Genomic DNA, 72,089 nt, shown 5'->3' with positions numbered 1-72,089 from the left:
TATGCAATTAAAAACTTTAATATACCTGCGGAATGCCAGTCCGCAGCGACTACTCATGTCATAAAATGAGCGCGACTATAGCAGGGTTAATAAGACATTTTAAAAACTGAAAGTTGCACGTTGCGAAAAAAGGCCATTCCTGACCGCAATGAAAGACAAAAAAGTGAAGCGAGAAAATATTGCGGTCGACTTTACCGAAAAGTTTCGAAACATTCGTGGATCTTAGATGACAAATCCTATTTTAACCTGTCCAACTCATCTATTCATGGCAATATAAACTTTCATTCATCGAATATGTCCTCTACGCCTATTATAGTTAAATTTGCAACTAAACAGATGTCGCATTTAGCTCGGCCGGAATGAGTACCGGTACGTCCTTCTATCAAAGACTCAAATGGTGCGGTTAATGCAGATATTTATCTGAAGGAATGTGCTCAAAAACGACTTACTCCATACATTCGGCGAAACTATAACTAAAATTGTGTCTTTGTGGAGATAAAGCAAGCTTACATTATGCCAAAGTTGTCGTTCATTATCTATACACACAGAACGTCAATTTTGTTCAGAAACAAGACAACCCTGCTAATTTGCCAGAAACACGATTTATTGAAGAGTTTTGGTCTGTTGAAGGACGTGTCTATGCAAACGGTTGAAAAGCACAAAACACAATGGGCAGTATTCAGAGAAAATTCGTTAATCAAAGTTTAGTCACAGACTAGTTAGTTAAATACTAGCTCTTTACTAAGGAAAATGTACTTTTTGGTATTCAGGGTCTACTTTGAGTACAACCAATAAGTTGAGTTGGGTATGATTAACTAATATAATCCCAATGCATCGGCTGAGAAAAATAAATGTGGCAACTACGGAATGTAGATGTGCGCATGCGTAGTCTGTAAAAAATAAAAATACATGAAATCCAAAATCTTGGGCCGCACAAACTAAACCATGGCTAAAAGTGTATACTCTGCTCTAGATTAATTAATCACATGTGATTAGCTTCGTCAAGTACTATGTCTTAATCAGAAATACTGAATACACTTTTGATAACCACCCGTTAGTCAAACTCGTAGTAAGGCATTAATCAGGTGTCAAAACGACTCTGCGTAAGGCCCAAGGAAACTTGGAAATCGCATTAAATTATCTTGGAGAAAACTGGAAAAAAATATTGTACAGAAACTTCCCAACAGTACAAAGAAAAGGATCGACTATATCCACAGACATGGAGTGGTCGTACAACAATGAGTGCAATTTTGTATTGTACTTTGTTCATTATTTACTCTGTGATTTTTCTTTTCTTATACATTATCAAGGAACTAAATAAACTGGGTTCGGGTTCCATCAGTAGTCCAGATTTTAGTAAACACCCGTTATGGTAATTTCCATACAGACACGTATCCAAAAATTTTATTGGGAGTGATTAACGTTTTTCATTTATAGACTCTAAATTCAGCCTGCATATAAATTACAAATAACTCTGAAAATTACTTATGAAGTTATATCAGATTTACATAGTAGTTGGGATTCCGGGTTATCTCTCGTCCTCATATCCTCGCCCCTGCATACCTACCTATTTGCATAGTGCTTTCCATTACTTCAAAATTATAACATTTTACTTAAATAACTAATGATTTAAATTAGCAAACTCTAAAGAACTTTAGCTAACTTTGTCGATTATATGGCTTCTTGTAGATGCTGACTGTTAGTTACAATGACAAAAGATGCACCTTGTGAGTCAACTGCAATTTCTATCTTGAATGAAGTCAGCAGCAGCAAGAGGAGTTCTCCTCTACTCCTACATGCAACATTCTCGAAAACGGAACATTCCCATTTATTGCAATTTGTGTACTTTATCTCTACAAAACTATATTAAGCATTTTAGAAAGCAATAAATGTTTTCTAATCTAATTTATTCAATTATTTTAAGCTATGGGGGAAAATTGGAAGTTTTAACATAGATTTTCAAAAGTCGCTACATTTTTCATACTTGTCGTCTGTCGCCGCTTTGTCGCCAGGGCAACGAAAGTCGCTACCCGTAGTGAAATTCCGCTATGGTTGGCAACACTGACTAGCTGTTACGTTTTTCAATTGCATTTAATAGGTTATCAATAGGAGAAAACTAAGATACATCATCATCATCATCATCAAAAGCAATTTCATTCCCATCCGGAGATGGGCGGGCCACGGAAGGTTACGCCTTTCCTTCGGCCAGAGTAAATACAAAACTTATGGAAAAAGAGAAGAGAGATGGTAAAAGGATGTAAGTAAAGTTTTGGCGTGTGTTATTCAGCCTTTGTGCCCAGCTGGAGTGAGATAGTTAATGATGTTTGTGACGTTAGACGAGGAAATATTTGAGGAAATGCATTTATGATGGATACAGGAAAGATTTGCTGATAAATATAGAACCATTTATGTTTATAGTGGATTGTCTGGGCTTTTCGCAGGACGTTCCAATTTTTCTTTCCCAGAAAGTTATTTTTAGTCTAACATATAGTGTAAAATATTATATTTCACATTAATTGTCTATCTGCTTCATCTTTTAGGCTACAACCAAAACACAAGAATGTAGTCAAGGGAGTCATTGAAGCTCAGGCCCTCTCTGAAGAAGAAATGGATATAATATATTTAAAAAAAAATCGTTATTATTTAAATTATATTAAACGGTTATACGAGCCTGCGATGAGATAAGTGTTTAGAAACTAAAGTGATTCTTGTAGATTTTGAGGTACTGATTTCAACGGAATAATCCAGAAAATTCCATGAAGGATTTTTCACAAACGCACATTTTGCTATACGCTTTGACTCTTTCTTTGAACGCTATATAGGGATAATGCATTCTCGCTACATGACAGGAAGACTAACATTAATATAGTACCAAATTGACAAAGTAAACATATAGGAAACAAATACATTATACTTCCTACTAATTAAATTTACTTTCGTTAAGAGAAATTTAGGCACCACTCTTTAGTAAATGAAACTTTTTGCAATTCTAATGGCAAAGAACGAATTTCTTATTATAGATTGTCAACGAGTTAGAAACACATTGTTTAGCCAGATCTACCTTCAGCAAGACATCTCGTTTTACATTGTTCATAAATACTTACCCGACACTTCATAAACATTAGAGAATACTAACTTCAGTTCTGAGGAAGATGATAGTCAAGATACAGACGAATTTGAAGATTTTTCACGAGGCAATAGCCTGAGAGTATTTTCGCAGGCAGAACTTGATGATTTAGTGAGGGATTTGGGGATTTGGGTCCTACAAAGGCATGTTCAGAGCTACTGGTTTCTCGACTGAAAGAAATGTATTTCGCACTAGGTACTTTTTTCTTGGTTCAGAAAAAAAGAAACAAAGATTTCATTCCTTACTTTTGTGAAGAAGAAAATCTAGTTGAGCTGAGCGAAGCGAAGCTCTTATACTCGGGTTAGCCGTTTGGTTGTCCGCGAACTCCTCCTAGACCGTTTGGCCGATCTCAACCAAACTTAGCACGCTGATAGAGTATGTCGTGCTGAGTGACAACGTAGGTCGAAATCAAAAATCCGATGTACCATCGAGGAATAATGACCGAAAAACGCTTCCTCCTAGACCGTTTGGCCGATCTCAACCAAACTTAGCACGTTGATAGAGTATGTCGTGCTGAGAGACAACATAGGTCGAAATCAAAAATCTGATGTACCATCGAGGAATAATCACCGAAAAACGCTTCCTCCTAGACCGTTTGGCCGATCTCAAGAAAACTTAGAACGCTGATAGATTATGTCGTGCTGAGTGACAACATAGGTCGAAATCAAAAATCCGATGTACCATCGAGGAATAATCACCGAAAAACGCTTGCATAGATTTAACATGGGGAAAAAGTTTTCACGCGATTTTTTTGTCAACAATTAAAAATGGCATTTATTATTGCATAATGGCCAGGAATGATTACGTAGTTTAAGCTCGCTCAGCTCATTTCATTGCAATCGGGTACATCCATTGCATTCCTAGTATATTGTTGCAGTGTCATTGGATTGATGGAGGAGTTGAATATACCATATGAGATTAAGGACTGGAGACTACTCATCGTTTCCTCGGATAGAAGCATTAAAGGAATGTTGCTACATAATGTCAGTAGATACGCCTTAGTTCCAGTTGCTCACTCTGTATCTCTAAAAAGAGTTACGAAAATCTACCTGTAATTCTCACAAAACTGAAGTACAATGATCATGGCTGGACAATATTCGGTTATTTAAAAGTTATTTCCATGATTCTAGGACTACATGCATGTTACACCAAATATCCATGTTTCCTCTGCGAATGGGATAGCAGAGATATTGCTCATTACTTGACTCCGAAAGTTTGGCCACCTTGAACATTTCTACAACATGGAGGTAAAAATATAATACAAGAAAGCTTAGTTGCTCATAGTAGAAACCTGCTCTCGACACTTCATACTAAACTTGGCGTCATAAAACAGTTCGTGAAAGCTCTGCCTAAAGAGGGAGAATTTTTTTCAATACTTGACTGAAAAGTTTCCAAAATTTTCAGAAGCTGAAATAAAGAGGGTGTATTTATTGGTCCAGATATCAGAAAATTAATGAAAGATGGAATTTGATGATACGATGACTTTACTTGAGCAAGAAGCTTGGAATACGTTTAAAGAAGTCGTTCACAAATTTCTTGCTAACTTTAAGGATCCTAACTTCAAGCCTATTGTAGAAAATATGCTATTAAAATTCAACGATTTGGGATGCTCAATGAGTTTGAAACTGCATTTAATTAGTTCAGATTCTGACAACTCCAGGAGAATATAGGTATAGTAAGTGACGACCAGGAAGAGCAATTCCATCGAAGTATCAAGAATATAGAGCGAAGGTACAGGGGATGATGGAACGTCAACGTGCTAACACAGCAGAGATTCTGTTCCGAAATCAGCCAACAAAAGAAAATGAAGAAGACACAGTTTTCACGCAAAATGTCAATATGAGAACACGTAAACATATTTGTTCGAATTTTATTTAAAAAACTGAAAGGTATTCTTTTTATAAAGTATGTTCATAAGTTAAAATATAAGCTGTTTTTCCTTGTAGGTATGACTCTCTTGTACAGTAACCTTATGTGATAGAGAAATATGAATGTTATTTTTTGAACTAGCGTACCAACATACATAAAAATCAGCAATTATATTTTAATCACTTTTTAATTATATTTATTTTGCAGGCTTGTGATATCCATAAGAACTGGTACTAATTTTTTGTCAAATTGCATGACCTAACTATTTTGTACACAACACTTCAAAAAATACTGCGTTTCAACTGTATTAATTTTGTTCCTCTTATAGGTTGGTAAAATACTATCTATATAAAATTAATTAACAGTTTTCACATTAACTTATAAACGTGGCAAAAGTACCTCCCGTAGGACATTTCTAGCGCAGCCCTGTCTAGAAGTGTTAACTCATTATGGCCTTATTTCTTAACGATTATCGCTTATGAACTTTAAATTATTTTACACGAGGCTTTCCAATGGATTCCTTATACATTTACAGCGCTTATTTTTAACTAGCTTCAGATTTTCTAAATCTGCGGATGGATGCAAAATTTACATATGAAAAGTATAATCTAATTTTTAGTGATCTAGACATAACGTCTTTAGCTATGAAATGTATGAATCTAGGTCTCAGCCATTGTTTACGTTGTTTAGAATCGTGTAAAATATTCCAGCCGACTTTGAGCGCTCATTTTCTTCAGTTTTGAAGTTTTTTGGTACTTGGAAGCAGTGTTGCCAACAACCTCAGAAGAAAACAGGATAGATGGCTTTCAGAAATACGCTTTTCTTACCCATAAAGTGGCTAGATTTATAACTGCTAACTATAACCTACATTGTAGATTTTAAACCTCTTTTCTGCGTGTAGAATTATAAGTAAGTTATAGTGAAATTTGAAATATTGAATTGTATTCGCTGAAGACTTACAAACAACATACATGACTTTAAATTACAATAAAAATCCATTAACAACACATCTGATTTGTGAAAGTCAAACGCCATATTATTACCTGTTGAATTGAAATAAATAATCATCGATGACGTCGTAGCTAGCCGAGGCCCGGAACTGGATGCACCATCCTTGAATTGTGGATTAATTGTGTTTGTGTAGACTATCATTGTATCAATTTTCAGTAGGCCTAGTGCTTCTTTCAGCAGGTGATAGTCCTTACAAATATTTCATTTTTATCCGTACAATGTCGTCATGAATCATCAGTATACAACCATAGAATGCTAATAAAATGCTACTTATATATTGTTACTCCTAGAACTTCACTGCAACCATCGGAAATCGTTACACACAAAATGTCTTTAGTACTCAATCTAAAAGGAAACATGGTATAAAGATCGAAGCAGGAGTATAAGTGAGGGGGAACGCGGGGGTCGCCGTCCTCCCACCTCGAAAAAATTATGTACGGTGTCACCCCAGATCCTAAAAAATTACAATCAGCAAAGATAGGCAGGGGGAATGGAGTGACGTCATGCCGCTACAGTCCCCCTACCTTTTCAGATCCACTTTTACCCCTGTATCGAAGTAGATAGTAGACATTCACTGACTCTTTTAAACAGCGGGGAAAGTAAATAACTAGAAACATTCTTCTTTCTTCTTTATTCAGTAATGCCGTTAGTGACAGCAAAGATTCAGTACAGAGTTAAACAACAACTTTAAAAATGAGCTGAGATGTTCGAACCACTCTAATATAAATCCCGGAGCTAATTCCAACTAAAAAACTGGTTCAACATCGTTGAACACACTACACAGATTCGTTGTTTAGTATATGCTCGGTGGTGGGAAAGGAGGTTAAAATCACTAAGAAACAGCAATAACACTCAACTACCAGCACTCAAGTACTTTGTATAAAACTAAATAGCGTGTCGTATGTCTTCAACAACTTACTAGGTCTATGACTGTGTCTTAGACAGCCCGGCGAGTGTAGTGCCTAACTCGTACACCGTTTCGTGCACAAGGTTTCAATTCCCTTTGAGAGTGATTTGAAGTTTAAACTTACATGGTTTGTGCATAAAGTAATGAGACTGGCGGCAGCGCGGGGCTACAGTCCCAGCAGTATCCCCTAAGGAGGGGCGTTTTGTGGTAGTGGAGGTCTACGCCAAGCAACGCACTGGGCGGCAGTCGTGTCCGAGCTCTGACGCAGTAAGGATCATTCGTGGCGAGAAAGCTGTTTTAAGTTTTTGTCACTGCAAAGAACGTGAGAAATGGAGCGCTCACTGGAGCAGCGCTTAACGATTAAATTTTGCTTTCATCTCAGCAAAACCGTTTTTTCCTAGACTTTTGCCCTGATCAAGAACATTTACAAAGAACTTCCTGTCAAAGGCCTAGGTTTTCCAGTGCTTCAGCAAGAGGACGGAGAAGGGACCATTGAAGACATGGATCGATCCAGGGACCTTCAAAAAGTGGGTTCGATAAAAATGTGGCCAAAGTAAAAAAAAAAAAAAAAATCTCCTGGATTTCGACCTGTAATTGCGTAGCGCAGGCCTCTGCCGTGACAAAAACGCAAAACAACTTTTTTGCTGCTCGCAATTTTCACTACGTCAGAGCTTGCACGCGACTGCTGCCCGGTGTGTTGCTTAGATTAGATTTCCAGCCACAAATTCCCTGCCGGAGAGCGCGCTGCTGGAGACTGGAACGGCGCACAGCGGCCAGTCTCATTACTTTACGGACTGACCCTGCATAACTTTGGTTCAGGAGACTGGAACGGTGCGCAGCGGCCTGTCTCATAACTTTACGGACAGACCCTATTTAACTTTGGTTCGAATACCAATTTAAACTGTGTGTCCAAGTCTCATATAGCCTCGATGCAAAAAAAAAAAAAAGCCGCGATGCTACTCTATAACCATCCAATTATGATAGCTCTTATTTAGATCGCTATGTAACGAAATGGACTAAACAAAGTGAAAACCAATAGAGAATAGGTAATTGAAGTGAAATTTCGTTATGTAGAGTTTGCAGCAACCTGGAAAAGTATCCGTTAGCAACAGAGATTCTGACACTGAAACATAACAAACTAGGTTCGTTATTGATGAATAACGTTGTGCAAAGTTCCAAATTGCTACTACCTAATGACCTCCTCAAACGAAGCGAAAGTTTGGTTTTTCGAGTGAGAAAATATACTCTGTAGGTAGATATATATTTACGTGTTGTGGTAAGAGGCACTTCTACGGGATCGAACGCAAACCACCGTCTAGATTTTCACTGTCTCAGATGATTTAGCATTTATTATTGTTTCTCTCTCTCTCTCTCTCTCTCTCTCTCTCTCTCTCTCTGTCTGTCTCCGTTGTGTTTAGTGAATATGAGTCACTACGCTCTTGAAATCAGAGAGACAGAGAGAGGCTAACAAAGAAGAGAGAGAAAAGGATATATAATATAAACCTATCCGCTTCCTGCTTTTGGCTGTGAACAGTTGAATCCCAAAGGATGAATTAACACAACGTTGGAAAGGAATGCTACCTTTACAACTGCATAGATAAATGTAGCCCCGGGATAATAATGGGTGAACAGGACTCTTTGGAAGTTGCTGAAAAGAATGGGTTAGTTCCTGTGGGAGACAAGATACATAATAAAGGGATAGTATATGTGAGAGAGAATGTGCGCAAAGCTCCAGTTTGACACAGAATTTACAGAAAGGGAAATAAGTTCGAATGTATATGTGTTTGTGTACAGTTACATACCTCCATTTTCACACAGCAGAAGTTCATACGTAATATTTGCTTTATTTATTTAGAAATCTCGAGAGACGTATATCTCTACTTCTCCAACCGACGTTTCGTACTGTAACTGTAACTTTATCGTATTATTTAGAGTATTATCGTTTCATAAATAGCTAATATAAATCAAATCGACTTCCCTTATTTTCGTTGAATTTGATATATAATATAAAACAAATGGAGTTCCGTTTTTTTCGTTGAATTTGATATATAATATAAATCAAATCGACTTCCGTTATTTTCGTTGAATTTGATATCAATCATAGACAAAGCTCCGTAATGGTCTCATAGAATAAAGATTTTTCGGATTCGATTCTCGGAGGACTTAATGAGGACAGGATCTCGGTAAAAGATGTAGAAAATATGTCTTATATAACATCTTGCCGACATATTCTTTCTTTGCCCCTCTCTCTATAGACATGTATTAGGGACAATCCAATTGGTCATTTTACTTGTCTATAGATTTAGCTATGATAATTAATGGATTGAAGGGGCAATAATGAGGATTTCAGAAGAGAGATCATTTGTACCCGTCACAATGATTGGCTAGTTTTTAAACATGTAGTACTAATGAAGAAATAGTTCTATATATTAGTAACATTTGAAAAAAAAAAACAAATGTTATGTTTTGCAGATAAATGGAAAAAGATGAAATTTGGGGCATGTTCCTCAATGGTAGAGACCTCCCGGTCTAATCACAGCCCATCTGATTTTGCGGTGATATAAAATGTGTTCGTGGGTTTTCTCGGGATTTTCCCGTTCCGCCACATCTTATTTGAAGAACCTTTTTTCTAATAATTCGCGTTCAATAACCGTCTTATTTGGAATAAAAGACATAAATTAGGTTCATTGAAATTCGTAATTTCGTTTAAAAAGGACAAAATTAATTTGATAAGATACTGAAAAGAAACGTTTTCTGCAGAATAGCAATTAATATACAATGTACAGGACATTGTTAAAATAAAAGGATTACGGCATTTGAGATATTCAATTTGCTTCTAGATTCATCAATGATGTTAGGATATTTAGGTTATTAGTGTTCATTAATATAATGTCAGTAGTTATTTACACATTCGTTCATCACATTAGAATAAAGAAATTTTAACAACGACGGCGGTTAAAACTATATGTATAATCAGCGATGTAGTCCTGGATTTTCTGGTATGTATACGTTCGAATGTTATCAAAAATTAATGCGTTTTTATAGCCCCATATACGCTCTTTTTTTTTTCTTTCGTAAATTTATGGTGAGTGTATGCTGGACTATTAAGTAAAAGGCACGCGTTGCCCAGTGATGGAACGTTAATGTCTGGTGCATGGGGTATCTGGTTCTATTCCAGTCTGCTTCAAGTGATCTTTGGGGTGGACAAAGACTGTTATGTGTTGGTTTTCTTTGAGTTCTCCCGTTTCTTCGCACTTGATTCATTCCATCATTTCATTCGTTCTCCTTTAAACTATACGGCACAACCATGGGACGTAAAACTGAAAGATTTCATTTCAAAAATATTGGAGATATACTCGGTATACACTCTTCAATATTCCTGTCTATACCATAGTTGTTTATGATACTCGATCAGCAGATGATCATCATATGCTTATTCAGTGTATGGAAACCCAATGTACTCGTATGATATACGAGCGTATTATATGTGTTCAGTAGGTGTTGGAGTGTATTGTTGCGCTTTTATTTCGTGATAAGCTCAGTACTAGTTTGTTACATAAAGCTCAACACATATTTAGAAATTACACGTTATTACTACTATTATTAATACTATTATTATTGTTAGTACTACAACAACTACTAAGGTCTATTGCTGCTACTACTGGGAGTTCGCGGTGGCTAAGTGGTAGAGCAATCACCTCCGGTGCTTTAGGTCCGTCGTTCGATCTCAGCTCGCGCTGTGTGGACTTTGTGGTGGACAAACACCGTGCTCGTTGCTTTCTCCGGGTTCTCCCGTTTCCTCCCACTTTCTTCATTCCACCATTTCATTCATTTCTCATCATCACCGTCTGCTTTAGCCTAACTGCCATAAGCGTGGGACGTAAAACAAACATTTGATTTCATTTCATGAAATATTGTATCAATTTTTAGAATAGAGCTCTCTCGTAGCTAACCGGTTAGCGTACGCGGCTTTGGCGTGGGAGACCCGGGTTCGATTCCGGCGGGATCTTATGTGGTTCGGATTCCACGTTAATCAGTAGTTCCACGTCTCATATAGCCTCGCTGCTGAAAGGGACGGTAAACTAAAATCAACTCAACTGAACTATTCTAAGAACGCAAAATTATTTAAAAGAAACGCTTCTTCCTATCTCTCATTGTTTCGCTCTATGTAGATCAATATTGAAGGAAGTTATAGGTGATTTTTTTTAACACATCTACTTTTAGTAGTGAGTTAAGAATGAAAATGAAATGTATTTTTGAGATAGTTAATGGATTACAGAAAATCGTTTCTCGCTATCTATTGTCGTTTGATTCTACAGTAATCAACGTTAAAACCAGAATTTGTTAATTTCTAGCGTATCTGGTAAATAATATAACTTTTACCATGGAACCCGATTCCTAATTTTTGACCCTGTAAATACTGGCTAAAATTGATGGTGTTCCATCAATTAGTTTTTGAGCACTTGTCGTCTTTCGGACGGACAAACACATTTGTAAATGATAAATAACATACATATGAAGAATTTTTGTTAAATTTAATTCCTTAAAAGTAAGTATACCATTTAACTCGCAAGAAAATGTCTGATTAAAATGACGTAATACAATCTACGGTGTTAATTTAGATTTGTTCGTTTTCGAAATGATAACCGTAATCGTGATATACCATATAGCATTTTTCTCTAATTCAATTGCATACACACTGAGAAACAATTGTAGGTGGAGTACTTAGAAAGGTAGGTTACATGCCTAATTCCTGTAGCTTTTGGACTTAACGCACAGCAGACGTATAACTGAAAAAGCATTTTTATAATACTTTCAGTATAAGTGCTGCATCTATACGTACTTTCTGTATGAAACAATATAGGTGATCTGGATCTTACATACAAATAGACGTGTATATATAAATGCATGTGCTATACGGAAAACTGTTAGACGTCAGACATACTGTAACAGCATGATGTAACATCTAGGTGCAGTGCGTATGTATTATATGGATAACGTATGCTCCATACTCGTTTCTGTAGTAAACAAGAAGATTCCGTATATTTGTACAACATACCGCTGTCCGGAGAACGGATTTTTCTCAGTGTATACCTATTAGTTTGTATATTGCACTTATTTTACTTTTATTCTGATATTTCCTTTCTTACGAACCAACTTTTATTATCCTGATCGGAAAAATACAATGAATTATTATAAGGTAATAAATACATATATTACTAATTAATTGTAATATAGTTTTTAGTTTCTTCATAGTTTAAAAAAGTCAGATGCAAAACTACGTAAGTTTAACGAACACAGATTTGAGAAAATCGATTTTCTTTCAGTCCAGTAATGGTTTTGTTTTGAAAACTGCTTTAAATATCTTCATCAGATTCTAAGAAATTCCTAATGGGAATGTATGTTGGTTTGCAGCGGAACTAATGCATGGTATTATAAGGAATACTATTTCGGTCTTAATTAATTTTCCGTCAGAAGTGGACTTGTGTAGTTTTGCACCTGACTGCTTCACTTGGTCTTTGCCACAAAAATTCCTAATATCTGCATTGACGGTATTAACAATAGTAGGGTCAACCGGAGGAATTTCCATGCTATTAATAAACTATGAGTACAATACCATATTATTTGATAGATATTATAATTTTAACTTCATTTTTTGTTGTTGCTGTTTTAAAAATGTACTGACAACTATTTTTTTGTTTCTCTTTAAGATAAATATATAAAAGAGAAACACTATACTTTGTCATTATGTATATATACATATACATAGACTTTCGGTCATTAAATTCTGGTCAGTTGATTGTCCATTAAAAGAGTGTAAAAGCGTACATGAATCAGTTGTTTAATGGCATACAAACTGTCATCAATATTGACACCGATGAGTAACAAATGATCTGGAATATAACAAACCTTTTGTCTTTCTAGATATATGGCCTGTCGTTTCTCCTGAAACGTGCGAATGAAATGTCAAATTCTAATGAACAACTTAACTTTTACACGCACGCACATACACACACACACACATCTATCTATCTATCTATCTATCTATCTATCTATCTATCTATCTATCTATCTATCTATCTATCTATCTATCTATCTATCTATCTTTAGCTGCTAGGGGTCTAAAAAGGACGAAACAATAGATACATTCTATATTTTCTAACTTTGATTTATTTGCTCCTCTCTATACTATATTGACTAAATCTTGATCTGAAGAAATGCGTGAAGCAATAAAACTATGAATATGCTATTGCCATCAACACGTTCTGTTCTAATTTAGTTTTCGGAATGTCATGATATATTTCCTAAAATATCACTATTTATGCAAAAATGACTTTTGATGTCACCGTTTTACAAAGAAATAAGTATAAAAAGCTTTATCGACCCTATTATCTATTCACAAATAAATATTTTGTTGTTTTTTAAGAAACAAAATGTATTTTGTTCATTACATACCACCAAGGCATCTTTCTGTGAGGCGAAAAAGTCGAAGGACAAAAAAGTTTATATTTTCGAATAAATTTTGTTGAGAGTGGTAAAGGACTGTGAGAAACATTGTTATAGAAAGTTTCGTTAATTGATTTTAATAAATAACATATTTATACATATCTATAATTTTGAGGGGTTTAAACGGGACGAAATGTTTCCAATAATTTGGATTTTTTTAAAATAACAACAATATTTTACATCTTATTGCAATGAATCTGACATAATTCAATCTAAGTAGCATAAGAAACGTTTTCCCGAGACGTGTCAGTAATTAGATAGAAATAACGTTGATCGATATGACGATATTTTTTATGGTCAAGGGGTTTTTTCGGGACGATTTTTGGTTATTTCCAGGTATCCAACTCTCAACAGAATATGTAAGAAAATGTCGGCAACTGTGAGCGTACTCTTTAAAACGCCTCCTCTCAAGCATTTCTCATTTCATAAACTATTCTGTTTAAACAGTTCACAGAAATTAGGATGGAAAATTGACAAAAACAGTGTCTACCAACATTTCAGATAGAACATCATTGCCATAACAATTGCTTCGGAGAAAGTCACACCACCGTTCGCTCATAGCAAACAGCATTGAGAAGGGGGAAATATGTAGAGGAGGAGTCCTCCCCACGTGCGTCACGCAGCAGCTCAATAGTTGATTGACACCTGAAGTTCCTTTATAGCTGTTTTCTTCCGCTGGTTATAAAGCAGTAAAGCGAACAAGAAAGACTGGTTACAGATTTCAATAACAATTGTATAGGCTGTGCTCTACACAAACATATTTAAAGCTGAGAAAATATGTAGAAGCCCTGGACTAAAAGACACACATCATTTGAAATATTATAATAAACAACTACAATACATGTATATAGAATAAGAAATACATGTTACTCAATGATAATTAAATAATCCAGTGTAACACCACTCTACAATATATCCCATATTTTCAGGAACACCATCAATAAGACCATCATATTACTGTTTTATTTATGGTTTAGTGTCTCACTGGTAATTACACTGAAAGGAGAGGTTCCGACTTCATATGATCGCATGCAGTTTTTATATGGTTTCTTGCCTTTCACTCCTTACATTGTGTCGTTTATTATTATTATTATTATTATTATTATTATTATTATTATTATTATTATTATTATTATTATTATTATTATTATTATTATTATTATTATTATTATTATTAGTGAGTTGAGTTGATTTTGAGTTTAACGTCCGTTTCAGCAGCAAAGCTGTATGAAAAGTGGACGTACTGATTATCGTGGAATCCGAAACACATGAGCTCCTACTGGGAATCGAACCCAGGTACCCCACGCCACAGACGCGTACGTTAATCTCTTAGCTATGGAGATACTACTACTACTACTACTACTACTACTACTACTACTACTACTACTACTACTACTACTACTACTAATAATAATAATAATAATAATAATAATAATAATAATAATAATAATATAGTTTAAATTAAAAGACAAATTCTGACCAAAGCATGCATTAACTAATAAATAATAGCATTACAGTTTCGGTAAATTGCTTTGGTTAGACTTTGTTTTTTAATTTATACAAGAAGTTCCAAAGCTAGAATGAGTGATATTCAAATAATATAGTTAATAACATCAAGAAATTTTGAAAACAATAATTTTGGGAGACAATAGTTTTTGTGGTGGTAAATTAAAGAAATGAAATTAACACTAAAAGCATTTGCGAGATTAAATGTTTTTATAAACTAAACTACTTCCCTGATATTCGAGAAAACCGCACTCAATGTTTTTAATTTCTTCATTTTATCTTCTCAAAAATAGTTTCTTCTTTTTAATGCATTTTATAAAAACTTTGCTTTGTTATAATTTCAGCATCATCTTTACCAAAGGATTTACCAATGAATAAATGAGAAGTTTATTTATGGCCTCTTTCTAGTACCGAAGCTATACGTTGCTTGAAAACAGTAATGGTTTTAGATTAGGTGTGAAAAGTAATATTGTTGAAATGGTGGGAAATCCACATTTAACATGCCCAGGAGGAATTCAATTGCTCCAAGGGGCTCCCTGACACTCTCTGAAATAATCACTGCTTGAAAATGAAATCTCTGAGTTTAGTGCCACACAATTATGGTCCAAGGCTGAAGGAGATGGTAGCGAATGAAACAAACAAGTGATGGTAAAATCTTGGCGATATAAAAAGCAGGAGGTAATGGAAGGTCTTCGAGAAAACCCGTGCACATAGTTTTTATCCTTGGCGAGAACCAGGACCGAAGCAGGGGCCACATATCCTAAGAAGTAGATAGGTGCTCTATCACTGAGCCACCGAGGTTTCCGTATAAGTGAATCCATACCTCAAGATCGAATCAGATCTACGTTAATAAGTTCAAATTTTAAAGCTGATCAAGAATCGAACTCGGAGCCTCTTACATCACGCTCGTTAACCACTAGAACAGAGCGGGGACTGTAGGGGGTGAAATACAGGGACCTGATCCCTATTAATTGTAACTTCCTGAAGTTAGCTCTCCACTCATCACAAATATATATTCCAAATATTATACATTATTCCTTTTAAGTCATTTTTAGTACTCAAAGAGCATGTTCCCTAAAAATCTCGAAATCTAATTTTGTAAAACAAACACAGGGGCGGATCCAGGATAGCGATCGGGGGCGATCGCAACCAAGAATAGGATTTTAAAAAAATAAAACCCATTACAAAGTTGTAGCTCTTGATTTTTTTTAAAACATTGTATTATAATTATAGAATAAAACCTAAAATAAGTAAGTCTTCAATTGCAGAAGTTAAATGAATCAATACATCTCAATAAATTACTTGCATTGGAATTCTTGCTCAGAAAATGCCCACTTTCGAAAATGTAGGTGGTAAACAGTAAGCTATAAACCCATTTGTCCGCAAGTGTATGCCAATATTCCTTAGGACTTTGACAGTACAGAAAGTCAATAAACGTAATGGTTCTGGCATTTTACATGCAAGTGCAATTGAAAATACAAAGAAGGAAGTAATATAACTAGAGTATGAATAGAAATTAAAGTTCATGATTCAAGAAGAATTCGTATTCTTATTATTATTCTTATTCTACTGCTACTACTGTTTATTATTATTATTATTATTATTATTATTATTATTATTATTATTATTATTATTATTATTATTATTATTATTATTATTATTATTATTATTATTATTATTATTATTATTATTATTATTAGTAATCCATCCGTATCAACGTTTAAACAAGTCAACATGCATGGCAGTGCATGGCAGCCAAGTTACGCGAAGAAAATGAAAACTGGCCTGCACTGCCGTAAGCATATTATACACAACTAGAGATTTGGGTAAAATCGCCGATTTCGAGGCTCTGTAAAACCGATTCTAGTGACGGGAAGAAACATGAAATTTAGAATTTAAGGAGATATCCGAAAGATGTGATCATATACCAAATCTCACATTCCTACCTTCAACCATATTCGAGCACTGGACCCCTAAAATATGCAGTTTTCAGGCTCACTGACTCACTGACTCACTCATCAAATTGATTAGGTACTTCCCAATGAGACAGAGACGTGAAACTTAGCACAAAGGTACCTTATAATGACCTGAGTATAGAAAAAGTCCGAAATCTGATGAATGTGCTATGGGAAATTTTACATGGGCAAAAAACTGTCCTTAGCTAAGCAAGAAATCGTTTCACTCACTCACTCATCAAATTGATAAGGTACTTCCCAATGAGATAGAAACGTGAAACTTTGCATAGAAGCACCCTATAATGACTCGAGTACAGAAAAAGTTGGAAATGTGAGGAATGTGTTATGGGATTTTTTTATGGGCTAGAGACTGTCCTTAGCCAAACATATATAGGTTCGTCCTCTCATTCATCAAATTGACTACGTGCTTCTCAATGAGATAGAGATGTGAAGCTCTTCTTAAAGGTACTTTATAATGACTAGAGTGTGAAAAAGATCCGTAATGTGAGGAGTGTGCTATGGGAAATTTTTCATGCATGAAAACTGTCCTTAGCAAAGTAGAAATCGGTTCATTCATTCACTCATCACATTGAGTTGCTAGTTTCCAATGAGATAGAGATGTAAAACTCTGCATAAAGGTACCTTATAATGACTTGAGTGTGATAAGTCCGAAATGTGAGGAATTTGTTATGGGATTTTTTTTTTATGGGTGAAAAATTGTCCGTAGCCATTAGATACTTTCCAATGAGATAAAGATGTGAATGTCTACACAAAGGTAGCTTATACAGTAATAGCTTGAATATGAAAAATGTCCGAAATTTAAGGAATGTGCTATGGATTTTCTATAGGAGAAAAACTGTCCTTACTCAAACAGAGATCGGTTCATTTACTCACTCATCATTGATTAGGTGCTTCCAAATGAGATAGAGATTTGAAACTCAGCATAATGGTACCTACCTTATATAATGACTTATCTAAGTAAAAGGTTCCAAATTTAAGTAATGTACTATGGAAATTTTTATGGGCCAAAAACTGTCCATTAGGTACTTCTTAATGAGAAAAAGATGCGAAACTCTATGAAGGTACCCTGTAACGGCTTGAGAATGAAATTTGAGGAATTTGCTATGGAAAATTTTTCATTGAAAAAAAAAAATTGTCCTTAAATCAGAAATCGGGAACGATTCCGTTATTAAACACATCACGTGCATTGTGATAATGTTGTCAATCGTCTGAGTAGTCGAGTTGGTGCCCTCCTCGCTGTCTATCACGTGCGCCTTTGGAGTATGGGGTCCCGAATTCGATTCCCGGTAGAAGAGCCTTTGGAATTTTAACTCTCCTCGATGTTTCTGTGTTCGTGTCCCTGTCGTTCTAGATTAATAGAAAAACGAGCTACGGTCACCGAGAAAAATCCGTTATCCGGACATCGGTATATTGTACAAGTATACGGGATCCTTATGTTAACTATAGAAATCAATAATTAACATACGTTATCCATATGCTACATACGTACTGGCCTCTTTCCCGCGTAGATGTTACTCAGTGGCATTACAGGATGTCTGACATCTAACAGCCTTCCATACATTACGTACGTCAACTATAAGTTACAAACGGCCATCTGTATGTGAGATCCTGACTGTCTACATAGTTCTTTCCTTTGTGCGGAAAGTACGTTTATTCGGAACACTTATACGGAAAGTATGTTTAAAATATACTTTTTCAGTTATACGTTTAGTGTACGTTAAGTCCAAAAACTGCAGGATTTACATATGTAACCTACGTACACCACATACCTACCTATGTAACCTATGTACCTACGTACATTTTTTTATCAGTGTGCGAGTAAAAAAGTGAAAGCTAGTAATAAGTAGTTAAGCAAGTTAATGAGGCATATTCTGTGCATCAGTTAACTTTTAAAAACGTGGGCTAAGACACGTACATACTTCCGTAAATTTCGTGGTTGGAAACCCAGACAAGGGAGCCAATATTGTTTTTCTTTTTTCGGTGAAGATTTTCCCTTTATTGCAGTCATTTGTATTAAATAGATATTGAAATTAAATTGATAAGTAAGAGATTGTAGAAGTGAGGATATTTATAATTAATGAAGTTTCCGAAGAAATGATAAATTTAATTGTTCGAGTTTATGTGAGACTAGCAACAAAATATAACCGATTTCGTAAATATATTGGTACCACGAGTTGTATTATGGTTACCACAGTCATTATGTAAAAATGTTCTTGATGCTTTGTCTCTATCTGTGAACAGTGTGCGAATCTCTTACGTATCAGTCTTTTCATCAACAGTGAATTTCGTGCCTTTGCTCTTCATATTTCCTGAATTTGCCCACCTGAGGGTCGCCCCCACGCGTCCGCCTTTGCTCGGCCTACTTCCTCACACCTCTTAAGCTCACAATTCTACCGAATTTCAAATTTCTTTTTCTATTTCAACTATCTAAAACATAAGATTTTGTATCCCAGGAAAACGCCTATTTAAATAACATGGGGTTTCCTTCATCTCCCTTTAGATTCCTTAAAAACTAAAAAAAAAAAAAAAAAAAAAAATCACTTTTAGCAATTTTCCTGTAGGTTAGTCGCGGGAGGCTACAATCGTGCCAAATTTCATCATTCTAATCCTGCCGGAAGTGAATAAACATTTTGGGGTGTAGAAGATGTCCAATATAAATAACATGGAAATGGTTTTTCAGTTCCTCATAAAACCACTCTAAAGTTGGAATTGTTTATCTTCACTGATTACTTAGGTAATACTAACGAAAACGTAGAAGCATACTGAATTTCAAGTTCTTATTCCAATTCCAAGTTCCTAAAACATGAGATTATAGGTCCAAAAAAGACCCATTTAAATAACATGGGGAAATTCTTCATCCCCCTTCATCATTTCAACTTTCCACGTCAACCAGAAGCACCTCTTTAATTTATGTCAGTTCATGTAGTTTTATATACAGTTGGATATGTTGGTGGCAAATATTATTAAGATTACAAGCTATTTGAAAGGTGTATATCATTGGAAGGAAAACCCGAAGCAGTATGAAACTGCGCAACATGCGCGTCATGTAATGAACTCCGTAATTTCGCAATGTGGAATGGCAGAGAACAATTAAATATATTGAAACACCAGCCATGTCTAGTGATGTAGCAGCGAGGATTCAGCATTAAGGGTTTTGGGCCCTGTTGATACTCTTCGTATTTAGGTAATGAAAAATGAGATGTTAGCGATCGTGATTTTGTAGTTCGGGTAAATGAATTAGAATCACGTTTGGACATAACTCACTGACAGATATTTAATAGAATAAATCCTCTCCGCTGTTCTAGTGGCTAGCATGTGCGCCTTTCTTGTACGGCGTCCTGGGTTCGATTTCCGGTGGGAGAGCCCTTGGGAACTAATGTTGCATGTGACACATTATGACTCCTTTAAAAATGTACAATTTTAAATTTAAATCCAATAATATACCACGATTAAGATAAACGATATTGACATGGTGAATTACAAAAAGAAGTGAAATATGAACAAAAACACCAGAGGTACAAAAAGTGCAGCCAAGTTCGTCAGCCTCAAAAAGTGTTGAGATGAGGATGGATGAACCAAGTTCCTTGGCCCTGCATCCGAAACGAACACTGGAACTTGGCGCGAGGTGTCAAGGAAAATGATGCTGAGGAACCTTAGGGATAGTGGTGGTGGGCGTGGTGGGTTTGGGACCACCACCAACCTTAAGAATATCAACTTCGCTAAGGCGCTAAGGCACATATACAGTATACTGCAGTAAGATTGGTGGTTCGAAACTCAGACAAGGAAAACTTATATTCCTTCACGAAGTGTCAAGGTAAATGATGTTAACGAGCCTTACGGATGGTGTTTGTGAGTGTGGTGGATTTGGGGGTCACCATTAGCCTTATGGTTGAAATGTCCCGGCCGTGAAACTAGGAACAGATATCTTAATGTATTCGAATATGTTAGACATCTCGCGCCAAGTTCCAGTGTTCGTTTCAGATGCAGTGGTAAGGAACTTGGCTCATCCATCCTCATCTCAACACTTTTTGAGGCTGACGAACTTGGCTGCACTTTTTGTACCGCTGGTGTTTTTGTTCTTATTAATTCTACAGAAGAGTCCATTCCCTTTTCTAAAATTGTTTGACTTTTCGTTTTTTCTTTCTTCTTTCTTTTTTGCAATCTATTATGACCTTGTTTTGAGCTCGAACGACTGCCCCCCCCCCAATATTCAACTTGGATCCGCCTCTAGTTACAAAATTAAGGAATTGTCCACAGAAAGATACATTTAAAATTTTTTGTTGTTTATTACAAGCGCTTGCGTGCGTGGAATAAAAAGAAATTTCTATTTTACGTAGATACCAATGTAAAGTAAAGCTAAATAATGTTAACTGGAAAGCAAAGTTGTTAATGTTTAATTTAGTCGGCAATGTCCTAGTGAGATCAGCGAAGTTAAATTGTACCGGATCTGGCCCGAGTGACCATGCGTACTCATTACATGGTATCGACATTTCGGTATACACCCAGCGTCTTGAGGACAATTGGGGAACTACTTGAATGAAAGTATTGAACTCGGTGACTTCAACATTCGGCCATTCAAGATTCGTCTAATAACCTCAGGCAATGAAATTTGCAGATGTTAACTCAAGAGAAAGTGTAAGCGAATCTTGAATTCAAGATTGCCTAATGTGAAATTATGTTGGTAGTACTGACAAGAAATGACACAATTTAAGAAATTTGTAGTTTCTAAATTTAAAAAAAATAAAAATAAAAAGTACACATTAAAACAGTATAAGCGCAATTACACTATATGACTAGATATTATATGTTTGACTCCAAGATATGAAAATATTACATGAAGTTACAAAATGCATTACAGAAAATATAAAATGAAGTCACAAATTCGACGAGAGTTTGCATAATTCATGAAATAAAATTAAACAAAGCACCAAAGATCAGTATAAGCACAATTACGGTATAGATAGCATACGCTTGACATCGAGCATCACCATTAAAAGTGTAAATTTTTAATTAAGTGCAAACTGTTTTAGTGCAGTATGCAGGGGTCTGAACCGAAAAAAAAAATAGTAACAATAAAACTTATGGGACAGATTCTTCCCATCAAGTATAGACATATCCTAAAAGTGATCAGATATTCACTTAAGATTCACCCAATATGGCTGCCATATCTCATGTGATCGCCGCAGTCTATAGAATATCCATGTTTCCTTGATTTCTTACCTTTCGTTCAATTATACGATTTTGAAACTTATAACAAAATATTTTGTAAACAAATTTCTTCTCGCTTGATACAATCTCTGTAGGTTAGGTAGATATAAAGTTACAAATGAAGGAAAGGGTTGTGTCGTTTAATCTTGTATCTTTTTTTTTTTTCTCAAGCGTATTTTTCTGATTTTTCATAAAGAAAGCAGATTTGATCAATCAGTCAAAATGTTTAAATACGTGAAAATACAGGAGGAAACATGGATGATGTGATGATATTTTTACATGAATTTTCAGGATGTAACATGGCTTTGTCTCTGTTCCAAAAAGGGAAGAAAACCTCTGAAACTACTCAAGAGATAGACAGTTAATTGTAACAGGTTATGAGTATATTCAATAATTCTACCACGAATTCTGAAGAACTAGTAAAAGTGGGATAACGTTTCCAATTATACTTTTATGCATCCCATGGGATGACGCACTGGCTTTCTGTCGATATTTCACATACAGAAGACTTATTTCACACCAGTCACTTACTCCTCAGTTTTACTCTTAAGAGCAAATGTGAGCAGAGGGTACGTATAGAAAGTGTACCATGAGGAGCTAACTTTGCTGGAGCAACATATTCAAGTAATTGATATGGGGGAGCAACATATTCAAGTATTGAGGATCGGAAGAGAAAATGGAGAACGCTACCTAGTTCGTTGTTTGGAAATAGCAGCACCATTTTTTTTTCAAAGCTCGTGTATTGCAAATGTAAAACTCTCATGTACTTGGGCCTATTGTTTATGTTCGAGATTGTTTCACTCAGGCATGCAGTGGTGTAACTAAGGGCTTGGGGGCCACCCAGCAGACAACGTGGAATGGGGTCCCTTCTCTACGTCCTACATTACGATTTGTGGCCCCGTGATGGCTTCGCCCCCCCCCCCTTGCAATGCGGGACCTGCGGGGCCCTTATTTACGCCCAACTGTATCGTTTATGTCCCAACAGTGTACCGTGCCAGGGATTGACTTTTTTTTTGGTCTTTTATGTACCATAAATTATTTCTATCACTTATAAAAAACTGAATTTTGCTTAAATAACGTTTTCTCTACAGATTATTTTGCTAAATAAGATTACAGAAACTTCCGTATAATGCCCTATTGTTCTCAAATGCATCATATTTTGTATATGTCAAGTGTAATTCTAGCATGTTCACATATTTTCTTTCTCTATTTTTTTACTTGTATAAATATTATTTGTATAAACAAGCAAAGAAATCAGAAAAATACGCTTGACAGAAACACAGGCACAACATTAAGCGATACAAGCCTACTCCTTCATTTCTAGATTTATATCTACCTGACCTATAGAGATGAATATACGAAAGAAACGTAATTTTATTCACAAAAATATTTTGTTACAAGTACCAAGACCGTATAATTGAACCTAAGCTAAGAAATCAAGGAAAACATTATTTTTCTATACACAGTGTCGGCCAAATTGAATATGGCAGCAACATTGGATGTAGCTCAAGAGGAATGTTCGGGAACTTTCAGGATATTACTATACTTGATAAAAGGAAACTATCCTGCAAGTTTCGTTAGGCTACCAATTTGCGCTGGGTTTGTCAAAATTTTCCGCTACATACTGGACTATTTAATAAGAACGTGAAAATACTTTCAAGAAAAAAAGATAACTATTAATAAGGTGCAGGACTACCAACGTATGTGAGCTAAACGAAGTGCTTTAAAAAATCAACTTTTGCCTAGTAAGAAAATTAACTGTGTCATCGCTTTGATTGACGTTTGCATAGCTAGGAGGTATTAGGCGAATCTTGAATAGGCGAAACTTGAATCCCGGTGAACTCCCGTCTAGTAATCCAGCATTAACGGCGAGGGGGGGCGATGTGCTGACCACACATCACTCCAAAGGCATGAGTGCCGTAAAACAGCTTTCAAGCCATGGTCCCATAAAGGCTGTTACGCCAGTGTTTTCTTAAAGTTTAATTCAGTGATGGTAGGTACTATTCGGAGATTTATTATTTTTCTTTTTCCATTTTGCATAATTATGTTTTTTTCTCGTTATTATATATATAAAACATTCTAGCAGTTTCGATTTGCTCGACTACAAACACGGAAGTGTACGATAATTTGGAACTATTCATACTGTTAGGTGAAAAAAAAAGGTTGTATACCTATATAATATATCACAGTCTTATGAGCTTGTATAAGAAACAGAAAGTGAAATCTGAACTAGGAGAGATATCTGAGTTTGAATCTCGTGTTTGGTGACACAACCCGAGACCATAGATAATACAAGATGATTGTTGGATTTGAGTTTAGTGTCCCGTTCTGCACCAAGGCTATATGAGACGCGGACCTACAGCTTAATGTGTAACTATAATATAATGGAGAATAAGCGCATCCTAAGGTTGCAATAAGCTCGTGTTATAAAGTGTCAATTAAAGTTGGTGTTGTGAAAGGTAATTAAGGATTTCATCCATTTGAAACAAATATTGTATTAGTAAAATATCTATTTGTTAAGATAATGAACGTGATTTTCTTTGTTTAACATGGCAGTCAAAGAAGAATTAATGGATAATAAATACGAAATTGTAAAATTTAAATATCCTATCGTTTAAATACATTCTTGCTACTATCGACGGCATTATCTGGTAGGAATGTTGAATAACCCTGATTCAGCAGGAAGAAAATAAGCTATAGTATTGAAGTTGATTGATTAGAGTTTCACTATATAACAAATATTGAGGTTATATGAGACAAGATATGTTGTTTAAAGTGAACTGTGGATCACAATTCGAGTTTTATCCAAGGCTTGATATACGTACTAATGATTGAATCCGCAAACACGCATACGAAGCACGAGCATTGCAACTTAGCTACGAATGGACACACCATTCAATAATTCTAATTCAAGAATGAAGGCTAAAAATAAGAAAGATGAAACGACAGTCTGTAAGATGATACTACTTTCACATTTTTTATTTCACACTACTTATTCCGAGACGAAATCAAGACTTGCCATTCTAAATCGAGACAAGCGTTTATCGAGACGAGATCAGGATCGAGGCCATTATTTGTCAAACGAGACAAGCCCTACACTGCGGTCTCGTCTCTATACCATCCCTAATCCGAACTCCTCTAAATTGGACGATTCTCTAAAAGAAGTTGAAAGAATTACAGGCTCAACAACCATTTGTAACATAGTTTAGAAAATGTTCATGATTTTTTGATGATAAACTTTATACCAATTTACCAACATTATTAGGGAACTATTCACACAGGTCCTGAGAATAATCAAGAAATCACCAGTGGAACTGTTCACATAGGCGGTGACAAATATAACTATGTGTAAAATTTTTGATGGCTGATGCCGTGAAAATTCAGTGTACAGAAAATTCGGTGTACGGAAAACTCGGTGTGGGGAATGTTCGGCGTAAAGAAAGATTCGTTGTAGTAGACAGTAGTATTTATTAAAAACTTGACTTTGAGCATAAATGAGCGTATTAGTTTTAAGTTCAAACTTTGTGTAGAACGTACTTTTACTGTCTGCTATACCAAATTTTGAAAAATTGTGATCGTGAAATAATTTGAATTCTAGATTTCGACGGATTTTAGCATTTCATGGCCCTTACATGACGAGAAATTTGTTTATTGATGTCCGTTTGTGTGATTTAGCGAAGCGATCATCGATACCAATCGACATTTCATTTAAAACTTAAGTTTTTATGCTGTTTTGGAGGATGTCTCCTAGAATTTTATATTTCAAAAAAAAAAAAAAAAAAAAAAAGTAGGTTACTAGACGGGTAAAGTTGAAAATTGTAGATTTTTCAAAAATGTTCTGACGATTTTATGTATATTTTATAAATAAATATTTAAATTTAAATTCTTCAAAAACGACATAGTTTATTTATGTTACTCAAAGGTGTAAAAATAAATGCCTCAACTAAAGTATCTACGCCTGATTGGAGGAGAAGTCAACAAGGAGTCAATAGGGTTGCAGTACTTGTTTACCTTAAGGCAAACAAACTAAAGTGTCTCATTGGAGGAGAATTAAACTATTTGTACAAATATTATATGATAAAACCATCCTGCTTTATATTGCCCTTTCCACTAAGACTTTTTTGATCAATATATTTTTGCATCTTACATATGTATATGCAGAGTGATACTCCCGGATTCATTGGGCTCTAGAATTTCCAACTAAAGTCCGGTTTTCATGCGGTTTGTTGCAAATTATCAAGGGAGAATGGGAGGTTTATGGGACTATGTTTACTTGTTTAAATTCATCCGGGGTAATATCGAACAGGCCGCAAGAAAAACAGCAAATATTCGTCATTGTACGTTACAGTTCGAATGAGATATTGGATATTTGAAGCGAAATTGAAGAATACAAATTAAGTGTTAGTGAGAATACAAATTAAGTGTTAGTGAAATGAAATGAAATCTTTAAGTTTTATGTCCAACAACATCCGCCAGCGGTGTCCGATGCTTCCCTGCCTTACTCAGAAGAGATCCTGTTTCCTGCAATTTATTCACTAGCGACCATATTATGTTCCTGTTTGGGGCAGAACGTGAGGCAAAGTTGCGTGTAGCTGCCCTTTGCGTAGCAACAACAGATCCCGGCCTCTAAAATCTTTTTAACGATAAAATCACGTTGCTCCAAAGAGTACATTATTGTAACTGCGTCCTGATCATATTGGTACAGTAGCACAGCATAATTCTCAATACGAAGGCCCAGTTTCCTGTTTCTTATTGACCGTCGCGAGGTTACCATCTAACGAAGAAACTCAAATCTCCATACCGCACCTCACCTAATTCCAATTCGGTACAGTGGCGAATATTTGCTGCTTTTCTAGAGGCGCGGCCTATATTACCCCAAATGAATGTAAACCAGTAAGCATAGTTCCATAAATCTTCCAACGTTTCTTGATCATTTGCCACAAACCGCATGAAAATCGGACTTCAGTTAGAAAATCTAGACCCCCAAATGAAATCCGAGAGTTTTAAAAGAATCACCTTGTATATGTTCTATGATGTACTATATAGGAAAGGTGTTTTTAGTTGTTCCTATAACTATTCTCTGAACTTATAGTTGTAATTGTTTTATTTCTGACAAAAAGTGTCAGCTTCATTGTGTGATGAAAAGTAGTTTATAGTAATACCCCGCAAAAGACATGCAAGAGGTATTGGACTCAAGGCAGAAAAATAAATTTGCTTTTCTTGAAATAGGTAATAACATTTTATTCGTTACATTATATGGTTTTCGTTTTCACAATATGAAATGTCGTAAATTATTGTAAGTAGTAATATTCAATATGTATTACACCGAATCTACCGTACACCAAAATTTCCCCACACCGAGTTTTCCGTACACCGAATTTTCTGTACACCGAATTTTCCTACACCGAGTTTTCTTACACCGAATTTTCCTACACCGAATTTTCCTAGACCCGTTCTTTATATGTTCTTTTATGTTCCTTAAATAATATTCGAACATTGTTTTGAAAATTTTTACAAAAATAAATAAATAAATGAATAAATCTCATGAACTTTGAACTTTCGTTTATCCCATCCTAAAAATTGATCATGCACACCAAAGAAACAAAAAGCAAGACTTGTAAAACTTAGTATGCTTTTCAAAACAATGTTCGAATATTATTTAAAGAACATAAAAGAACATATAAAGAACATAAGGAAATTTTTGTAATAACTTGAAATTTACACAAATAATCCAGCTTCCAAATAATTTATCGCATCTATTATACTTTCTAATTTCAACGACATGGAGGACCTACAACTATCGATGGTATTAAACCTCGTTGTATATGCTATGGCGAAATAATTATTCAAGAAAAGCAGGACTCTAGTTCTATTGAAACATTCAGAGCCAAGTAGCACAAATTGACTATGAAATGTATTTTTCACTTTAGTTTGATATTAAGTTTTTCTATGCAGTGTCAGTACAACCCCGAAAATAAACAAGCTAACCCTGTACGAATCTGGTTTTACAACTTTGAGGAAGGGGTACAAAACATCACGGCCGTCTTGCACTGCAGCGACTGCGGACTTGTTATCCCAGTCACTGCTTCCGTGATGTATTTCTCATAAATGCAAGTTAAATAATTAATCTGAAAGTTATTTTCGATACCAGTTTGCTTGGAACCTACCACAGCGTTCCGTTTCTTTTTAATTTTCATTTCAAACTCACGATTAAATATTTCGGGTTGTCAGTATTATAATAAACATGAATAGATTTAAACGAGAAGGATGTGAGTGAAGCCCTTAAACTGTACGCCCATGTGTCATATGGTCTAACTGTAAAAAAGAGACGTTAACTTCAATAAACAACAAGCAAAAGGGATGGTAAGGAATGAGAAAAACGAATGATATTAAAGAAACAAGTGGAATTAAGAAAATAGGAGGAAAGGGCAGAACCCCAAAGAAACCTACACACATTGTTTTTGTGCAGCACAAAAGTGCAATAAGCATGAGATGGATTGAATCAGGGGTTCAGTACCAGAGGTGAATACTATTCCACTGATCCACCGCGGTCCCGTAGTTAGAAGTCCATATCTCAAGCCTCCCTCCCCCTACAAACACACAATTTTGAAATTCAAAGTCTTTTGTACGGCAAAGGCTTGTGGTATTTTTTTACCTTTTGTATCGAAAACCCCAAGTTTTGTGCTCTCGCCGTTCTCAAGTTATAGTAAGAATAATTTGGGAGGGCTGGAGACTTTGGAAGTTGAAAGTTCATTCTGTGCAAAATTTTTGTACTAGTTTTGTGCTGAAAACTCCTAGTTTTGTTCTCTTGCCATTTTCGAGTTCTCTCTCTATTAAATATGGGGTACCAATCTCTCCAGCCACTATTTTAGAAATTGAAAATCTTTTCTATGCCAAAGTTTTTTTTAACCCTTTTACTCTGAAAACCCCAAGTTTTGTGCTCTTGTCGTTCTCAAGTTATAACAAGAATAAATTTGGAGGTGCGGGATGAACCTACCACTTTGGAAATTGAAAGTCTTTTATATGTCAGTTTATATCCCCAGTTCCGTGCTCACTTTTCTCAAGTTAAAGCAACAATAAATTTGAGGGGGCTGGAGACATGCAACAACCCACTTTAGAAATAGAAAGTGTTTTCTATGCTAAAGTTTGGTGCCGTTTTTTGCTGAAAACCCCGAGTTTTGTGTTCTCACAGCTTTCGACTTACCCCCATTTTAAATGTGGGGGATGTATATCTCTAGCTCCCTTTTTAAAAATTGAAAGTTCTTTGTATGCGAAAGTCTTATGCATCTAGTCCAACTTATCGCGAATATTCTTAGAACGTACACCAATCGTTTATGATTTGTTTGGGAGGATATAGGAGTGAAGTCCCGAAGTTAGAAGTTTACTATTTTAAAGATACATTACCGCAAAATTGGGGGCCAACTTCCTGAAGTTATGACCCCATACGTCACATATAATTTTAAAACCTACAAAAATTGCTTTCAAATTTTTTGAGAGGATTTAAGACTGAAATCCTAAAGTTTAGAAGTTTACACTTCTCAAGATACAACCAGTAAAATAAAGGAGGGCCCCCATTCGAATAATGAAACCTACGTTAATTGTTTTGGATTTGTTTCGAAGGATTTAGGGGTGAAATTGTTAAGTTTATGAGTTAAAAGTTCTGGGTATACAGTGCAACAAAATAGTGGGGTCTCCCATTAGTCAAACTCTTCGTGAAAATCAATCGTTTAGGAGTTGTTTGCGAGGACTTAGGAGTGAAGTTCCAAACTTCAGGATTTTTTTTTTAAGATAAAGGGCTGGAAATAGTTTACGTGTTGTTTGCCACGACTTCATTTTGGTGTTGTTTGCCACGGTATTATCTCTGGCTTATCTTATGTCACAATCGTGAAGATTTATACATAATCGACTCATAAGCTGAGGGTTGCCAGACGACCATATCATAAAAATCAAATCTATTATATTTATAAACATAATACATACAATACACACTGTCCCAAGCACGTTATTGGGTTACTACGCTATCAGCTGCTAACGCCGCTGTTAAATTTATTGAAGTTGAGTTCAAGCACTCGATGTAATCATTTGTGTGCTTAAAATCTCCCCAAATGCATTTTCAAAATTTATATGACGTACAATTTGTGTGCGTTCGAATGTGTAGCCAATGTTGAATGTAGGCATTTCATCAGGACCACCCATAAGTAGGAGGTAACCATCCCGAAAAATGAGAACCCGGACCTTCAGGAGGGGCATTTTTTTTTAAATCTTTCATAGCTTTCCTAGAGATTAAATTAAACAAAATTAGGTTTAAATATATGGATTTAGCAATCTTTTAAACATCTTTGGTGAGAGGAAGGAAACTCCTATTGGTAATACAAAAATTTAGTGACTTTTGTATTGTTAGTTGGCTAATTTCAAGCCCACTCAGAGAGCTCCTTTGTGGCTAAGCGGTTAGTGTACGCGCCTTTGACGTGGAAGACCCGGGTTCGATTTCAGCTGGAGCTCATATGGATCGGATTCCACGTTAAACTGTAGGTCCACATCTCATATAACCTCGATGCTGAGCGGGCCACTAAAAATTAAATCAAATCAATTCAACAGAGATTATTAAAATACATGGGTCGGCAATCCCTTTATAGCTTTTTTGAAACAAGATGGAATGTGCATGAATTGGAGTAGATTTGAGTTAAACATCCCATTCAGTAGCAGACTGAGACAAGAACCTACATCTTAGCATGGAATCCGATCCAGATAAGTTTTCGCCGGTAATCTAACCCAGGTCTCCTACCCCAAAGGCGCGTGGCTATCCACATAACCACAAGGGAGCACTGTGTACGATTTGATACAATAAAACCTATGGCAGAAGTAAACTAGCAGATTACATTTCTCTAAGTTTAACCATTAATTCTCTCGAACGTTTGAAGGTAAAATTTAGACCATATATAAATGTAAGAAGTTGAATTCCGCAATCGAAAGATAAATCATTCGATACTGAACCATCCCCAGAAAAAAAGAACAATTTAATATATTGTTTTTGTGGTGTAATCGTACACAAGATCGTATCTCAGATGGATTCTAGGGGTGCAGAAATGAGAAATATTTGCTTAATTTTTCAAGCAAGTCTCAGAGTAAACACTTTAGATGACAGTGATGCAGTGGGTTCTTCTGTTTCTTACCACTTTCTTCATTACACTATTTTTCATTCATTCTGATCATTACCATATCCTTTAGCTTACACGTCATAACCATGGGAAGTAAAACTGAAATATTTCATTTCATTTTTCTAAAGTATATGAAACCCAGTTCTTTAGTCGCGTAGCATAACGGAAAAAGTAACATTTTGTAACAGCCCATATTAAAAACTCAGTTAAAAGAGAAAATGCAATTATATCAATTTACTAAGCTATTGTGATATTAATGATGTTTTGTGTTCAAAGGCGAGAACATTTACCACTTGTTCCAGAGAATCAAAAAGAGAGGTGCCTTGCAACCCTTCCTTTTACTCCAGGTGTGTGTGAATTTTCGCGATAATGAGATATGGTAAGATCGGAATGCAAATCGGGGCAAAATGGTGGCAATCAACACGAAAATCGAGTCGTGGCAAACAACACGCCACCTGAAAATACTGGGGATTAACTTCGTGAGGGAGTAACTTCCTGAAACTAGCTCGTCACAAAAAAAAAAAAAAAAAAAAGCTCACTCTCGAAAGTCTCGGTCTCTCGTTTCGAATATCGACAAAAAAAATACATATATATATATATATACCATTGTCTTTACTCAAAATGCACGCATTGTTAAGTTACATTTCTGATAGTAAACAATTACCCTTGGGTGACCGTGTTCAGAGTGGTATACACGGGAGAAAGAGGAATTCCACCTCTGATCACAAGGTATATCGAAAGTGTTTAAAACAACTCAAATTTTGAGTTGTGACTCAATATACTGTAGATATATTCCATTTCAAGTCATTTTTAGTCAAAGAGCATGTTTTCAACAAATTCCGAAACCTAATTTTGTAAAACAAGCACATAAGATTTCTACCTTCTAATATTATTTTGTTACACATAGCGGTAGGTCCAGAGGATTTTTTTTTTTTTTTTTTTTTTTTTACGTTGTAGAAGTTTAATGAAGCAATACATCGCAAGAAATTACTTGCATTGGCGTTCTTGCTCAGAAAACTTCGACCTTCGAAAATGCAGGTAGCCATTTCTTGTTCTTTCTTTTTAAGATGTGATATTTTGCGCTATCGCTTCGTTCTGAAGGTTTGGTGCTGATTGCCACGTGTGCTGACTGCCACAGCCAATTATTGGTGCTGATTGCCACGTATGCTGACTGCCACAGCCAATTATTGGTGCTGATTGCCTCGACTGGCGCTGATTACAAATATCAAGGTGCTGATTGTCACGACGGTGAGCTGACTGCCACGAGCCTGTGAGAAACTATTTGGAAAGAGCGGAATTAATCCGTCATACTAAATTTACTAATCATCATACTAAATTAATATGAGGGATTAATGTAGTAATCATCACAGCAAATCTATGTAGTATCCTGTAAGTTACAAAGTTGCTCACTAAGTGTAACGACATACGCTTGGATGTTTATAAAGGGATTGGGTTTTTTCTGTTATATGTACAATTTGCACATTTCGTTGTTTAAATTAATTGTTTTATTGTATTATTTAATGGATAAGTATTATAAAGTAAAATTAGTGTGTATTTTTTCACCCAAATAATGTTTTTAGAGTCAAAGGAAGGGCTATTTAAACAATGATAGAAGGACAGTTCTTGGCATTAATAATAATAATAATAATAATAATAATAATAATAATAATAATAATAATAATAATAATAATAATAATAATAATAATTCCACGTCTAAAGAACTAGATTTTCCGGATGATCATCTTCGCTTCAAAGATGGAATTTCCTTTCTGCAGTACAATAGATTGGAACAAGATAAACGGATTTTGCATTTTGGATATGATAGTTTGAAGTCAGTGCTGACAAGGGAAGTTCGGGACAAAGCACTCGCCTGCAGAGAAACTAAGCATACCATTTGAAGGACCAATTCATGCTGATTTCAACAGGTAATAATATTCCTGTACAGTTGAGAACTGTTCGAGATATTCAGATTGGAAGTTTATATGAAAAAATGAGTGGATGCATATTTAAAAGCGTTAAGTATTTTCTCCCATAGCGAAGCCTGATGTTTTGAACTTGCTACTGCTTGATCACTGGGTCCATTCACAGACAAATTGTTAATTACAAGTTGCATGACGGATGACAAAAGACGTAATGGTTGAGAAGATACCAAAGAACTGCTGCACACGGGGATACAACCATTTGATGTGTTTGGATTCCTATCAATCAAAGATTATGGCATAAGATTTGTACAGAGTATGAAACAACTTCATCAGGACGTTATGATGTACCAACGAAATAATCAAATACAGTTCGTGTCCATACGAATCAGTTCCGATCACCGCAATACATTGGATTGTTTCATTTTGCGTTTTATACAACTAAAGTTATGTGAAAATTATGAATAATCTGAAATCTACTTTACTAATAACATCCGCTCTTTCTAGCCTTAGCAACACAGTTCATCATAATTTTCTTCCATCACTTTTAGACTACTTGCCGAAAAAAAAAATATGTTTGTATATAATATGGTTATTAGGTAATTTCTTCACCTTGACATTCCTACCGTTGAATTCCTGTTCAGTTTTCTTAAACGCATTCGCAGCAGTATAGTTTCATAGTCCTCATATATTTCGATTCTTTAGCTAACAAATTCTTAACTCTCTGAAAGAAGTCTTACGATCCTGCTTGATTTGATTGTGAATTTCGATTTAAAAAAAAATCTTCTGCATTCTTAATGAACTCAAAATGTATATTATCTACCTTTTTGTTCTTAATTTTGCTGTATGTCTTTGAATTTGTCCAATGAACCATCCTCGTTTACTTCATTTTTCCGTTTTAATGTCTAAAATGTACTGTTTATTCTTGCTGTCATCCGACTCCTCAATGTATTTTTTCCATCTTCTTCAAACTCAATTCACTCATTAAACACTCATTTCTATCTTTAATTTCTATATTGTCATAGTAGTTGTCCCTTGCTGCCCTTCTACAGTATTCGCATGAAATTTACTCTCATATATAATATTCAAATTTCTCTATCTTTTTGAATTCTTTTTGGTCACCTTCGCTTCTATTGTATATTTCCGTCCTTGTAGATTTCCCTTCTTTATTCGCAGATAAACTTTCTATACATCCTTTCTTTCCCTTATCCAGTCCCCCTTCCGTCATGGAAACCAATTGTTGCTGGTTAAGCAATGAAAAACTTATGTGCCTGCACAGGCCCGTAGCCAGCCTCCAAATTTAGGGGGGGGCTAAATGTAAATTAGGGTTAATTAGGTAAAATTTCCAAAGAATTAGTACAGGAAATACGTTTTTTTTAAAAAAAAAAAACTTTTGATGACTGAAAAAATATTTGTGAAACTTGAAAACATCTAGAGAGTAATGAGATTTAATACTATCTTCAAAGAGATTCTACAGAGAAGGGTCTCAGAATCTTAAATCAATATTTTGAAATACATGTGGCCTAAACAAATATATGCATATTGGAAAAATGAAATTAACATTTTACCTGTATTATTATTTACATCTCCTTAGATATGAAACTTTATATTTCTTTAAATGTCACGCGCTTTATTTTACACTTGTACTTCTAAACATTTTTTGATCTTTTTTTATGGTGATGTTCGAAAGAAATAATGATATATTTATGGGTTTTTGCTATCTACAAATTTATAAATTTCATAAGATTAAGAAACACAAACACAACACGCATATATACACTCCTCATGTTGGCACACTATAATAGAAACAAGTTGTACATTTGAACAATCACTAACAACACAATCACAAGATAAGTCTCCTTGTTTTGGATGCTGCCAATCTTAGAACAATTGTGTCCAGATCGAAGTTTCTGGTGATGTCCTTGTAACTCAGCAAAACAAGATAGGCACGGTGCAGTTAATGTACAACTCCTTTTGAAAAAATGCCCTAACAAAGAAGGAATTCCTCTCACCTGAAGTAGTTCTAATAAAGATTGACCGGCTTCAGGGCAGAAATTTAGTAAAGAAAATATTCAAATTTACAAACGTATAATTTCTAATTGCTTCCTTTTTAGTAATTGAAAAAAATACTTTTTGCATAACAGCTGTGAGTTCCATTTTATCACAACACATTTCAATTTTTAGACGCCGTGGATTCCGTAGCCAGGTCACGCGGACCCCTGGGGTCCGCGGACTCCAGTATGAGAACCACTGCTCTAGACTCTTTGGAACATACTATCAACAATCATTTAGGATGATTGCTACTAAAGTCATGTTTAAGTAAAAATAATCTGTTATGATCTGGTACTCGAGCATTCAAATAAGAAATAACTCGAAAAAAGTTCCCTGTTCTAGCGCAGTTACCTTCTTTCTCGAAACGAAATTGATAAGAGAAGTAACAGTTCATTAAATTTTCTTTGTATAGTACAATTCATATCAAACTATACATGAAATTCTTCTTTACATTGTACAAATAAGAATTCGAGATCAGTTGCTTTCGTAGGTACTAAAATGTTTAAGTTAAGAACTAATTATTTAAACAGCTATTTACTTATTTCTATTGAAGATATCTCTTCTTCAAAATGAAACTACATTAACAAATTTTTACTTTTGTGGGCTACCCCGTAGCCTCATGGGTACAGCGCTCACCTTCGGCGCGTCTGGTTTCGGGTTCAAACCGCACTGGGAGTCCTCGGATTCAAACCGATAGTGATTTGGATGTTACTTTAAGCTATAGGTTCCGTTTCTTTATAGCCTCCCTGCTGAAGAGAGACACTAAACTCCCCAACGCACCCTGTTTAAAGTCAAAGGTGAAATTTCAAATTTATAAAGCATTATACATATTATCATCCAATAAGGTTCAATTTTTAATTGAAAATTCCTATAAGTTCCTCCTATAAGTTTTTCCTATAAGTGCAACTACTACCTCCGTTTAGTCCGCTGCATTTTTTGTTTACATACCAGAAAATTGCAAGGTATTCATTTACAAAATAGTAACTTTGCATGATTAGGTTTACGTCTAATGATCTGCTTGAACATTTGATTCTGGCACCAAAAATTGGCAACAATTATTAAATTATTTTAATATAAGTATCTAATTATTCACCCCCGATAAAGATTAAGTGAATCGAACTTATGTTTAGTTTAAAGATATATTATTCCAAGTTATTTAACAAATAGTCAAGTTGCTGCTACACTACAATTCTCATTCTTCAAGCGAACTTCGGTGCATCTTTAGAAACCAGCATCGACCAACTTTCAATACAACCATGTTCAACTCACAACACAACAGGAGTAAATACAATTCAGAAAAGAAAACTTTTCTTACTCCGTTATCACGTGACATAAAACGTAGTCAAAATCCCCCAACCCTCTCTCTCTCCATGTCCAATTTACACAAAACAAACCCATACACCTGTGTGATTATTAGAGCGAAGCAGTTGCGACCCCCTGTTGAGGGATGCTGTCTTTTCAATCTCTCGCATATTAACCGAAAGCCAATGACTCACAGCAAAAGGATGTTTTCAGTTGCAACTTCCAAAAAGAACAGGAAGAAGTAAACTCTTTGTTGTTTCTGAACACAAATACATGTTTGCCAATAGAATAACCATAAATTATTTTTCTCCTGCAGCAAAGGACCTTTGCACATGGAACATTATATATATATATATATATATATATATATATATATATATATATATATATATATATATATATATATATATAAAACAGACCCACGCTCAAATAAATATTAGCAATTCAAAGAAGCGTAGCGCATAAATAGGCCAATACTTTAAATGAGGATAATAAAAGTAAATTTTAATGTAGCACTCTAAAGTACATTTGGAAATACAATTTCTTCCAACATTTCAGTCAGTGTTCGAATTAAATTTTCGAACGAGAGGGGGATGCTTATGTATTGTTGCTGTAAATGTAGAAGGCGAAAATTTATGTTACTTCTGTGATACGAGCCGGACATAAATTTTTACCAAAGGGGAATTTCCCCGGCATCCCCCGTTAATTCGAACTATGATTTTAGTTAGGGGGGCTGCAAAAAATTTAGGGGGGGCTGAGCCCGCCCTAGCCCCCCCGTGACTACGGGCCTGTGCCTGCAGCAGATACTACTTTGACTAACCAAGAAGCGTAACTTTAAAAATAAATAAATAAATAAAATCCTTCTTTCAAAGTGACATACGTCAGGCGGACATTCTATTCACGTTAACCTAATGTTTAAGAGCAGGCATAATTTTAATTTGTTCTGTCTATATTTTTACTTCTTCCACATAGATCTAAATACTTTCAGCATTGATCTATTTATCTCCTACTCAGAATATTTGGGGGACGCGTCCCCTCTTTAGACCGCCAGAGACGCCCGTGAAGTCAATAGAGTTGACACTAGCACCAATTATTATCTTAACAATCGATATAACTGTTTGATGGATTTGTAGAGCGATGCTAATGCTCACAATTAATATGCAATGTTGCCACATAGTGAAATTTTAATTCCCCATACCAGCTGAGGGAGGCCCCGGGGAGCATTCCATCATATAAGATTTTCTCTTTATTTTGACCTGCAGAATAGTGTTCTGTAGTTTGTGGGAGCCATTTTTAGGACACCCGATATATATATTTATATCTATATATAAAAATAACCGATATTAGTGTCGAATCCATAATTTTTGGGGTCGCTGAGACGAACAGTGACACTTCCGATGCTGTTTAAATCTTCTAAGTCCAGCTCCCATTAGTGCTCTTAAAGGGTATGGTGACTTTGAAATAATTGAAAATGATCGATATTAGTGTCGAATTCATAGTTGATGGGTGACAGTATTTTTGCCCTATATGTCCAAAATGAAACTTATTCTCCCCGTGCAAAGAATGGGCATTCTGGTAGCGAAAAATAAATGAGAAATTGTACAATTTAAATTTCCTATCATTCAAATACATTCTTGCTGCTATCTACTGTGTTATCTGGTAGGATATTGAATAACTCTGATTCAGCAGGAAGGAAATTAACTATAGTATTGAAGTTGACTGTGAAGAGTTTCTCTGCATAGCAAGTACTGAGGTTATATGATAAGATCCGTTGTTTAAAGTGAAACGTGGATCACTATTCGAGTTTTATCCAATGCTTGATATACACCCTAATGGTTGAACACGCGAACACGCATAAAAAGCACGAGTGTTGGCCACCTAGTTACGAATGGATATGCCACACAACTCAAATTGAATAATATAAGCAAAAAATGATACTACTTACACATTTATTTTATTTTATACTATTTACTTTGAGACGAGATCGGGACTGAGACCACTTTTGTCAAACGAGACGAAACCGGAACTGCAACCTCGTTTTCGAACTCCTTCAAATTTGACGATTCTTTAAAATAGCTTCAGTCTCAAAAAAAAAAAAAAATCTATAATTTAAATTAGAAAGTTTTAATGATTTTTTATGATCAATTTTATATCAATTTGCGATCATTATTAGCGAATCATTCATATAGGCATTGAGAGTAATCAATAAATCACCATAAATCATCACCAGGACTGTTGTTCACACAGGCGGTGTCAGATACAACTAGCTATATGTAAAATTTGAATGGCTGATGCCACGAATGATAAGAATGGTACCATATTTTATTAAGCTTATTTCTATGTGCCAGATAAAAAGGAAAGACAACCATATCTTTGAAGTTTTTTAGGGTACACAGACAGTAGAGCCTACAAACAATGAAAGCAAATATCATCTACTCTAAATGCACTAGCTCATTCGTAACACTTGAGCAAGTGACAAGAGAGCGTTGCTTTTTTATAATAAGAAAAAAGAAAAGAAAAAGAATGAAAAAACAACTGACAGTTTTCTTGAAACATTCATAGTAAAGGGAAATTCAAATGGTTTAAGAACACAAAGGAAAAATTTAACTTGATGATAGAACTTCTATTTCACTCCCGTCAGTAACAAAAATGCAGGTGTGTAAATTTGTTCTATTTTCATGTATTGAACCAACAACTTGCCACATGGGAGGAGTTCCCCACCCCTTCCGCATTATGAAACCTTTTGCTGTGATTTAGCTTTTTCCGTTTCCCGATCCACTACCGATTTCTTCACACAACTGGATACTTGAGATGCAGTTTACAGAGGTCACATGGATCACAAGCACTTTGGAAAGAGACACCTGTGAAAAAGAGGGAAAGGGTAATCGGGTTAATGATCCCTAAAGGGTACCGCAGTGACTAAGTGCTAAAGGTATAATATCTGGTGATATTCGTCCTTTGTTCAATGGCAGGAAGTTTCATGTGAATTTTATAGTGTACAACGCGGTGTTTGAGCTTTATTCTACCTTTCTTTGGCGTTACATGGGTTCCTCCATTATAATTCACTGTATATCATTGTTGTTCTTCATCTCAATGGGAGCAAAACTAAGATGTTGAGGGCTCATGCTTGGTTTAGAGGTTAGAACGCTTGCCTTCGGCGCGCGTAGCCCTAGGTTCGATTCCCACTGTGATACGAAAAAAGTGGTTCTGATTCCACAATAATAAGTAGGTTCACGTCTCCTTCAGCCACCACGGCGTAAGAGTGGAACGTTAAACTCAAACAAACCAAAAACAAAAATAGGTTAAGCTTTCATTTCATGTCTAGTTTTCTTCAATTATGAGTTTTATTTTTAAAAGTAGTGTACTTAACCCGTAGTGTTAAACACAACTTACGAGTAACGAGTAAGTTCTATGTTTAATTCTATGTCTAAAATCCGTCGATCGAGTTTTTCATTGTTGCAATGTTTTGAAATATTTTCCATAAAATTTATTCTACCCGTGCGAATAGCGGGCATCATAGGCACTGACTTTGGGGGGGGGGAGGACACTTTTGGCCCCCCAATATTTAAAGGTGGGGTCCATGCCCCCCAATATAATCCAGTTTAGGATAAAGTAACAAAGAGGAGAAAGAATTTATGTCGTAAACTTCGTCGTACCTTTAATTCAATATTAGGAACAGCCTTCTTATTCGATACAAAATGCCACTTTCAAAGTTGTGTTTAATAGAGCACTGAAGCTTCAACCAACACTATCGCAGCACTGATATGACAAGGGACGATCAATGTGGTGCGCAAACTTCCAGTAAAGTTCCCAAATTTTGAACTTGAATTTGTTTTAGGCAAATTTGATTTAGGTCTTGGAATTCGCAGCGGAACGGATGGAGCGGACCGAGATCCTGTGGGGGAGGGTCTTTCATCCAGCACCTAATAGAAAACGTCTGAATATGATTATATATTTATTCATTGTTTGCCCTCCCCCGATCGGCGTAAATCCGTCTTCAATATTGAGTGGGTGGAGTAATATATATATATATATATATATATATATATATATATATATATATATATATATATATATATATATATATATATATATATATATATATATATATATATATAAAAGCAATGTTCAAAATATTTATGAAATTCAAAAACAATGTTGTGAAGGATCAGGGGAGCAAAGTTGTCTTCAGTGGCATATAGGGTGCTATCGGGCTCAAGATCGCCCCGTAATAAGTATGTTAGTTTTTCGCAAATCAATAATTCTTCTTAGCATTTCTAAGAATGTCATTGACTTTCCATTTTCTTATGTTCTTTGTTCAGAAATAATACTGTATTTGCCAAATTTCATATAATGTAAGAATTGCGTCCTCTTTTTCTTTCTTTTGTCCTTTCTAATTTTCTGTTTCTTTTTCTTGATGTTACTATCTTTGGTTTCGCCTATCATACTTTATCGACCGTTGTTAGTTGTGATTCTAGTCGGCCGTCATCAGTAACACCTAAACTAACAGGAGTTGATAAGCGAAACTGGTGTTCCACACCAACTTGAGCGGATATCAACATGACGGAACTTTAGTTATTATAACAAAGAAAAAATTATATCGTTTTGTTATTTTAAAAAGAAGGAAATGTTTGAATTAAAGAAAATCAAAACGGGGGAATAATTAACCTGGAAAATTAGGTAGGCCAAGAGTATACTTCCTTTTTCTTCTATGGATATGAGATTCACTCCTAAGATTTTGTATTATACCATATAGGATTTATCGGTTTGCAGTTCTTGCCATTGAAATTTCAATTCATGCATAAATTAAAATACATTTAATTCTCAAACTCAGGTGGGCAATTGTCACTTCCTTCCCTGTGTTGGGCGTAGCCCCTCGAAACACAATCCTAAAGCCCCCACTGGTTATGTGCAACATTGCGAGGTGGGCAGATTTGAGACTTATTCTAGGGAAGGGAGATGAAATCCATATTACGGTAAAGGGCCGCAGTGGCTCAGTGGTAGACCGTTCACCTCTGGTGCATCGGGTCCCGGGTTCAAACCCTGCTCCCGCGACGTGCACTTTGTAGTGGTCAAACACCATGTGCGTGGGTTTATTCGGGGTTCTCCCGTTTTCTCCCACTTTCTTCGTTCCACCATTTCATTCATTTCTCATTATCACAGTCTCCTTTAGCACAGCCAGCATAACCATGGGACACAAAACTCAAAGATTTTCATATTACGGTAGATGAATCTGATTTCTGTGATGAACACGTTGTAGAGTATATTATATATTAGGCGATGCAGATGAAGTAGTAGTAGTACACATCCGTATTACAAATCACTGCCGTGAACGCATTCTGAAATCTTAATACATGAATATTTATAATTGGTATGTTTCCAATTAGGCATCAACAATTATCCACGTTAAAATTTTGGACACTTGTTTTATAATAATATAAATAATGACTTCCCCAAAACTATGAAGAAAGAAAATTATGTATGACGCAACAATACTCTTATTTGAGCAAAATGATGATAATCTCAACAGCATTACAGGAATCGTTACAGAAATCTGACACGTACCATATACACTTTAGTTAACAGATGTAACCTTAAAATTACGGAGAAAAATATTCCAGCAATTAAATTCTTTTCTTTACTTACGAAGCATGAGTAGATGCCTAGTCTGATACTACAAATAGATAAAATGCGCGTTTACTGAAAAGATGGGTTCTACTGACGTAGGGTAGTCTATATACTCTTCGTGTGCTAGGGCCTAGGAGGGAGGAGGAGATAAGATTTCACATCAGGTTACGTCACGCACAGTCGCACACCTTCATTTTCATTAAAAATGGAAAAGCCAAAAGAAATCAATTTTATCTCACTTTCCTTTGAGGCAGTCGGACACAAATCATCACACTTATCTGCAAAAAGCACTTTTCAAATCGGTTTATTGGGGGAGCCTCCAGTTCCAATGTTTGGGGGACATGTCTCCCAATTCCCCTGGATTTTTGCCCGTAAAGACAGCTGGGACAATTTTCCAGAATGAGGAGAGGGACATATTCTCCTCTGGCATTTATTGCAATTTGTGCCCAAGTAGCGGATGTGGAATTAATACATATTGATGAAACTACTAAACGCACTACAGCACGAAGTTCAGTTTGAACTACTACTGAATACGATTCTTTCTAATATATATATATATATATATATATATAAGCTGAGAGAAATAAATTCCATCATACATTCCTTTATGGCAGACGGACACAAATCATAACACTTATCCCAAAAAGCACTTTTTACGTCAGATTATTGGGGGACTGTTCCCCAGGTCCAAGACTGGGGGACATGTCCTTCTCATCCTCCCAATATTTTCTTCAAGTCGGCGTCTATGAGTGTTACATTCCGTTATTTTCATATTTTTTATTAAATTTTCTGGGCATGATGTGTGTATGTTTGGTATAAGTTATTATTAATGTCTGTGTAAGATGAATTATGATATTATTCTTATTAACACTCCTAAAGGCAATATTTAGATGCATGTAGCAAATTCCTTAGTGTGTCGAATTTTAAACAGCTTCTCTTTCTCTACTATGTTCTAAAAATATGGGTATATTTTATAGGTTTTAAAATATATCACCGATAAAAGCGTCAACCAGAATAGCTATAGCGCAAATTCCATTGCAATCAGTACAATACTTTCCAACTTACAAAGGTGTATACACAATTTTGAATCAACCTTTTATCTTATCGGTGTCATTATGAGGTTTCACTGTATATTATTATTAATATTATTGTTTTATGTCATTCTTTTTTCACGACGTAGCTTTCATATATCACATAGCTGGAAAACTGGGATTATAATTCTGTAGTTGATGAGACCATGTAATACACTCGTTTAATGTATCTTTTAATGTCTTTATTACTGATCTTGAACAATAAAGCACATTTTACTTATTTTTGCATAAAGCGTGATATTTGATGTGCTTCTTAGTAGATATAGCAAATGTGTTCCTCAGGGATATTGCTATTTCAAGAATTTCAAACCAAAGTATTCTAAAATCAATACTTTGTATTTTTCTGTAAACATAAAGTATGTAACTGAATTAAATTATGTACCGCTGTATTTTCTAGTTTTCTTGTATTGCTGATAAAACATTCTAGTCTTGGATTTGTGTGCTGTAATATGCATCTCTATTACAGTACACAAATGGCATGTGTGTTATGCATAAATATTCATGAGCCAAGTGAGTTTATATCATAAGTTTTGTAAAAGGAGCTTAAATTCTGCCCAGATTCCGTATGCAATAAATAAACTCTTTCTTGTAATCTTTGGTGACTTTGCCATTGCACCCTCGGTATTCATATCTCCCTCACGTAAGAAATCCGTCTGGCTATTCGAGGCCGCGGTGGCTCAGTGCTAGAGTGTTCACCTCTGGTGTATGGGGTCCCGGGTTCACACCCTGCTTCCACCAAGTGAACTTTGTGGTAGACAAACACCGTGTGCGTGGGTTTCCTCGTGAATCTCCCGTTTCCTCCCACTTTTCTCATTCTGCCATTTTATTTATTTCTCATACCTCTTCTTTAGCCTAGCCGAAATAACCTTGGGACGTAATATTTCACCTTCATTTTTCCGGCTGGCTGTTGACCTTCTAATCCCCCTTTTCCTTGCTAATAATACTTCTGTGTAATTGGCAATCGCAGAAAATAAACTTCCACATATTCTAAACATTTCATCTCAATTTCTACTGCGAAGGCACGGAAAATTCTGGAGTGCTAGATGTTAATAGAACGACGTCATAATTCTATCTTTTTAATCGATTATTAAATTTGGAAGTGGTAAAAACAAAGTAATATGGAAATCAAAGAATCGGAACAAAACTCTCCCAAAAGACAGAATCTACTGCCATGATGGCTTGTAGTTAGGGATGGACATGGCGAGTCCGAGAGAGTTTTCTTTCAATTCCACTCGAGAGCTCGGCTTGGAAAATTTATCCAACTCGACTCGAGTCAAATCCACTGTAGTTTGAAGTACACTGGATGGGCGGATATATGAAGGGGAAAGGATCACACGCGAGCATTTTCTTTGTTCAAGGGAAGGATACAAGGAGGAGTTCGGACCTTCAGCACCGAGGTCACATTCGCCCTTTAGGTTGGGCTAGGATTAAGAAAGAAAGCGGCTCTAGCCTAAAAGAGTAACTATCATCCCAGCATTCACCTGGAGGGACTGAATAAATCAGGAAACCCCTCAGTCAGGATGTCCTACCGGAGCATGGATTCTTGCCAACCTCGACCTACTAAATAACGCGTGACAGGCATAGTGATCTGATCTCTACTCCACTGGCTGAGTGATTACACACGACTTCAATATTCATGGCAGTACCGTTACTACTCACAAACAAGAGGAAGGGGCAAATACAAAACAAAATTAAATTAAAACAGGGTGAATTTTACTATACATATGTTTATTAAAACGTTGATATTTACTTATGATTAATAACCGAAAATATAGAAAAAGAAATATCTGTCTACTGAGCAATGAGCATTACTATCTAAATAGAGGTGACCTAATAGATTAAAGAATTTGTCTTCAGAACAACAAGTGGTAGTTAAATGTTAACTCGTACTGTTCACCAGCGTTGGATAAAGGGAAAATGTCTGCCTATTAAACGGTTTATTCATTTCACAATAAATGAAATTTCAACGTTGAATCAACGTATGTATTACTAAGGTTTGTGGTGACGCCAGTGCCGTGAACATTGAAGTGGGATATGATCCTTCATCCTTCATATGCTCGTCTCTTCCATCTTTCATCTTTCGTGGTTCAGAACACTTCAAACTACCCCGTCTTTCATTCACTTTGTCCATTAATGGCGTGGCGTGGTAATGCTACATTATTCTTTAATTGAGCGCTACACCACTGTAGAGATCAGATGCTTGGTTCAATTTGAAATATTGAAACATTTTAGACCGAAAGCCTATACTTTCCAGTAGCATTGCTCTCTTATGTCTCATCACTTTTTCATATCTTTAATCGCTATCTAGATGGCCTGTGCAACCAGACTTATGGGGCACCGTTTATTTATACAGTACACTCACATCCTATATAATATACTGTATATACGGGGATAATGTGTGCAGATGGACGTTTGTTGTTCATGAAACTAATCATACTTCAGATGTTTTTAATAATATTGAAAACATCTTTCACAAAGCCTGTAACACATTGTTGGAAATCCCTGAGAAATTGAATCGTTGCAGAATGTTAAGCAGCAAGCAGGGGTGCAGCTGCACTGCAACAGAAAAAAAAACTTATTCCTTGTTCACTTTGTTGAAATGATCTGAATATTTTCTTAAAGAAACGTAGCGTTCAGAAAACAATGCTCTGAATAAGTACATTTCTCCACCAAAAAAACGGGAACAGTAAATGAAAAATTGAAGTTGGGGTGCACGTGCACTCAATTGGTGCTACTAGGTTTAAAATGAATGAAAATAAAAGTTTTATATAATTTCAAACTTAGTTTTAAATTTTATATAAGAAGTGCTCTCAAGGTACTCGTATTAGTAACCCCTGAATCAAAAGGCCAGCCTAAAAAAAATAACTATATGCATGTGATGGAAATGGATGAGAATAAAGTGTAACAGTTTCAAAAGTATCAATTCTGTAAAAATGCTCCAAAGAACCCTGTCATAGTGTTTCTGAGGTCAACTTGAAAATTTTAAGTGATAACTGTTACAAAAAGCAGTGTTTTCTAATTCTCGAAGTTAAAAAAGTTACTTCAGAGTCTGAGGGAGAAGCCCCGAGAGGAGCTTTGAGGACGAAACCCACATGCGTAGAAACATGGAATATGATGGCCTATACCTACGCTTGGTTCGTCGGTGTCCGGGTCAGGGCTCCTTGCGACGGAATATCAGGGTTCTACGGTAATAGATTTTCACGCTATTCTTCCGAGTTCATCCGCAGGTTAGTAAGCACTGTGTTAGCATTTTCTCGAATTACTGGGAAAGAATCCTATTTACAAAATTTTAGCTTGATTTTGCTACATGCAGCGATGTTCATGAGACGATATTTGGGATTGTGTCAGGGTAATGTAGTCTCGTCTCGTTTTCGGGATGTGACGAGATGTGAGAATTGCCCTTTCTAGGGAGCAACACTAAAATTATTCCACATTACTGCTTACTTTTTCATAGCTTTCGTTTTCGAAACAAAGAAATCTATGATCTCTAAATGAGCTAAAAGGAGCCGCACGGGTGAACAAAGTATCAAACTCGATTCGACTCGAAAATCGACCTAAAAACTGTGACTAGAATACAGAAAATTTCTCTGCCTCGGCTGAAAACTCGACTCGTGCCCATTCCTACTTGTAGTAATCTGACAGTCTTTTAAGGCTATTTGTGGTATTTCTCGTGCCTTAACCGGCCACTGGGGCCGCGAGTGTGCACCATTTTGTGTAAAAGTAAACACATCACTATTTTGGCAGCATATTCTTAAATATTCACGAATATAACCAGAACTAGGAATTCAGAATATATGTGTGTATGGTTTTGTTCAGATAGCATGTCCTTGTTGAGGATAATAACGTATAATACACGACCCACATGACTACACCAGCAAATCAATTTGTAGTTGTAACTATATTTTCGGAATGTGCGTTTTCAGTTCTCCGAGAAGTATTGAAACCCTTGCAAAATAGTCCAAATTGTTTGAAATTTCAGTTTTCCTGAAATTATTTGTCTTTCCTCAAGAGAGTAACGCATAAATAGGTGATTATATTACGATAATTATCGAACGGTCTATGGACCCTCGAAAACGGACATTTTTCTTGTAAATATATGCTGATAGAAGAATTCTTAAGGGAATATTACACATGGCTTTACGCTTCTCTTTAAGTCCAATTCCACTTTGGAACTCTTAAGTAACAAGAGCATGGAAATGACAATGGAAATGAAGATAGTTTCGAAAGTAAACTGTGTAATTTGAATTTCCTTATCTTGTGTTCAATTCTATTATTTTTATATCTGCTCCTTTAAAGAATTATAAATGGGTCACGATAAAACTCTATATTATGAGAATTCAACTAGACAATAATACATTATAATTCATTTTAGAAACAAAGTCAATCTCAAAAGTCGAGATGTGACTACGTGAGATAGCTTAGTGCCGCAACGTAGAATAGTGGTCAAAGTACTTGTTCCAGTTTCTATTCTCGGTAGCATACTAAGCCGTGAATGAAGAACAGGCAAAACGGACCATATCTTTACAGAAACATTATATTATGTAGCTTCGTTTATGAACAAGAACGTCAGATTGCACCTAATAAAATAATCGAAAACTTCCAATTTTATCACTACAAGACGCTATATACCCAGGAATACTTCCTTGTTACTTACCACCTAAGCAAAAATCGACCGTACTCACCATCATTGATTGGCATATTCTTTGCATAGCCTGTTAAAATGGCAGACAAAAGGAGCTGTAAAGCAATAAATCACTTCTAGTCTTCACGTGTCAGTACCTCACTAATATTCTTTTCCTCTTGGGAATTCAATCTACTTGTAGTTTCAACTTATACACGATATACCATAACAAGTAAGCGGAAATGATGTGTTTGTTATGATTTTCAGAAATATTTTTATTTTTTATTTTCAAAATTTAATACCTACCATGTTTCATATTTAGTCAATTGTAAACACACAATAATCTCCGAGTTGCTTCGTGTAAATAGACAGAAGGCATACTAGCTGAGAGCAGGCCCGTAGCCAGCCGAAAAATGTAGAGGGAGCCCGGTAGAAGTTAGGGGGGGGGGCGAGCCAACCATATTATAGTTCTTCAAATAGTAACATCAGCAATTCATCATACCGGTATCTGCTCTTGAATGTTTAAGTATTTTGCTTCTACTTAATTCTATTATCCCCCCGTACACACACACACACACACACATTAAGTTAACATTCTGTAATCTACATGAAAAAAACTTGAATTTTATTAAATAGGTATTACTAACTACACGAATTAGAATTAAAATATAAATGTTTTGATAGTCCACATGTAATAGGGTCTACTAATATTAAGTTCAAGAACGAGAGATGATCTACTGTGAAATAAGGAAATGCAACTTTACTTAGGCTCTTGTTTAGGGTTAACTTGCGAAGTTGCCCTTCCGTTTTTATCAAAATTACCTAGAAGAAATTGATAATTTGATTGTTTGTGTGCTTGATAACATATAAGCTAAGCGTAATTTATGTGTAATACCTTTTGATAAGCGGTTATAAAGACGGGACTAATTCGCAAGTAGAGGGAATTACTTGTCTCTAGGTTAAGGACGGTTGTATTGTGGATAATTTTCGAGTAAACGTGCCTGCAAGTGTACAGGGTCTTTGCGCTGGATGTGAATTGACAGTAGTAACATTTGTAAAACTTGCTGTTGATAGTGAGGTTAATCTTCTGAATATTCATGGCTTAATTAGTGAAAGAACAAAGACCACCAACAATCGTTTACGAGTTTCTGCTTGAGATAGGAGAGCTCTACAAACCTAAGTACGTACTAAGGTAAGTGCGAAGTAGGCATAACCTAACCTAAGTAACCTAGTAGTGCATCATCCCACCTTACTTCGGCTTCTCCCTTCGCTCGTTCTTCCCAACTGCGCACTCCCCATTAACTACCCACAACCGTGCTCCGCGCGGCCCACCAGTCTCCCCTTTAGGTTAATAATGGATTTCCATATGTAATTGTGGTTCCTCCCCCGTACTCACACCCTCGAGGTAACGTAACAGAACATAAAATGAGTAAAGTTTAAGTAGAAATTGATGATTGCAGATTTTATTCTGTTTTTTGTTAAATATTAGGTGGATGGGTAACTTTGAAGTAATTCCCTTGTTTACAATTACAGTTGTATTTTTTTTATTTAATATTTGTACTAAGTCCTTGTTTAAAATCTTAAATTAAACTCGTTTTATATAAATGAACCACCTGCACACTATACCAAGACGACACATACCAAAACAGCTAAAAAAAAAAATACTATAATGTTATTAAAAACTACACTGAGAAAAAATGTATGCGGCTTACGTAATATCGTAGGTTGCATTTGTAAATCCTGTACCTTAGTTTTTGGACAACATACAGCAAGCGTATAAATGAAAACGCATGTTTTATAATACTTTCTGTATAAGTGTTCCATCTATACATAATTTCCGTATGAAACAATATAGGCTGTCAGGATCTCACATACAAATGGACGTATATAACATATAGCTGACGAAGGTAGCATACATATATGTATGCAATATAAGGAAGACTGTTAGACATCAGACATCCTGCAAAGGCATGATGTAACACCTAAGGGCAGTTCCTATGTAGCATACGGATAAGCTATGCTGCGTTCTGATTTTTGTAGTAAGCAAGAGGATTCCGTATATTTGTACCAAATTTCACAAAATTAAATCCCCACGTTAAGCGGGTTTGCATATCCAGGCTTCTAACTATGAAAACATTTACGCTCAGTCCAACCTGAATCATTTCACGAATTCAACCTGTTTTACGTATGTTATTAGGACATAATATCGATTGTGATTTATTCTAAAAACACTTTTATACATTGCAAGAGCTGTAACGTCCAAATATTTACTGAGAACTCATAGTCGTATCGGAATAAACAAAAGCGAGTATGGAACAGTAAACTGCTTTCACAAAAGGAAAAAGAATAGGTACAAAAGGCCTGCAAAACGGTCGAGTGGTTTGGGTCGATACACTATCATTCACATGTTTGTGAGTTCAAACCCTGTAGCAAGTCGTTTCTTTTTTAAGTGTCTTCCTATTTTCACCCGGAGGCTGAAAGTATTTCTTTGAGTAACTCATTGAAAACTTCTTTTGTTTCAAATTCGATTAAAACGGAACATTATATGAATTGCGAATCTTAAATCCATAGCAAAAAAAAAAAAAATTAAGTATACTCACTACTCCATTATCCTCTGATTTGTAACGAAAAACTATTTATAAATAGTGGTGACTTCAGAAAATTATTCTCGGGGGGAATTTTAATATGCGGGTGGAGGGCAAACATTGGTAGTCCACATTGAGCGAGATCGAATATATGGTCCTGAAGGCGGAAATTTCTTAGCTCGAGAGGGGTCTCAAATTCTCCCTCAGATCACATCCTGAAAGCATCATTACTTAAAAGCTTTTCGTAACAAATATAATATTACACTTGTTTCTCGTTCTACATTTAGAATTGGTAAAATCATAACTTATAGAGGATTATAATAAAAGCATAAAAATTACAATACCGATCATGTATAAATTATCCTGTAAGTTACCAACTTTGGGTCAGATTAAAACTCAAATATTTGTTTTCGGATTGCACTTAGAAGTAAGTCCTCTCTATATAATCCTGATTGGAAAGCCATGTTTAACACTAATTAATTAATCAATATTTATACGAATATTTTTTTTATTTTACTCGTTTTACTATTCAGTATTATATACACTTCATTTCCAAAATCAAAATCTCGAAAATCTATATTGTACGAGTGCAGACTCGCAAATAAATGATTATTTATCATATATATTGGTCTCTATTCGAAATTCTATTTAATCGAATCCGACAGAAACACAGACAGAAACATCGAGAACAGGTGAAAAAAGAGAGAGAAAAAGACGTTGTACCCGGCGGGGACTCGAAGTAAGTTCGAATGGTTCTTTGCAAGCCGAACGCCTTAGACCACTTTTTTTTTTTTTTTTTTTTTTTTTTTTTTTAATACTTTATTGTACTCTTATTAGCCAATTACATCAGAAAAGATTAACAAACAAAATTGTACTGTGAGCAGCCAATTATACCAAAAAAAAAAGAAGTACAGTAGACACATCAATAAATTGCTGCTAGAAAATTAGCAAACTTTTGTGTACGAATTGAAAGTGTTAGAGTTTGCATACGGAACAACAGTTGGTTGACATACAAAGTCACATTACTATTAAAATCATTACATAAAAGAATATCGATAGTTTGGGACGTGATCCATAAAATTGCGTTATGTTTAGTGCTGGGATAAAATTGATAATCCGGAAGCAGCATGAATGGCGTACAGTGAATATTAGAAGGTGTTGTTCTGCAGATACGGGCAATGATTTTTTGATAATGAAACCATATAGCTGTGTTTCGTGAACAACTTTCGAGCCGGTGTTGGAGAGTATCGAGAACATAACAAGTACCACAGAAAGAGACATTACAGATACCCAATTCATAAAGTCTCCCGTTAGTAGGATATATATTATGAACAACACTGTACCAAAGAGATTGCATGGCAGGAGACAATACCGGAGTATGAATGTTTGCCCAGATTTTCTCCCAGTTTGTCATTGGGTAATGTTCTACAATACGGGGAACCGATATTGTGGTGGCATGATAACGATTATATAATTGTCTAACAGAAAGATCTTCAAGGTGACTCCGTGCGATAAGCGAGTAACTAATATCAAGAAATACGTCCTTGAGGTATGGCACAAGGGAAATCCATGGTTGTATATGCAGGGGAGCTTGTAACTCAATATGACGTAGTGGTACACATAACGCCTTGCTTGAAAAGGACTCTGAATAGGAGCATAATGTTTGCAAGACGCGGTGTATCAGCAGCGAGTAGCTCTGAAGTTTAATGTCTTTAAGGCCAAGGCCACCATCACGTTTTGATAAACACGCAGTCTCGTGACTTACCCTTAGGCAGTGATTATGCCACAGCAGTTGCCCTGAGTGTTTTCGTATGATACTTAGGTATTTCTTCGGCAAGGAAAATAATTGAGTCAGAAACCAAAGACGACTAAAAATAAAAACATTTAAAAGGTACACTCTGCCTGCAAGACTTACCTGCCGGACTTTACTTTGGTGTATGAGTGCAACCAAAGTACATGTTGTGGTATGAAAATTGTAGTCTATAGTATTGGCTATGCGACGTTGCCAAGTTACGCCTAAGATTTTGATGCGATCAGTAAAGGGGATCGTAGACATATACACGTGTTGGTCAGCCGTATTTATACACATCAGGCGTGACTTTTGTTTATTGAGAATAGCACCTGAAACGCACTCATAGTTCGATATGAGAATTTCAACACGTGACAGTTCCTGGGGACTGTTAATGAAACAATGTATATCGTCTATAAATGCTTGTAATTTTAAAGATGTTGCACCAATCTGTATACCTTGAATTTCTTGTTCCAGTGTTAAAAGAAAGGGAACAAGAACCAAGCTATACAGAATGGAAGACAGGGGGCAACCTTGTGCAATACCTCGACGTACATTGATAGGATATGTAAGTGCACCATTAACCTTTAATCTTACATATCGTTGAGTATAAAGAAATTTAATCAAATTAAGAAAACTGTCTCCGAAACCATAGTTTTCAAGTACCTTAAACATGTAATCATGTGACAATCTGTCAAATGCCTTATGAAAATCAAGAGCCAATAAAGCGACCTGCGGAGAACTTGTTTTCTGACACCAATGAATACCTTCTCGTATATTACTTAATGCTAAAAACATAGGTTTTGTATGTTTTAAGCCATACTGATCATTGTGTAAGACTTGATTTAAAAACGGTTCTAAACGAGAGGCAAGGCAACGAGATAAAATTTTCTGGTCAACATTAAGGAGGGTAATCGGTCTAAAATTATCAAAGTCATGCGCACCTGCATGCTTAGGTACAAGTACCATAATGCCAGCGGTAAAAGAAGAGATGTACGTGGGAGTGAGTCGGATTTCGTTAAACATTTCTGTGAGAAAAGGCGTAAGAATGCTGTGAAATTGGCGGTAAAATTCTAGTGTAAGACCATCGGGTCCCGGAGATTTATTTAACTTCCCCGCAAAAATAGCGTGCTTGACTTCTCTTTCTGTAAAGGGCGCATTGAATATGTTACGAGCCTCCGGGGTGAAAGTACCGGTCGGACGCTCGAAGCAAGGGTCAGAAGATTGGGTTGGAGCGGGGGAATATAGGTTCTGGTATGCATCATACAAAGCTGGGATTACCTGATCATGCTCGTGAACTACACCGTTAGGAAAGGAGACCTTGGAAATAAGGTTTTGTTTACCTCTGCGCCTTTCACAGATAACTGTATGTAAAGAGGGAACTTCATGCTGAAGCATCGTTGTTTTGCCTCTCGTGAAAAAACCTTGATTTTTTTTACGATGTAAAGTGAGTAGGAGTGCCTTAATTTCCTTAATACGAGGGAGTACGTCTACTCCTTGAGCAAGTTCTTTATAGTAGTCACATAATAAGTGATGGTAATAATTATATTGCTCTTTAAGAAGAGAGGATCTGTCTTTGCAGTGCTGTTTACAGATAGATCGAAAGGACGGTTTAATGTGATGTAACCACCATGAAAACAAACTTTTCTTGTGAGATTTAAAGTGCATTAAATAGTTCCACCTATTGGTAATTAGCAACTGTAGATCCTCGTCAGTTAAAATGCTGTTATTGAGTGACCAAACAAAGGATGACTTTAAGTACTTACGGATAGGTAGATCAATGGTACAAAACACAGCACAGTGATCAGAAAAGCAGACCGGTTGAACGTTTATGGAGCGCACAAAATTAATTAAAGTGGTACTGACATAGATCCTATCCAAACGTGAGGATCCATTTCGTCGAAAAAAAGTGTGCCCTGGGGCGTTACCTTTATAATGACGCCATACGTCAACTAGCTTAAAGTCTTGAATCAATTTACGTAATGTAGGAGAAGTATTGTAACCAAAACTTGAGTCTATAGGATCTAACACTGCGTTGTAGTCTCCTACACAAATCAAATCTCTGGCACCAGAATGTAACTCCGTGGGAACGTCAGTGAGATAGAAAGAGTTTCGCTCAGCACGTTTGTTATTCCCGGACGGCGAATATAAATTACAAAAGTGTATGCTTTCATAATTGGCTGTGATAATACGACCTGACGGAAATTTTGAAAAGGCGGTTAATGAGATATCTTTGCGATATATAATAGCTGTTCCAGAACCAGTTTCGGAAGGATTGACTTCCCACAAATGATTAAAAAGAAAGGAGAAATTGTCAATGTTGCATTCTTGAAGGAAAATTATATCCAGAGACGATGTGTGGATGTAATCGGCTAGCGCTTTTTGCTTGGTGAGACTAGAAATGCCGTTGACATTAAGAGTGGCTATACGCGTGGCATACATATTTAATGGCCACAGAAAAATAAAAAGACACCAAAAAAGCACGACACAAGGAAATGACACAATACACTTGAAAAAACAAAGACGGGGGTCAACACTCGCACACATTCTCGTTCTATACTGGAAGGTGATATGATCACTTGTCCGAAGAGGCAGCACTATCATTTGCCTTAGTACTTGCTTCACTATGATGGGGATCTACTCGTGACCTCGTGAAACCAGACACACAATTGTTGCTTACAGGGGGAACACACTTAGTTTTCTGAAGTTTATTGGCTCTACTCGATGTATCACGAGGGGAAGACTGAGATCGACCTTTGCGACGCCTCTTCTCGGGTAGAGAGGGGAACTGGGATGCTTCTGTAGATACTGAATCTCTATCGAGAGAATCACTCACTTCCTGGTGAGAGTCATCAATGCCCACTAACGGTGGAGTACTTACCGTGATTTCAGGGAGCGTATCCATCTCCGATGCGGAAGATGCTGAAACAGTAGTACTCTGTTGTGGAATATCCGAACTATTGGGCGCTATGGTAGTGGAACTGGATGAGTCACTCTGCGTTGTATTGGAAGCGAGGGTCTGCTGGGCGGCAATATCAGGAGAACTGATGTGAGATGCAGCTGTAGAACTTGGGGGAACATCAAGCGGATAAGTGGATTCAGTTTCATTGAGTTCCTTAACGAAAGTATTTGTAGAAGTTGCAGTTGGAGGTGGAAGGTTCTCCTGTAAAGTTGGAGGACGTTTCTCACTTAACACAGGAAAACTAGTAAACGAATGAACGTTTGGTAGAGGATCCACTTTATTCAAATTGCCGGGCATGGGCGGGGTTCTTGATGGTGAGACACTGGATACTGAAGCTGGTACGGTTGGAGGAATACGGCGCTTTGTACATTCCATCAGAAAATGATTTGGTGAGTCACAAATGGCACAGGTTTTAACTTGACCTCCATACGTTAACCACAAACGTAAACCACAGATAGTCACATAAGAAGGTATGGGGCGCTTAATGCTCATACGTATTATCTTTCTCCCAGTCCTTACTTCATAGATGTGTCCAGTAGAATACATTTCGTCTGTAATTGACTTAATTTCACCGTACTGAGAAAGAACACGAGAAATATGATGATCTTCCAACTCGGTGGGTACCAAATGTAAACGCACAGTCATAATATTGGAACTGGCAGAATCGATTAAAATGTTATAAGTACCAAGGTCATCTGAATAACTAACCTTTCCATTCGCTCGAAACAGAATTTGTTCACAAAGCACTTGCGAGATTAACTTAACATATAACTGTTTGCGACTATAATCAAACTCAATACTGACAACTTGATCAGGAAGCAGATGAAAAGTATTGCGGATCCATTCATGCAAGACTAATGTGTTAGGCTTGTTCACAACATCTTGAAATGACAAACGTAAAGTGTTCACTCGGATAACAGACATAATGCACTTAGTAGGTAAACCTGTACTTCACACTAGACAATATGATGAAAGGAGTAAATAGAATCCGAACTACTTGGTAGTAGAAAATACTCCACTTGACAATGCAGGTTGAGTTGAAGCAAGTTAACACACTCACTACTTCCACTCGAACACCTACCGGAACAACGAGGTGAACGACACGGCGTCTGCCGAGCAACTGACCACTCGGCTATGGTAACAACTAGTGATTGTAGCAAAGGCTTCAAGTAGTAGTTCTTATTACAGAATAACATTTTTCTATTGCCTAAAATTTAAACCTAATTTACTTTGATATAATATATCTATTAATTTGTTACATGAACACGTTTTCGTTACTTTGATGAATGATGTAAGTTGTTGATATAGATTCTATTACACATTCTTTCGTAAATATTATAGAAAGTATCAGGGTTATTTATGATCTTTCATGGAAATTGACTGGCGCATGCGCAGTATACAGACAGTTCAATTGGAAGGCGAGGAAGGAAACGCTAACTGACTGTTAGAATGTTTCATCGCTATGAAGTATAAAGAATAGCTAAAATGTATTTTACGCTTGTCATTGCATAAAGAATCACCAGGTTAATGTTTGTCCAAGTTCTCGCTAATCAACTGGGCTCATGAAAAATTATTAATATTGTCATTACTGCACAATATGAAGAATAAAGAACGTATATTACACCAAATTGTTCTCGAATTCGAACTTAGCTAAGGAAGGGACAATAAACAAAATGTGATTTATTCATTAGAATTGAGATAATTCAATGAAACTAGAAATTACACAATCAAAAGGGAAAATATCGTTAAAAAGACAATAATACTTTTATCCGAGATGTGAAATAAAGTTATTAATTAACTGAAATGAAGTAATATTGGGCATGATATAGAGTAAGGAAAAAAAGTAAATGTATTCTTAGAAACGTTCAAAGTAAATTCACAAATACTTTTTGAAGATATACTACTCTTCCTTTACGTTTTAACGAACTAATAAGTAAACAAGCAAAGGAAAAGAATGAAGAACGAAAGTATTGCTCTTGAAAAAAATATAATAAATAACACAAAAAATAACACACTAGTACTTCGTGTAGTCACCTCCAGAGTCAGTAACTTCGTGTAGTCACCTCCAGAGTCAGTAACTTCTTGAAGTCTGGAGGAGATACTAGATACAAGTCTCGAGCAATACGACGGTGTGTCACGAAAATGTTGCCACAGTTCCATAACATGATTTTGAAGAAACGTTTGGTCTCTGTCTTCACGTCTCTCTTCCCATTCTTGCACCATGTAGGCCCACAGATGTTCATTTGGGTTCAAATCTGGGGTTAGAGGGGACCACTCAATACAAATTAACTCTGGATGTTCATTTAGCCACTCTCGTGTTTGCCGGGAAGGGTGAACAGCACTGTTGTCATGCATAAATATATATTCTTCCTGTTCGGGGAAGTTTCTTTCTAAGGACGTATTTTCGAGGATATTAATGTAAACACTGCTGTTCATTCTCTCAGGCACCGCAACTAAATCTCCAGTACCAGCAGCCGTCATGTATCCCCAAAAGTGTGCTGATATTCGTCCTGAACAAGAAGTTCTGATAATATTTTGTTTAGCATACCTGGTTCCGCGCGGTCTATACAATATAACTCTGCCTTGTTGGTTAGACTTGAAAACCTTCTCGTCGGTCCAGATGACTAAGTCCCAATATGACTGAGGTTGGGTTATGTTATTCTGTGCCCATTCCATTCGTCTGGCCTTGTGAGTTTCAGTCAGGAGAGTCTTCCTAGCGGGTCTTGAACAGTGTAGACCAGCCCCAATAATCTTCTTCTTATTGTTTCGTGAGAACAATTATTTTCTCTGGCTTTGTCCAAGAGGATTGACGTGTGGCATAGAGGTCTGTTGATTACTTCTGTAACTAAAGCTTGATCTTGAGCTGAAGTTGTCACTTTTGGCCTTCCACTTCTTGACCGAGACCTGAACCATTCACCACCTTCTTCATGACGCTGAACCCATTTCTTGACCGTTTTCTTGTCACATCCCAGATCTCTAGCAATCTGAGGCACAGTTTGTCCCATTTTTGCTCGGCCTATGATTTCTCCTCTCAGAGCAACAGACAGTTCTCCAGAGCTTTTAGAGCGAGGCATTTTGAAAACCTGTTAGAAATTTGCGTTCTGGCGTGTATGACAAATGTCGGTAAAGTGCATCTTTCTGTTTCTACTGCGCATGCACCAGTCAATTTTCATGAAAGATCATAAATAATCCTGACAATTGCTGTAATATTTATGAACGAATACGTAATAGAACCTATATTAACATCATTCGTCAAAGTAAAGAATACCGTAAACATAAAACAATTTCAACAGACTATTAATCAGGCCAAAATAGGCTTAAACTTCAGAGAATACAAAATAAATTTCATACTGTAACAAAAGATTGAACATGAAACACGCTTACTATATTTTCAACTTGTCACATTAGCCGAGTGGACTAATGCATTCGGTTAGAGATTCTGAAGCATCATTCAAGAGTAGTTCGAATTCCACCACAGTACAATTTGATTTTACCTCTTCTTGACGTTTCTGTTTGTGATCCTACCGGATTCTATTAAATATAATTTCGTATTACGCTAAAATATACGTAATATTTGAAGTTCTTAACCTCCCATTTTTACATTTTTCAAGCTCAGTTGAGAAGAAAGAGGGAAAATGAAAATACAAAGATTTACAATAATTACTTAGCATTTACTGTCATTGTAATTGTGGATATTTTATTTATGAAAATGTATAATTAACTAAAAATATATTTAGTAGGTCACATGTCTCCATTTTTCGATTCTAACTTTAAAGTTACAGTTTAGACGGTGACATATCGAAGACCCAGGGGGTTGAGGGGGTTGTAACCCCTCCCATTGAAACTTTTATATTCTATTGAAATAAAAAGTGTTTCAGTTTATAATCTTGGAAAAGCAACAATCACTGTATGTGGAGGACGGTTTATTTATACTACGATTTATCACTTCCAAATGTGTAGAAGATGTGACTGGATATTGTGTAGAATCATTCAAGAAATATAAGACAACGAAGGGACTTCGTAAATCCTTCACGTCACCCCAGGAGGAGGAAGTGCGTCCCGCCGTCCCTCCGTTGGGAACTACTGCTTGCGAGGGAAACATTGTAACAGTGTGTAAGCGTTTCCTTCCTCGCCTTCCAATTGAACTGTCTGTATACTGCGCATGCGCCAGTCAAGTTCCATAAAAGATCATAAATAACCCTGATACTTTCTATAATATTTACGAAAGAATGTGTAATAGAATCTATATCAACAATATACATCATTCATCAAAGTAACGAAAACGTTCATGAAACAAATTAATAGATATTATATCAAAGTAAATTAGGTTTAAATTTTAGGCAATAGAAAATGTTATTCTGTAATAAAAACTACTACTCGAAGCCTTTGCTATAATCACTAGTTGTTACCATAGCCGAGTGGTCTAAGGCGTTCGGCTTGCAAAAAACCATTCGAACTTACTTCGAGTCCCCGCCGGGTGCAACGTTTTTCTCTCTCTTTTTTGTCACCTGTTCTCGATATTTCTGTCTGTGTTCCTGTCGGATTCGATTAAATAGAATTTCGAATAGAGACCAATATATATGATAAATAATCATTTATTTGCGAGTCTGCACTCGTACAATATACATTTTCGAGATTTTGATTTTGGAAATGAAGTGTATATAGTATTGAATAGTAAAAATAGTAAAATAAAAAAATATTCGTATAAATATTGATTAATTAATTAGTGTTAAACATGGCTTTCCAATCAGGATTATATAGAGAGGACTTACTTCTAAGTGCAATCCGAAAACAAATATTTGAGTTTTAATCTGACCCAAAGTTGGTAACTTACAGGATAATTTATACATGATCGGTATTGTAATTTTTATGCTTTTATTATAATCCTCTATAAGTTATGATTTTACCAATTCTAAATGTAAAACGAGAAACAAGTGTAATATTATATTTGTTATAAAAAGCTTTTAAGCAATGATGCTTTCAGGACGTGATCTGAGGGAGAATTTGAGACCCCTCTCGAGCTAAGAAATTTCCGCCTTCAGGACCATATATTCGATCTCGCTCAATGTGGACTACCAATGTTTGCCCTCCACCCGCATATTAAAATTCCCCCCGAGAATAATTTTCTGAAGTCACCACTGTTTATAAATAGTTTTTCGTTACAAATCAGAGGATAATGGAGTAGTGAGTATACTTAATTTTTTTTTTTTTTTTTTTGCTATGGATTTAAGATTCGCAATTCATATAATGTTCCGTTTTAATCGAATTTGAAACAAAAGAAGTTTTCAATGAGTTACTCAAAGAAATACTTTCAGCCTCCGGGTGAAAATAGGAAGACACTTAAAAAAGAAACGACTTGCTACAGGGTTTGAACTCACAAACATGTGATTGATAGTGTATCGACCCAAACCACTCGACCGTTTTGCAGGCCTTTTGTACCTATTCTTTTTCCTTTTGTGAAAGCAGTTTACTGTTCCATACTCGCTTTTGTTTATTCCGATACGACTATGAGTTCTCAGTAAATATTTGGACGTTACAGCTCTTGCAACGTATAAAAGTGTTTTTAGAATAAATCACAATCGATATTATGTCCTAATAACATACGTAAAACAGGTTGAATTCGTGAAATGATTCAGGTTGGACTGAGCGTAAATGTTTTCATAGTTAGGAGCCTGGATATGCAAACCCGCTTAACGTGGGGATTTAATTTTGTGAAATTTGGTACAATATACCACTGTCCGGAGAACAGATTTTTCTCAATGTAAGTAATACGCTGCACCCATCTAGTATCGAGTAAAAGCATCACTGCTTCTTTCATGTTGAATTACAACATTATTACGCGTACGCGACTAAGAAATAGTTCCAATTTACAACGTTTTTATATGAAAACTAGCTACTTCCACGGGATCTCCCACCCCAAGTACAATACAAAACATTTTGCTACTTAATTTCTCCTCTAAATCTTGCAAATTTTTACTAGTCCTGGCTCCACAACCCGGAATTTAATCCTTAAACTTAAACGTTAAATATGTTTACTTGCTCAGTTACTCATCTAATTAAGGTAATTTAGCTTAACTTTATTCTTCTACAAAAACAAACATATGAAAGTCTTTGCAACCATTACTTCGGTGAATGTTCCCCCACAGTTCTTGTTTTACATATCACATCACAATAATTTGGCCCTACTAGAGTCAATCGCCTTTAACGGAACTCGGAGCTCTTAATTCAATTCACAACTAATTGTTCCACAGTTAATCTAAGGTTTGCTGTTGACGAGGATTTTGCAATGCATGTATGTACTACAACTACACAATAGAATAACAATAACCTACCGCCGTTACAGCAATCGACAAAGATAAACGCTTTTTTCCTGCTCCTGTTTTTATGATTTGGCTTGCAGTAAGCACTTCGTCTCCTACCTCCCAGATCACTATTACAACTGTGGCGTAAAGTATTATGAACATATTCCTTCTTTTCGGAAAACTTGCTTCAATATATATTGTGTAATTTCATATCGAGATTCGAGAAGACTGATAAACTTTACTTTAACTCCTTTAAACTATGTTTAGAAGTGTTCGTCAAATAGTTAAAATGGAAAAATTCTTGGAATAATCTCTTTTATATTGCATTTTATTCTTAGTGTTCACACATAGAATTAATCGAGATTTTTTTGCAAGTCTTCAATTAAAATTTTAGAGGGGGCCAAGAAAAATTTAGGGGGGCCCGGCCCCCTCTTGGCCCCCCGTGGATACGGGCCTGGCTGAGAGTAAGCGAAAACTTGCATTGACGCACTGTAATGTCCATAAATCATGTCTATTTACTGTATAATTGCAGTATCTTTTCTTCTTTACAGAGAGAATGAAAATACTGTAAAGTATATCGAGAATGTAGATTACACTTTATAACCAGCGTGAGCCAAAACTATATTTGTAACAAGTTTTGGCTATTTTTGTCTCATGGTATCTAGCTACCTCAGCCTTTTAAAACGGGAGTGATAACAGTGTATAGAAAAATAGTCGAAAACGTTGTTTCATTTAGTCGTCCGTTTTAGACCCCTTGCATATTGTAGTTCATTCCAAGATGGGTCTAAACGCGCCGGAAACGATCCGAATAGACCCATTGGATAAGCAGCGTATCTATCTACCTCTGGTTAAGACTAACGAATGGCTACAGCAAACCAAGTAAAGTACTTTGGCTCAATAATATGTGGGCAACACCTAGACTTCCAATACTATTTATTGTTTATTTCTTTCGAAATAGAGATTTGATAACTCACAATTCAAGCGTTTTCCAATTGTCTCAAAACACGAGATCGACACCGTAATAGTCAAAATTATTTAAATTGTGATAGAAATAAGTCATAAATATTATAATGTCACAATATGTGCTTTTGGATTTTTCTCCCTAATTTTCTCTTATAGGGGCGAAAATTGGAAGTTTAGAGTTTTCTCCCTTTACCTGTACTATAAATCATATATATGAGGCATATGTTTAGTTGTTATATACAGGAAGTTGCCTATGGATTTTGAAGAAAAATATCACAAGTGAAATTACAATGTTTAATTTCACAAATGGCCCCTAGTTTACTCTCTTTGAGGGGAAATTTCGAGTTTTCGAATTTTTATTATATACTTGTGTCACAAAAGATATATATTTGCCAAATTTTAAGTTCCGATATTTACAGCAAATATTCTATAAGCTTTGATGAATGAACGAGTGAGTCATATCCCAAATATATAAGGTTTGCAGGACCCTGTTATTTGTAAATGAATTTGAAATGGAACTTCGAATTTTCAAGGCTGTCGGCTGGTGCAGTTTAGAATAGTAACGCAGTAAATTCTCATTGTATCATCTTCAAGAAAAGATAAATTTGTACATGTGCAGAATAATCCCTGAGTTGCTTCTCGTAACTAGACACACGGCATGCACCAGCTGAAAGTAAGCGTTTTAGACAGCCAGTTGAGACTTTGATCAAATTGGGGGGCCCCATCCGCCTTTAGGCTCAGGGCTACAGCCCCCTAAGCCCTCCTTAATCCGGCCTTGATCCGTGAGTAGAAAATGAAATGAAATCCTAGAGTTTTATGTCCCACGGTTATGCCGGATAGGCTAAACGAGACGGTGATGTTGAGAAATGAATGAAATGGTGAAATGAAGAAATTGGGAGGAAATAGGAAAATCCTGAGGAGTCCAGCACAAAGCTCATTTCGCGCGAGCTGGGATCGAACCAGGAACCCCAAGCACCAGAGGTGAACGCTCTACCACTAAGCCAATGCGGCCACTAATCCCTGGGTAGGTTTAACAATATTTTTATTTAATTATGCTATATCAATTCCTCTTGTTCATAGAACTTTCGTGTGGCCTTAAACTTAAAGTAATTTGACAATAATTGAATTTAAAAAAACGCAAAATAACTATAGAAGAATATACTCAAAACACAAACTGCACAAAACATAAATTTAGATGAGAAATCAGAGTAAATACTGGCATATTAAGAAACATTAGAAATTTTTAAAGTTGGAAAATTAAGTGCATTAAAAATGTTTACTTTGAATTGGAATTATCATATTTTTTTTTAAATAATATAAAGAATAACACACAGTGCTTTTCGCAGGAGGGTCTTCCGGGCTTAAGCCCTCGGAAATCTTACTTACTATAGTAAAGTAAATGAAATATCTTGCAAAATTTTCACATTTACAGGCAAAGCCCCCCCCGAAAGTTAGCAAAGCCCCTCCCAAAACGAAATCTTAAATACGTCACTGATAACACATATTGCAATTCTCCACTCATTCAATCTAATGATTGTAATCCTTCTCTCTTTGAATTATAGAATCTGTAATTCTCCACTCATTCAATCTAATGATTGTAATCCTTCTCTCTTTGAATTATAGAATCTGTAATTCTCCACTCATTCAATCTAATGATTGTAATCCTTCTCTCTTTGAATTATAGAATCTGTAATTCTCCACTCATTCAATCTAATGATTGTAATCCTTCTCTCTTTGAATTATAGAATCTGTAAATCCGAGAATGTTAACACAAATAAAAAGCTAGTTGTTATTAATGATCCTATTAGCTATGGTGATTACTGAGGGAGTAATCAAAATTCGTATTACAAAATTTTCAATTAAAGAAACACTCATTTTGGAACAGGTTGGCCCCTTTTGTAAGTGCGCATTCATGGTATGTCTTCCACATATAAGGGCACGGGTTGAATGAGATGACATATATCTTTCATGTTTAACTTAAACCAAACATAATAGTGTCCCTTCGTTATTTGATATACATTTAGGCTTTATGCCTAACTTACCATCCATCCAACTGGAAGCTTCCAAATATCTAATTCTTAATTGGGTTGTAGCCAGGGAAGTGTGGGGTAAATGACAAAGTATAAATAAATCATTATGTGTACCTCTAAGAAGCCTGCGGTGATTGGAGCGCGGTGACTAGAAACTGTTTGCCACTAGATGGATTTAAAATACTTTTTCCCAAGTTAAATTTTTTCCTTACCAAAAGCGTAAGAGTAGTGAACTTTGAATGCATACTACAGGTATCTCTTTACTGTTTCATAAGATGAGACTAATCTAAAACGCTTTTTTTTTAGTTCTTGTGAAAGCTGGTAGATCAATTTTCAAGATGTAATATATACATTTTTAATTTTTCCCCAAACTTTTCGCTGGTCTAGTAATTAACACGCGTCCTTGGTTCATTAGATCATGGGTTCGATTCGTGATGAAAGAGTACCTAAATTTTAAAGTATTATGGTCGTTCACATACCATTTTTCACTGTAGATCTACGTCTTATATAGCCTTGGTGCATAAAAGAGATACTAAACTTCAATAATCATCATAGTCTTTCCTCCACATACTTGTAACCGGTTTGAGTTTTATAAAAGTTGAAACACATTTAGTTTGCAACATCATACTTGAAAAAGGACTTTGCCCATATTTCGTGAAAATAGTGGAACTTCCAAAATGATTTTTTCTACGGAGGCTACTGAATCCTCCCACACTTGATAATAGATGAAACGGGAGAATCCAGGGAAAACCGATGCACACGGTGTTTTTCTATCCCAAATCTGACTTGGCACTAGCCACCATCGAACCATGAAACGCCACCATAAGCGGTCTACCACTTTATCAATAAGATATTTATAAACTATACCGAAAAGATGTCCCAAATTGTAAGTGCTGCATCAAGTGTTTAATGTTTTACGTTTCTATTTTAATGTTTTTGTGTATTTATCTTTTTATTTATTAAGTATTCCGAATTACTTGGAATTAAGATGTGTTTTGTTTACTTGGATGACTGTACTTTTAGTGATCTTGGTATAATGGTAGAGTTGGAAACTAGTATAATATTTCTCAATTTAAAAAAAAAATCGCAAATGAGATGGAAGAAATATAATGGATATATGTAGTTTGATACTATAATGCTACCACAAGCTCTTATGCCATGCTTATTGCTATTCTCGTTGCTATAGTGGCTAGCACTCATGACTTTGGTACGTGGGGTCCCGAGTTTGATTCCCGGTTGAAAAAGAACAGAAATTGGAACGCACAAATGTAGTTCGGATTTCACCTCAAACTTTAGATTCAAGTGTCTAATAGCCTTACTGCTGAAAAGAAACACTAAACTTCAAATCACTATCAGATGAGCATAATTTATAAAGTTTCAGTAAACACTTCAAGAAAAGTATGTTGGTAGCACTGGTCGTCCTACTTAGACCCCTCCGTCCTATTTAAACCCCTATCGTCCGGCTTAGACCCATTTTTGGTCCTCAATAGACCCATTCGTCCTGTATAGACCCCTTGGGTATTTTCGTGCATTGCAAAAGGGGTCTAAACTGAACGAAAACGTCCGGAATAGACCCATTGCAGCTACCTATCTATCTATCTATCTATCTATCTATCTATCTATATCTATATATAAACCTACTATTCTTCTGGCAGATATTATTGAAGCTTCTACTATTAAATGGGATTCTCAATTGTGTGTGCATGTGTGTGTGTGTGTCCTCTGTCTGTCTGTTCCATGATAACTTTCTTAAAACATGTCCGATTTTTTTGGAACTTGGTATGTGGCCTGCTGTCATCTGACTTCGCATTGCAAATTGAAACATACACATGGAAGACAATTTTCCAATATGAACCATGTATCGAAACATTTCTCGATTAAGACAAACGTTAGTGTATATTTCCTGTATGGTATTTTAAATATCTCCATAGATTAGGGTTAAGAAGCGCAAAAAATAAAAGGTGTGAATTCATCTTCCCTAGGTTTCAAACATTTGTTTCAGGATAATTTTCTTTGAAAAAAAAGTTAAATTTTGGGGTAATATGTCGTCTATTTTCTTTTTAGGCATCTCATGTACATGGAATTAGAAATGGTAATTAATAAAGAATTTGTTTACCCCTTCTCTGATTTTTTTAGAATTCCATAATAAATTTTCTAAAATTTGTTCGAAACAATATACAGTAATATACATACATTTTCTGTATCACTTTTCCGTGATCTGCAAAGTTTCGAATTAAACTCAATAAAGAACGAACATTAAATTCAGCCCACTTATGTGAAATGGATTAAACTCCATTCCCCAGTTTAAAACTTATGTTCTACAATAGTTTACGTTACAACTATACGATTTTAGTGTAATATGTCGTACATTTTTTTTAAGACTTCACAATAACTCGCCGTGTTTGCAGCTGAAATCAGTAAAGAATAAAGTAGTGATAACATTTCTCACCGATTTTGATAGAGTTCCAAGTGAACTTACATAAAACTCTATCGGTTTTGTCACAATATATATATATATATATATATATATATATATATATATATATATATATATATATATATATATATATATATATATATATAATTCTCTTTCCTAACCTCCTGTTTTTTGTTAAAATATATCAAAAATGAGCTGTGAATTTAGCATCCTAATATGGTATGGATTACCCCACGCCCTTTAACATTAAAAAAATTATACAAGAAATCATTCTTAAAAAATATTTGATTGTATAGAATATGGCGTATACGTTTTGAGGCTTCACTTGCATTTCCACTACTTGGATTTAAGATCAATCGGGAATGAGAGAATTAACATCTCCGTTGACGAGGTTCTAAAAATACGAGTATCTTAACTTTAGGAAATACTAGCATATATTACCCGCTTCGCTGGGTTGAAGTAAATAATTTAAATGCACATCTGTCTATCTCATGTATTTTATTGCCATTAATTTTTTATTGTTTATTGCAGTAAACATGATTACACAGTTTTTGTTAATGTTTGGAAACGTTAGGATGTAGTAACAATCTTTTCTCTTAGTTGTAAATTAAGTGTGATTCGTGTTCTAATACTGCAGAAATAACTATTATTTTCCGTAATTGATTAGTGTCACTGTTCATCTCGGCGAACGCAAGAAACATAGATTTAACACTAATATCGGTCATTCTTTACCATTTATATACGTATATATATATATATATATATATATATATATATATATATATATATATATATATATATATATATATATATATATATATATATTTCCCCCTCCCCCATGTTGCGGGCCATGGCACTGAAAGTGTTATCGTTCATCTCAGCGATCCCAAAAATGTGGATTCAGCTCTAATATCGGTCACTTTCGATGATTTTTAAATATCTCTACCAAGTTGCGGGTTTGAATTTGGATTTAAACGTAATTGAATCACTGTTCATCTAAGCGACTCAGGAAACTATAAATTCTACACAGATAGTGGCCATTTTCGATCATATTTATGTCTCTCTTTCTTCCACAACTCCAAGTGGCGGAAATGATTTTGAATTTAAACCGGATCGGAAATGTCACTGTTTATCTGAATGATCCCGAAAACTATGGATCACACACTAATATTGGTAATTTTCGACCATTTTATTATCTCCCCCTCTCTCAAGTTCCGGGGCTGAATTTGGTTTTAGACGGGATCGGAAATGTCACTCTTCATCTCAGCGACCCTAAAAACTACGAATCAAACCCTAATATCGGCCATTTTTTATCATTTTTGTATGTATTTTCCCCATCCCTCTTCTTTGTTGCTGGGCACGGCATCGGAAGTGTCAATGGTCATCTCAGCGAGCCCGGAAACTATGGATGCGACACTAATATGGGTTATTTTTAATCAGTTTTATGTATTTCCCTTTTCCACTCCGGTGACCCCAAGAACTATATAGATTCAACACTAATATCGGTCATTTTCGACCATCTATCTATCTATCTATCTACTATCTACTATATATATCCCTCCCCATGTTGCGGGTCACGGCATCGTGGCATAGAAAGTGTCAGCGTTCAACTCAGACACCCCAAAAAATGGTGGATGCAGCACTAATATCGGTCATTTTTGATCATTTTTAAATATCTCTTCCTTCCCCAAGTTGCGGGGTTGAATTTGAATTTAAACGGGTTCGAAAGTGTCACTGTTCATCTAAGCGACCTAGAAAACTATAAACTCGACACTGATAGTGGCCATTTTCGATCATATTTTATTTCTCTTTCTCATTCTCCCCAAGTGACAGGGCTGTTTTGGATTTAAACCGGATCAGAAATGTCACTGTTCATCTGAATGTCCCGAAAACTATGAATTAGAGTTTAATATTGGCCATTTTTGATCATTCTTATATATAGCTTCTCCTGAACTTTCTCCGTGCTGCGATACCCGGCATCAGAATTGTCTTTGTTAATCTCAGCTACTTCTAAAGCTTTCGATTCGACACAAATGTTAGTCATTTTTGATTATTTTAAAATGTTGGCTTCCCTCCTCTACGTTGTACCCTCCCCCTCCCCAACTATCAGGGCTGAACTTGGATTGACACAGCATCAGAAGTGTCACTGTTTCTCTCATCGAAGCCGAAAACTATGGATTCAATACTAATATCGGTCATTTTTTATCATTATTAAATGTCTATCCCCGTCCCCACCCCACTTTGCATCGTCAAAGTAAATAGCCAAGAATAATTCCTGCACCTAAAATCATGTATGTTGAAAATTTGATTTAGAGCGGTCGGGTGGTTCAAGAGTGATTAAGTCATAAAGGCAGTCATTTTAATTTTATTTATTGTTTTTACATATATCACTGCCTACCCCTCCCCTAAGTTGGCTCGTCAACGTGAAACGATAAAAAAAACACACACACACACACCCAATGCCGGACCCTCATATATGTTGAAAATTTAATCGAGATTGGTTGGGTGGTTCAAAAGATATTAGGTTTTATTAGTTTTTATTTATACGTTACCTCCCCCTCCTCTAGGATCTACCGTTAAAGTAAAATTACAAAAATGTTTACAGATGTCGATCCTCATGTATCTTGAAAATTTGATTGACATCGCTCGAATAGTTCAAGAGTTATTAAAATAGTCACAAAAATAGTCACTTTCAGTATTATATAAAATGATTTTTATATCTCTCTCCCTCCTTTCCCTCCCCTACGTTGTTCCATCAAATTTAAATTATAAAAGCAATTCCTGGCCTAAACCTCATCTATGTTGCAAATTTGATCAAGATCGGTCCAGTGGTTCAGGAGTTATTAAGTTTTATTTAGTTTTCATAATCTCTCCCACTCTCCCTCCCTCAGTGTTACTATCAAAGTGAATAGCCTAAAACCGTTCCAGCCTCGAACCTCATGCGTGATACAAATTTGAACGAGATCGGTCGGGCGGTTCAGGAGATTTCGAGTCACAAAAATAGAGATTTTCAATAGATAACTTTAGGAATTTAGGGAGATACATATAAAAATGACCGAAAATGATTAATATTACTGTCAAATCCATAATTTTTGGGGTGCATACAGTGATACTTCCGATGGTTCAATTAAGTATAGTGAGTTGTTTTATTTGTATATCTAAGTACTAACATGTGTGTTTATCTTAAACGTTTAAAAGTTAGTAAAATGAGGACAAGGATTCAGATACAAACCCAAATAATTTCTGTAGAACATTTAAAAGGTATAGTAGATTCAGACTATCGGTTCTAGTTCCAAAGAAGAATAAAATGATTAAATTAGGAATATTATTTTTTAAAAAAAAGTTTACTCGATTTGTAACGTCTTCACAAAAGCGCAGTTACCTATCATGGACTTCCATTATCTTTCATCAAGGAAAAGCAGTTATCTATCAGGACACTTTCAGAAACTTAAAAATTAAAAGTAAGTTTTGACTATCTAAGGCCTATCTTTTTTACATTTGTGGAATCATTTAATAGTAAACAGAAAACAAGTTTAAACCATTTTTATAAAAAGAATTAGGCCTACATTTTACGTTAATATTTCGTTTATTTTATAATTGTAGTGTGTATAGCATATACCATTTTGTTTCCTGCAATTAAGTTAATATGGGCAATATTTTTATTCTTATACGTTCTTTTTCTGTGGTAAACTCTTAGAACATACAGTACAGTACATGACAAATATTGATAAAATACTGGCCTGTACTAAGAGCTCAGAAAATATGGATAATTGTATGCTTTGGTACAAAAAATATATATATATATATTTAATGGTATAAGCGGGACAGGAGATGAGTAATTATAGGATTCCGGCATAACTTTTTTTCTTTTGGTATTCCGGCTACCATTCCGCCATATTTGACCGCATAGACAGGACTCAACTGTAGGGCTATGTGTAAGTGCAAACTTTCAAAATGAGTTTTGTTTCACATTCATAGCTGACTTCTAAATTTTAGAAGTCCAATATTCGAATTCATTAAAACCGATTGATTTGTCAGTTCTACGGGAAGGAAGATGAACCTATTCTTGGGATAAGGAATCTGTATATCAGCAAAACAAGTTCTTTGTATCTCTTAAACGTTTCTGAACTATAAAAGTCCAATGTTACGTTCAACAAAAAGTAACAGAAATTTCGGAAAGTGTTCCAGTAGAATATTAAGGATTCTTGGAGGGTGTTAACTTCAGTCAAAGGAACGTTTTTTCACTATCTATTTTTACAATTTTTGCTCTTTAAATATGACTACTGAAACCAAAAGTTATAGTAAACTTTGTTTTAGTATAGTGATATAGGCAGACAAAATGTAGATTGTTGAATACTGAATCCATATCAAGAAACCTCTTTTTGGTATCATTTACTGCTAATGCTGTCGACTAATATTAAAATCAGGAATGGTAGATTTCTACTGCTTTTGGTTCCAATGATATTACGGTCTATTCTTGGGACGTTTAGTCTATGCAAGTAACTCTTTTCTCGCTACCTCTTACCGGCTATGTTGGATCGGATAAGTATGGACATGGAACCCATTCTTGGGACTCTTAATTCAAGTAAGTGAACCTTTTCTCGCCATCTCTTACCTCTATGCTAGAAGAGATTCAACCTCCATAGTTATCGGTCTCAGAATAGCCGGTAAGATATAAAAAATTACTTATATGAACTAAGCATCCCAAGAATGGATTAAACCACCATACGTATTCCTTCCAGCATATCCGGTAAGAGGTAGCGAGAAAAGATTTACTTACATAGACTAAGCGTCCCAAGAATACACAGCAAGTATCCATTCATTGGAACCGAAAGCAGTAGAAATCTATACGGATAGATGGATATTATCGCTCTATAAAGCTTCTTATGCTTCCAATAGCGTAATTCGAAAATATTTTACAAAGTAATAAATACTAATACGATCTAAAATATTGTTGTATCTTTTAGATTTCCGATTAGCAAGTAACAAAGCAATATCGAAATCCCTTAATACGTCACGTCACTTTTATACGTAAGGACACTACTGAAAATAAATCATTAAGTGTTAAATTTGAAACATAATAAAACCATATGTGTCATCACATACTAGAAAAAGGAAGTCATCTTTAAACTCAAAAGT

This window comes from Thermobia domestica, chromosome 7 (genome assembly GCF_964235325.1).
Source record: "Thermobia domestica chromosome 7, izTheDome1.hap1.1, whole genome shotgun sequence".
Taxonomy (NCBI): Eukaryota; Metazoa; Arthropoda; class Insecta; order Zygentoma; family Lepismatidae; genus Thermobia; species Thermobia domestica.
Note: the sequence above shows the minus strand (reverse complement) of the source record.